The sequence below is a fragment of the Glycine soja genome, chromosome 20 (genome assembly GCF_004193775.1).
Source record: "Glycine soja cultivar W05 chromosome 20, ASM419377v2, whole genome shotgun sequence".
NCBI classification, from domain to species: Eukaryota; Viridiplantae; Streptophyta; class Magnoliopsida; order Fabales; family Fabaceae; genus Glycine; species Glycine soja.
Window position 1 is genome coordinate 40,033,175 of NC_041021.1, and position 70,480 is coordinate 40,103,654.

The window sequence follows — 70,480 nt, forward strand, 5'->3', positions numbered from 1 at the left end:
ATCCGATTAAGATAATGAATTCTTAAATCAATAATTAAATCAATGAATCATTAATTGAATTGTATGACTATCTTTATTAAAATAATTTTAAAAAATTATGCTCTTTCATATATATATATATATATATATATATATGTTTAACCAGTGAATTATTGATTGAATCACGTCAATTAGTATAACTAGTTAGAATTCATGATAAATATAATTTATTATACATAACAACTTGTTTGTGATTATATGACATTTATTTGTGGTTTATAACTCATAAATAATCATCAAATGAGTTTTACATTGCGAGAGTACTTAAATTAAATTCTATTTTTATAATAATTAAATTCCATTTTAAATGCTAATGGTTATAATTAAATTTATATTCTCTCACTGCCCGCCACTGATATAGTTACCTTTCATCTATAATCTATAACTATTAATAATGAAAACCACTCCTCTAGAACTATTAATAATGGAAATTACCCGATTTAGTATATATAATTCAAATTCCTTATTTATATATATGTAGTTAGATTATAATGGGGTTAGTTACGTTTCAATAGAGGAGCAAAGGTGTAGTGGGGTAGTTTCTAACTCTGCACGGCCTGTTCTCTGAGATCGAGGTTATTCTCTTCCTTTGCTTCTTAACGAGTTTCTAAGTGCGCTTTTATTTTCGCACCGTCTCTTCCTTTTTTTCACTCGCTTTCAGTGTTTGAACTTCATTTTACATTGCAGCTGTCTTTTGTTTTGCTGCAGTTATCGTTTTCTGCTTCTGGCTTGCGTGATCGTGATGTGCTCTTCAAGGTTCATTTATCTCGGTTAAGTATTTCATGAATCTGAACCTCTTGTCTACCTATTTAATTATTTTTGTATCTTTCTTTGATCATGAAAGAGTTAATATCCAAGCAACATGTTAATAATCCCATAAAATGGGATATTGTAATTCACAATTTGCTTGATATACTCATAACTTCAACAGTTGATTTTCTAATCAAACTATATATTCCTATACAATTGTATGCAAATTTTACAGAATAAAAGCCACGTCTAGGATATTTAATCCGACCCATATAAACTTTATCTAATAACAAAAACTGTACTTAAAATAATATCAAAATCAAAATTTGTTACTAGCATGACAAAAGAAACGTAGCCGGCTGCACCTCAAATTGCAAAGAAAGAGTGATGACCAACGAAAATATGATCCAAGTGAACTACCCTGCCACTTCTTGTAATCATGACCAAAAAACCAAAATCATTTTGTAATCACACGCCAAGGAAAGTAATTTGTTGTTTCTTTGACATTCGATTCCTAGAAGTCAAAATTAAAATGCATAATTGCTTTTGAGAGGGGGGGGGGGGGGGGGTAATTTTCAATTTTCAGTGATCATGCATGCATGAACCTTTGCACTTCAATGTACAACAAACATGTTCGATAAAGAAACTCTATGCTGCCAACACATTTCCACTATCACCACAAAAAAATAGCAACACTACCTCAGTCATGATCTAATTCAGCCTGAATTGCATGCAAGTTCTTAACTTCAGAATTCCCATATCTTGAAGCAGCAAAGCCATATGATGCCACAGTTCCCACAAGGACCACAAGAACCGCAACAAAGAGCTGAATGTTAGCAAGCAATTCGCCCCAAACCTCGCTATCAATAGAATCACACGTGACACTGTTTTCCCTAAGCTTACAACCACTTGGCATCACTGGGCCATAGAGAACAAAGGCAGTCTGATAGAACCATAAGCTTTGCAGTGCTATAGCAATGTCATTGCATAAATCCACTGGAATAGGATGCAAGTACAGCACAGGTATGTTTCTCCTCTTTCTTCCTTCTTCCATTTATTCACACTCTTCCATTTATTTTAACTTTTTCTTTTAAAATGAATTAATTTTTCTTGATCTCCATTTTTTTTCTTGTTTTTAATCATGTGCCTATATACTAATGAAAGAAATGTTTTTTTTATCACTCCTCTACTTTGTGTCTGCATTTTTATTAAGAGAAAGAAAGAAAAGGTTAACAATTTTTATATTTTTAAAATAAATACTCTAAAATCTATAACTATTAATAATAATAATTATCCCATTCTGGTGTACGCAATTTGAATTTCTTATTTATCCTTTATATATTTATAATCTATAACAATATCTATATATATATATAAAAGAAATATTCTTTTTTGTGTACACATTTTGTCTCTTGCCACTAAATTAATTAATAAAAAAATTACTACATATTATTCTTACCTTGCAACTGATAATGTAAAACGCATAAACTGAACATGATAAATTTTTAAAATGGACAATTTCTGTCTCAACTTCTTCTTAGTAACCACCCATTTTCCCTTTTCTCTTCCGGACATGGATACCTTTACGCGTTAATCATGTTGTAACTGCATGGTTGTTGTTTCATTTTTTATTCATCATTTATGAATCTTTTTCCATTTTCTATTTTGTTCCTTCTCTCTCTTCCTTTCTCTGATCCATTTATGAATTAGTTTAATTGAACTTGCGTTTGGCCTCTCCTCAAACTGCTTTTCATTAATGTGTTGTAATAATGTAACGCATTTTTTTCAGGTTGAGAGTGCACAAGTTGAAACGTCAGCGTGCAATTATGGTGAACAACAACAAATAAGGTCTCCATGCAAGAGGTGGATTCAACGGAGGAGGAGCATATCACCAAAACCAAATCTCGCTGCATTCTATCGCCGGTGCCGCCGCAGAAAATGCCGACGGAGTCAGAGCTCGAAGGTTTCTTCGCCGCTGCGGAGAAAGACATTCAAAAACACTTCGGAGAAAGAGTTTTTAAAATGTGAAATTAAAACTGAATTAAAAATATGGGGTATATATATATATATATATATATATATATATATATATTGAAGTGTTTGAAATTTTGCATATTTTATTTATTTATGTTCATTAATCTGCAGGTATAATTATGATTTTGTCTAAAAATTTAATAAATAATATTATTTTATTCAAAATCACAATAAAAAATTCATTTTTAATTGCACAATAAAAATACATATTACACCCTTTTAATATTTTTTAATTTTTACAAGAAATTTTGTAAAATGGATATCAATTTAATAAATAAATATTTTTTCTTTGATGAGAGACTCTCAAAGATCTTAAATCGAAATCCACATATAATTTACACTTTACACTTTTAATTATAACATCTCACCCTAAAAAATAAGAAGTGTGTATGTATAACATGTATTTAAAAAAGTACACTAAAATTATGATATGACAATAAAAATATAGAGACACAAGCTTGTAAACTTAATTCACATCTTACCCACCAAGAAGTGAAAATAAAAGAAAAAATATTAGACTAAAATTATCATACATCTCGATATACACACTAAACAAATTGTTACTACTAAATTCCGCAAAATAAAGTGCGAATATTCAGGCAACAATGTCTGTTTTTTTGCTAATTATTACTAAAGATAATTGTCTCCTTTGGTTTACACACTTCTTTTATATATATATATACAGTTTTGTTTTCTTTATAAAATTTTAAGATGTAACTACTATCACACTCTTCAAAAAACTGTTATCACTATTTTCTTTAACTATTTTTTCTTTTTTTAAAAAAATATGTGTCTTTTCCAATTAGTGATGGTAAAATGAATAAATAATGGTATATCTTCCATTTGATGGGCCGGCCCAGCCCACGAATGGGGGAGGTTAGAACTTGGAACGAATGCCGTTTTGGCGTTTTCCTCTTTCCTCTTGTGCGAGTGCAATAGCAAAAACGAAAGGAAGAGCTACCGTAACCGTAATCGCACTGTTACTAATATCTCTATAGTTTGTTACTGACGCTGCACTCACCGCTAAACTAAATTTCCTCAACCACCATGGGAGATTCTAATCGGATTTCGGTTCACCGTGTTCTCGGCGAAGGCTTAGGTTCTCTTTCTCTCTCTCTGATTTCGGATCCTTTATTGATAGCTAGAATTTGATTGTGTAATCTGATAGTAAAGAAAATAGGAGTTGATTAATTTTGCATTTGATTTGATGATGTGTGATAGTTGCTGATGTGGTGTTGTGGAAGAATTGGCGTGGAGCGGTTGCGGTGCTCGTATCTGCCACCACATTGTGGTACCTCTTCGAGCGTGCCGGTTACAATTTCTTGTCCTTCGTCGCCAATGTCGTGTTGCTTCTCGTCGCTATTCTCTTTTTCTGGGCCAAAGCTGCTAACCTTCTCAATAGGTTTTCCACTTCCTCCAATTCATCTTCCATTTCCTAGATTAACGTCTCCGCTAGATTCATATACTTAATTTACTAATATTCAAAGTTTTGAATTGTTCGTGACTCAATTGAACATTAATGCGTTTTGAGGAAAAATAAATTATTGCATGTAGATAGATATTCTCTGTTGTCTGTTATAAAAATTTATGCTCGTGAAATTTGAATTAACGGTGAGGAATGCTCCGAGTCCTGCTAAAGTTTAGAGAGGTGTTTTAGTGTAGTGTTGAATATGCTTTCTTCACTCGAAGTAAAAAATTATTTTGTTTGATGATGCAGACCTCTTCCTCCTCTCCCCGATCTGGAGATTTCGGAGGAAACTATTGCCAGGGTTGCTGATGCACTGCAAATTTGGTTGAATCGAGCCTTGTCTGTTGCACATGACATAGCGATTGAGAGGAATTTGCTGCTTTGCCTCCAGGTATGGGGTTTGTATTTTCTTCTTGTCCTCGTTTTATGCTGAGTTTGATGAATGTAAACACTCTGGGTACAGAATTTTATGTTGACAGTTCTTTATATGAACTTGGTGAATCAGGTTGTTGGTGTATTGTGGGTAATATCTTACATTGGTAGTTTGTTCAACTTTTTGACTTTGATCTATATCGGTAAGTTCTATGCTGCTGTAGGTTTTACATGTTCAGTCTTTGTTGGCATTCCTTTGCTTTAATATTTCAATAACTTTCTGGACAGGTGTTCTTCTTAGCTTGTCTCTCCCTGTATTGTATGACAAATACCAGGACCAAGTTGATGACAGGCTAGGTTTGATACATGGGGTTATTCAGACACAGTATAAAAAAATTCACAGTATTGTTTTAAGCAAGATTCCAAAACTCTCAAACAAAGAAAAGAAGGTGCAGTAGGAAAATGGTAAGAGCTTTTTTGTGTTGCCCCCTCCCCCCCCCCCCCCCCCCCCCAAAAAAAAAAAAAACCCAATAAAATACCACTTGCCTTTATTTTCACACTTCTATTTGCTTGTAATGTGTGGTGGTCTCTCATGTTAGCTTTTGGTGAGTTTCCATGTCAATTAAAGTGTCATTATAGAAGTTATATGCTGGGAAGCTGAAATAACTAGTTATTAGTGATAGTGGAACGGTGTAAAAAGCCTGCAGAAAGGGTATATTTTATAGGATAAATGGGGTCGTATGCATAAAAATGTGTAATTTGGTATTTTCTGGTAGTTATATCATAAAAACTTCGTACCCCATTGCCCAGAGGCTCTTCGCTATGCGAAGGTATGGGGGAGGGATGTTGTACGCAGCCTTACCCTTGCATATGCAAAGAGGCTGTTTCCGGATTCGAACCCATGACCAACAAGTCACCAAGGCACAACTTTACCGCTGCACCAGGGCTCGCCCTCTCTGGTAGTTATATCATATTTGTGCAAATTCCATTTACCGGTAATACCAAATCCATTGGATGTTTTCATATGGAGACACTTTTTTGTATAACTTTTTCAACTAATAATTTTATTAGTTTTATGAGAGTTTTATGAGCAATATCAAACCTTCATTCTGTAAAAAACCTTTGAATTATCACTTGAAATTTTGGGTTAATTTCTTCCGTTTGAAATTCAGGGTGCAAATGGATAAATGAAGTTTAGTTAGGAGTGTACGATGAAGTGCTTGAGGTTTGGAATTTCCTTTTGCTGGGATTCTATCGCTCTGTTGATTGATGGTTAGAAGATGGTATGCTTATTCTTCAGAATCAGGATTGACCAATAGCTTTGACCTAGGTGCTTATTCTCTTATGATTTTCTATGTACCCCTTGGAAACATGATCTTTAATCAATGGGTATACTACCCTAGTGAAATTTCACCTGGATAAGATAGATTATCAGAGAGGGGAAACATAGAAAAGAAAAGACATGAAGAACTTGAATGCCAGTTTGTTTTTTTTAGGATGGTAACATGACATGATGGTTTTGGCCACGAAAAAGAGTTTGGTTGGGTTGGTTATATGATGTATTGTTGAAGTGTTTACTTGCCACTACAAGTACTATGATAATCTTTTCTTAAGTAGGAATACAGCACTGGAAATAATAATAATAATAATAATGGTAACAAATGTCTTGCCATTGCGTCCCCGTATTCCTAGCCCGAGGTTGGCGTGTTCTTGCTGCTAATGTGATTGCTAATTTATATTTCGTTTACTGACTACATTTGAGTTGGCTGCATGCCTAGATTACCAATTTTGAAGTGTGGCTTTTCTTTTCATGTTGTTGTTCTAATGGCTCAAACTAAGGAATGTACATGGAGTAATTCACAAGTTTTTCGTAAGGATCGCCCTTGTTCTGTAATTAGATTTTGGAAACTGGCCTGATTTTGTTCGATTTAGTTGACATCTTCCAAATTAATGCTTTGGCTCAATGCAAAAAAAAAAAATCATTATGTTTTCTCCCTTGTTATGCATGTAACGACTTAACAAGTAATTTTGTACAGCTTAAATTGATAAAGAGTATAATCAAATCTCCTACGCACTAACTTATGAGTATTTTTTTAGGAACCCGATAAGTTTAAATGCTATAATCATTCCTAGTTACACTCCGTAGCAGCATGTGTAAACAATTCCGTAGATATCTAGATTTGGCCTATTTCATCTAATGTTTCTAGACCCAAACAGATAACAATGCCGTCTTACCCAGATATAATATACGAATCGAGTGAACGAATCATTTACAAGCCAATTAGCCACATGTTTACATATGTTAAACGTAAACTCCTTATCTTTTAATCTAACACATTTAATCACGTAGATGAAATAATGCAATTAACCTCTTACGCAACTTAACTGATTGTATTCGGTATCACATTATTTGGGAGGTACCGAAACGCCTTTAGGCACAACTTAGAATCCTCCTTAACTCGATTAACATTTTATTGCCAATGTTGAATGCAATTCTATGAATTAAGATTTTGACACTGGTTTAAAAATTGAAAGTGTGGAGTGCTTGGTATTCACCGTTACAAAATGTAGGCATTTAAACGCATATTGAATACTTTTTTTTTTACTCAGAAGGGAATATATATGAGCTAATCCTGAACTAGTGATGGTCCAACATCGATAGCTGTTAAATTAAATGTGATGTATAAAATCCGTTAAACAATTGTTAAAATAATTCACTGACGTATTAGAATGGGTGCAGTGGTCCAAATAGCTTAGGGGAAGACGTTCCCAACTGCTGACGCTAACCGAGAGACATGAAAGAATATGCTCCTCCTCTATGGAGAGAGGATCAAGGAAATATACTTTTAACACAAATTTGTACAAAAGTACGCGGAGGAAAAGTAACATATAACACATTATATTGATTCAAAATTCCTCAACCTGCAGGCTAGAGTGATTTTTGAGATTAGGTCATGACTCATGCGAGGTGGTTAATGTCTCAATAATATTTTTTATTATCAAACTCGCACTCAAACTTCTTTCATTTAGACCAACTCGCGATTAAAAAAAAATATGTTTACGCAATATAGAAGCAGGAATTAATAAGTTGTAACCACACCTTACAGAAAGAAGTAAAAGTTGCATTCCTTTATGAAATATGATCTTGAAGAATAAATTTTCAACTGAAGGCATCCTTAATTAGTGGCCTCATCTTCCCTCTGCAACCGAAGCTCGCTCCTCTATCCATGTGCATTATATTATTCGATGCACTCTTGGAATCAAATGGAAGCTAGATCGAACGCTTGGCAGAACTAACTTTTACTGTTTCATTGGCAGATAACAATAATATAACATACTCCTTAAACTTAACCATGTGGTCAAGGATTTAATCCTCTGGTCCAAGTTACTTGGAAAAACTCAACTCCTTAAATAGATCTTAATACTTTCCTAAATTAGTGCCTAACTTTTGACTAAGAGATACCCAAGAAATTATTGCTTACCTGAATTGGATGGATTAGAATATTCCATGTTAACCAATGCACTGATTCCATGTATAAGCATCAAAATTTTATTGTTTGACAAGTCTAATACTCTAACTGCATGTGCAGTCAGAGGCATATATATGCTGAATATCCATGTATAATCGATATTTAGTTGTGATCCATCAACTAGTAAATTATAATATTCTGGTAAATTCACTATAGACTACAGTACATTTTTTGATTCAGACATTATGTGATCAATCCTAAGCGCCTTGTGGTGGTATTAGAAATAGAATACATACTATTATCCCTCGCATTACGGAAAAAGACGGATAAACCTATGCATATTGCGTGTTAGAACACGAAGAATATCCAAAATTCCACATTCCCTCCGCTCGAATATTCTAAATCCCAAACTCAATAAAAACTGGCATTTCATTCCCTTCAATCCTCTGCACCCCACCTACTCGATCACTAAGAAACAAAAAACATTATTCTCTTAGTGAATAACAGATTATTAGCATTAACATGAAGTTTGACAAGATCCTCAAGAGGCTGATCGAGCAGACACTGCCCCATTGGCGTGACAAATTCTTGTGCTACAAATCTTGAAGAAACAGTTGAACGTTATGTGTCCCGAAGATGGCCAAGCTCTGCCCCAGTTGAATGCCAAAGAATTGGACCACTTCCTTAACCTCTTGCAGCTAGAGATTGCTAAGTTCAACAATTTCTTTGTTGACAAGGAAGAAGAATATGTCATCAAATTGAAGGTAAGTAACTATCCACATACACATTTCTTTCACGTTTTCCTTCCGTCTTTTATTGTTTGGATAAACTTCTCAATAAGCGAAAAGATAATAATAACGTAAAACGAATTTAACTTCTCTTATATAAAAATTAGTTTATGCCTAAGTTAAAATAAACCTTTCGAGAACTTCTATAAATTAGCTTTTGTACAAGCTAATTTAACTATGACATAAGTTTAATTCCTTATACCTTCTTGTTTTCTTTTACTAATTGTACTTGTTAAAAAAATTATTCAAATAGGACCATAAATATATAATCTGTGTTTTGTGTTGCAGGAGTTGCAAGACAGAGTTGTCGAAGCCGTTGATTCAAATGTAGACTTGATGTCATTAGGGAGGGAAATAGTAGATTTTCATGGGGAGATGGTTTTGTTAGAGAACTACAGTGCTCTCAACTACACAGGCATGTTATGTTCTAAGAGCTCATGCATGAATGCTATTATTGACTAAGTGTTTTTTCTGCCTTTTATTAATTGTGAAGAGAAGTTTCTTGGATGAGTTTAATAGGCATATACTTTCAGTGTAAAAGTTTTTACACTATTGTCTATCAACTAATCAGAATAGGTAAGACTTTTTTAAGTAGCTTTTATAAAAATAAACAAACGTACTATATATATATATAACGACTTGTGATAACTAATCAGAAGGGGATTGATGATAAATGTTTAAGTGCAGGTTTAGTGAAGATAATAAAGAAACACGATAAGAAAACTGGTGCTCTACTTCGCTCACCTTTTATCCAATCTGTGGTGAACCAGCCCTTCTACGAAATTGATGTTCTTAACAAGCTTGTAAAGGAGTGTGAGGTGATACTAAGCATTCTTTTCACCAATGGTCCGAGCTCATCGATAAGCCAGGATTTTATGCAAAATGGTTTTGGCTCCATGAGTGGTAATGAAAATAAAGAGACTGTAATGCAGGTTCCTGAAGAACTTTCTGAAATAAAAAATATGAAGAACATGTATATCCAACTAACTCTATCAGCACTTCATACCTTGGAACAAATCAGGGGTAGAAGCTCAACTGTAAGCATGTTCCCATCTTCTCCAAACAACTAGGCTTTGCAATTACAAGAGAATTGAAAGAAGAAGAAAAATTGCACTAGAGAAAGCAACCTAGTATCTAATAGTGAGAATAACATGGATCTACTTGTGTTTGTACATGGCTGATATTATAGAGACTAATGCAGCCATCCAATTAGTTACTCGGAATATATTACACATGATGGGTGTTGACTCTCAGTCTCATGTTTCCTTGTTGCCCTTTTCTGTGTTGAGGTCCTACTTAATAAATTTGTGTGATAGTTCAGGACTACCTATTAATTTCTCCGTAGGTGGGTGCGGCTTGAATTTTGGCCCTTATCTGTTTTGCAATGTACAAAATAATTTCTTCAGGCTTTGAGGTGTTATGAACTGGTCAACTATTTTGGTAGTCGCTATGAATGTGTTAACAATCTATCCCACTTTAGAAAGAGGTTGGAAAGGAAACGAATGAATACCATTTACACGTTTGGCTTCTTTTTTCTTTTTTGCCGTACAGTATTTTTAGGTATTCCCGTATTTAATGTCTACCTTTGCCCATTGGTATTTACTAGACTTATCTTTTATTCCCATTTTTTTTAACTTTTGATAAATCCTATTTCAATAATTAATTTAATATATTTTATTTTTGATTTTTAAGAAACTTATACATTTTATCCTCCATCATTTTATTGCTAACGTATTTGCAGTTTTTATTTTTGACAAATTTTGTATCTAACTTTTTGTATTTTTTAACGAATTTTACATTTAACTTTTATACTTGTTAATGAATAGATAATAAAAGATGAAATTTATAAGTTTTTTAAAAATTAGGAATAACATACTCCAAATTAATTTGTTGAAGGTAAAATAAAATTAAACCTTACTCAAGGCAACAACCAAAAAACTCTCGTCCTGTGATTCAACATGCTTTTGGTGTTTAAATGCCACAGGAGGATCGTGCAATTTACCTGTAATGAAAGGAGACTTTGGAGTAAACGGGCCCCATATAGTACGAGTTGACTCGATTGGCATGTTAAATTAGACTTGAGTCATAATTTCCCATATTAATAAAAAGGTTAAATATAACTTTCTCGGATATGTTTTACTATTATTTCATTTTAATATATTAAATTTAAAAAATTTATTTTGATTATTTATATTTTTTTAAGTTTTATTTTAATCCTTTATATTTTCAAAAGTTTTAATTCAATCATTTATTCTAATTTTCATTAACAAACATCAGCGCATCATTAATTTTAAATTTTAAAATAATTAAAAATATATTCAATTGCTTACTTTTCTAATCTCCATCATCTTTTTCCACAAACTCCATAGTCACCATAACATAAAAATTGTAACAATTGTTCATTCTGATCCACAATTCCACCAAACAACATATCACCCTACCCGAGGGTGATAAGAAACTTTAGATATGACATGAGAACAATAATTTTAGATCTTGTTTTAATTTTTAATCGTCATTATTTAAAAATTAATAAAATATTAACGTTTGTTCATGAAAATGAAAATTAAAAGAAATGATTAAAATAAAACTTTCAAAAATATAAATAATTAAAATGCAATTTTTAAAAACATATAGGACCCAAATAAAACTTTTAAAATTTAATATATCAAAATAAAAACTTAAAAGATTAAAATAAAACTTTTAAAACATAATATATTAAAGTAAAAAAACACTAAAATATAATGGACCAAAAATAAAATTTGACATAATAAAAACTTTGATAGATTAATGATGAAACTTGTAAATATAAACTTAAAAAAAACTTTAAAAAATAAGTCACTTTTATAAATTAAATAAAATTAGACGTCTGCTTAAGCATATATAAGATAAAATAAGTCCAAATAAAGCAAGCAAGAGCTAGATTTTGGAGGAAGAAAAAAGTTATTCAAATTTGACTAATTTATTTTAACGACTTAAATATGAAACACGAATTTCTCTTGATCAAAAATTGATTTACAGTTTGATTATTTTTCTATATCAATTTTCTCTTTGAATAAAATTTTATTGACTTAGTATTTAATAGATACATTCATGTTAAAAAGTAAAGAAAAGTAATACAATATATTTTTTAATACGGCTTAGTATGAGTGATGAAAATCTTCCTTGATGAAAAAAAAATATTACTATGAAGAAAATTTATGATCATGCATTTAAAATGACTCTTAAAAATGTAACAAAAAAATTGACTCTTTTAACATTGAAATTACCGCCTGTGTTGACAGTCTTACTGACATGATTGAAGAAAGTTTTTAATAACTATTTGAATAAAAAAAAAAGTTTTCAGTCCTTGAGCACCTCTAGAAAAGAGCCTCAAGCTTTCTTCTGCTTTTCCTCCCATTTTCGTCGGAGCAAAAATTCAAAAAAATAAATAAATAAATAAATACTTTGTGTCACTTTAGTGTGAGTGAAAAATATAGTAAATGTTGGTTTGATCACAAGTGAAACCACGAAATTCCTGCATACGCAGTTCTTAATTCTTAGTCCCGACTTGCAAGTATCGATCAAATTCCTGCACACAAAACCCACTATTATGTGAATCCTGCATGAACCCAAACCAATACTGTACGAGATTCTGATGCATAATAAAGAGTGATGCAAATACAAAATCATGGGCAAAAAGTAACCCTAACAAAAAAAATCTGTTTCCTCAGACAAGGACTCCACATCATACTGTCAAACAAGCCGGCATGTATTTTGAAAAGAAACAAAAACCCGCAGATTGCATGACAGGTATAATATACAATTATTTCAAAGTTGCGTTTTGAAATTTCTCCTGTTGACACTTACCGTAGACAAGCTATGAAAGTAAGTGAAAACTCCAAAGCTGAGTGAAGACAATGCGATCTACTCCTGCCACTGTAATCATCTGCCCAAGGATCTTCATTTGTTGAGGAGTTATCATTCTTATTAGCAATATTGTACAGGTTCTTTTAAAATTGGAAATACACAATGAGGCCAATTGCCTAGGAAGAGGGCCTCAAAACGCTGTATCAAAACGCTGAACACAATTAATTAAGCAAACAACCACAGGAAACGAGGGACAATTTTTGGGTGTGTGATTTCATTATACTAGTCTCGAGGCATATATTATGCAAACTTGGGAAATGGAGTTGCTTCTGAAGGTGGTAATGTGACTGATCGCAACAACTCCAGTGAGAAAACAAGCCCAAGGAAATGAGAAAGAATAGTGTTCGCTGAAGCCTGTAAAACAAAGATAATATATAATGTTACTCATTTCTTGATGAGTGGGGCACCAAGCAGTCAAATATTGCTATTTCCACTGATGGGAAAAAAATATACTAAATACCATCAAAGCCTTCCTATTTTCAGAAGTCACTTACATTATTTCAAATTTGTTGCCTCTAAAGTATGGGGTGCATTTCAGAGGTGAAAGTGTAGAAGACTTATAATTTATAATCATTGACTGGAAATTCAAGGGGGTAAATTTTTACAAATATATAGCTTGTATACATGTGCATGTATTTTATCACAATCTATATAACTCTGCAAATTTTCCCACTTGAATGCACTGTAACTTTAGAGGACTCAAATTCAGTTCATACCCTCTAAATATGCTTCTTGACACTTGAAAGCATTGGCATTATGAGAGTTCAATTGTTTCTGTTTTCAATCCGATTGTAATGTTAAGCTCCACCAATCCATACTTCAACCCCAAATTAACAGTAGTCAAGACTTGTCCCAAATTTCTCATTTATATACTTTTAAAATGAAGAAAAGCAATGGCAGATGCCAGAGAACCTAACAGATAGAATTGTTGTTCAGGTGGCAAAGTGACGGTCATAACAGGGCCTATAAAGAGATGAAAACTCAACTTTCATCTGTATGAGAAGTTTTTCATCTGCAGAATGGAAACATTATATTGAAGACATACCTGCACCAAAAATACATCCAATGCGAGCACTGGGGTGCTACCAGGAGAAATTCCCTGATAGTACGGGTTTGCCGAGGAAGTGAGAGCCTTAGCAACTAATATTCCAACCGTGGCTTGCATCCCAAGAATAGCAGCACCCATCCCCAACAGGTTCAAAACTATACCATTTTTCAAGCCTTTCACTACATCAGCACGAGGAGGTGCCTGCATACACAAGTAAAACCAAAGGCTAAGCCATCTCATAAAAAATCACTAAATAGATACACACAGTGATTTCACATTAATATAACTAAGTGAAGACAATTGCAACTTGCAACAATTAACATCATTCAGCTCCCTAAGCAAATTCAATAATCCACACACCTTGGTAGGGTCATTTGAAGTTTTTCGAAGCTTCTCAGAGAGGCGAATATAGCCAAAGGACCAAAACACTGAAATGAAGGCAGCAACTATTCCACCCGCTGTGGCATAAAACGTGGCCGGAGATGTCACTTTTCCGGTGACGATGACGGAGAATGAGAGTATGACGGCAGCCACGACGGTGCACACTAGTTGGCCCCAAAACCCTAAGTTACCCAAACGCTTGAAGTACCTTGCCGTCTTCTCCAACCTCTTCGCCACCTGCAGCACAACAATACCTCACATTGGAACCCTAGAAATGCATGCAATTCGAATTCGCAATCGAATAATCGAAAACTACTCGGCAGTACCAGCTCGAGTTTGGCCTTTTCTGATTCGTCGTTGGAGGGAGTGAAAGCCGGAGATACTTGCGAAGAAGCGCTTGCGGTGAAGGGAAGCTTCGTCCATGGTTGACGAGCGATGGAGTTACTAAATGAGGAAGAAGAAAGAGTCAAATTGAGAGGGAATGAGGGCAAGGAATTCGGGCGGAGAAATGGTTGCGGGAGACGAGGGGCGGCGACGGCAGAGGCTGAGAGCGGAACCGCCGTGAAGCTGCCGGCGCGTGTTGCCGGCAGAAGTAGCGTCTGCATTGCTGTGAACAAAGAGGAGAGTCTCCGTTCGTCTTTTCTTTTTCCGTTTTGTGCTTTCGCTGATTCCCACGCTTTCAAATTCGGAATGTTAAAGGCCCACTTTTCGGTTGGGATTTTGCTCCATTTCATCTATCCCATTGGGCCTTCGTAACTGAATCATCGATGTGTTTTGTTAGGGAATTACTATTAGGACCCCACTTTATTAGAAATTTGTTTTTTTAACTAAAAAAGTTTTCGTTGTGTATTTCAACCAGATCTTGTGCCGGTATCCAACCTATATCTTGAAAAAGTCTTACTGAGATACACCACTGAAATATGTTTCAGTTGTGTATCTTGATAAGTGGGGGTGCCAATAACAATGTGGGAGGTGCAATAATAATGCCCGTTTTGTTATTCTGAGGCTGTCTTTTTCTAACTTCACACCCAGTTTAATTGTTGGAAAAAGTAAAACACCATTTTACCCCACCCTTTCCCCTCCCGGCCTCCCCTAACCGTTAATGAAATATTGAAGACCAGAACTAGACCATAGTCCATAACGGTAAAAGGCAAACTACTTATTATCATTATTGTTTTGTTTATGTTTATGTTACTCGTTTTCATTAACCAACGTTGTTAGACATTTTGTACTACGAAAACATATATTCCTGAAGACACGTGGTAAATAAAATGAAGGTTTAAAATTTCATATAAATAAAGTGGACTTCGTCGGGTGTGAGAATGTATTAGTTCGCTCTGAATAAATAAATTAATGCTAGGGTGATTTATGATTCTCGGAAATAATAAGAAAACTAGACGTTGAATCTCTTGTGCTATATTATATTGAACCCCATATACTTAGCAATTCAATTCAATGAAGTTTATAATCTTCACTTCGACTATTGAGTGACAACTGAAAGAATCATTTAATCCAAAGAATAAACTAATTCAGGGGAAGGAAAAGATTATAATCATAAAAAAATAATTTAATGACTAAAATCATTTCCATAAAAAAAATGCATGAAATTATATGATAATCAGGATGGCGGAGACACTCCTCCAAGGAATCACGAGGTCTAATTTTGGACAAAATATATTTTTAAGCATATGGTTTGATCATAAATAGGCAGACATGTGGTGAGGCAACGTTGTCATTATCGACCATGTTAGGTGAAAAATACATAATGTGGTCACACGTGTCGTAGTTTACTGACCCATCAACGGGTAGTGCTGAGAAAACACCAAAAAGAAACAAATGCATCATAACCACTGAAAGAAAGAGTAAGACAACCTGAGCTAAAAAGAAAAGCTAGCAAAAGAGAAAAGTGGGATTCAAAGGTGGATACGGCCTGCCATCCCTTTAAACAACTTCGAATATAGATGGTTTAAAAAAGCAATCACTTTAGACAACTTTGCGCAAAGCATGACCGGATTTTTTGAATTTTACTGCACCACCATCCCTTATGTCACAAGTAAGAATGTAAGAGAAGATATTACTTTACCATTTCTTTTCATGCACCTTCATTAATCATTAAACTTTCATCCATGCTGCTGTTGATTGTCTAGTGTCACTTTAGTCTAGTTTAGACAAGTTCGTGTTTGTTAGACTGTTACTATTTCTTTCTCTCCGTTTTCACGGGAACTCTTCTGATGAGGTAGAATTTTGCAATTGGGCAGGATAAATAATTTAGCCTCGTGTGAATAATATACTCGTTAACCCAATCGCATATTACCAAAAAGACCTATATATTGTAAGTAACGTTTTGCATGAGTTATTTAGTCCATAAAGGCATAAACAAAAGTGTAACGTTTTGCATGAGTTATATAGTCCATAAAGGCATAAATAAACGTTATTATCTGTTTACACATTTAACCACTGAGCTACGCATCTATTCTATTCTAACAAATCAAAATTCAAGACAAAGGTCTAACATGTCAATCATAACATGGTCTCGCATAGTCACCACAGAAATCGATCTCATGCTTGTGTCTCATCTTATGCACACAATTCCAAAGGCACCATTCTTCTATGACACTTACATTTGCAGCCTACATTTAACTCGATAGAGTTCTTTTTTTTTCTTATTTTGGGCCGTTTCTAATGACTCTTTGTCCTGTAGATGATAAGAGGGTCACCATTTTTATCCATATTGATATCACACACTCCACAAGACGGATAGAGGCTTTTCACAAACTGATTCTCTTCTTGGTTTCCACTCTGGAACCATTGCTTCTAGTAGGGTCCTGTTATCAGCAGTTTGGGAAGACCATTCAATTTTTTTGTTTTCTGTTGCATGAGTTTTCCCAATCACACTGAAAGAAACTTCTGCAACATGCATAATAAAGTCAGTGAACTAAAATACTTCTACTTCCAACCCACCCCGTGGTATCAGCAATTTGTTCTCCAAGTTCAGAGCATAAAAAAGAAATGAAATCAATATCATCATTAACTTTTTATCGTCATAGATTAGAATTTTTTTAACAGACTTTGTGAAAGGACAAAGGTACTTTTTTCATTTTGCAAGTTGGAACGGAACGAACGATAACTATACAAAAGAATGTTTAATTAACCATTTAAAATAGTTATTTAGTTCCTACATGAAATTAATTATACATTTTAAAGTTTCATTCTTAAATATTCTCCTATTTTATAGCTCCAACACACTTCTTTTCTTGCAAGTTGCAAAATTCCTTAGATTGAGAAACCATTGGTAAGTCCAGTGATCCTGAAAAGATAGACAATCAGGCCTAACTAGTAGTTCCAGAAATCGTTGTTCGAAACCATTCCCACATTCTTCTCAGATAGTACACTGCATCTTCAGTAATCTTCTGTCGACTCATTGAAATGCGTCTTGAGAATTTAAGCAATCCAATCAGAAGTAACATTGTGTATTCATATGGTATTACTAACCTGAGCAGTGTCCTCGTTTTGTTTATTTAAAACCGCTAGCTCATGGTGTTGGACTGCGTTCATCTCAGAAAAGCTGAATTCTCATGTGAAAGTTTTGTCCCTTTACAAAAATTACAAGCATGCTCATGAATAAAATATATCATATCTTCAGTCTTTACATATATTAATAACTTCAAATCTGTGTGTGGTGTTAAAATAACTATGTAACCTCGTGACTCAGATTAAAAAAAGAAGACTTCGGGATTTTGGATTTTATATATGCTTTTCCCTACTGAAAAATAGAATATTTGTTTCTTAACAGTTGAGGGTTATGAACTTTTCCCTATTAAAAATCGTGACCTGCTCAGGAAGCAGTTAAGACTTAGACCTACATTCATGATGGACAATAATCAATCACTTTTAAGGTTGGAATTAAGATTATACACGACATGCTTTTTGAAGCCTTCAGAGTCCATTATTTAAGAAAATGATGGCGACACGGGCAGTTGCAAAATTGCAATGAGTTTAATTGTTATTGAAGTAGAGACATGTGAAGTCACAGGAACACCTTCCCAGTTATGGCTGCTATAAATGACCCTTAATTGAAACCCTCCATATAGTTTACACCCGTGACTCCCCGTTTTGTTATTAAACTGTACTACATATCAAATCAAAAGGCGCAAGTGTCCAAATGGTGATTAGTGACTTCCATAGCCAAAGAACATTTACAAATTATTTGTGATCGCTAACTACCTTTGATAATTTGACACCACTTCAGCATCACTGTCCCAATCCTTCAATTGTCTTTGACCATGATAGGAACCAAACGTAGGTGGTACCGAACCCAATGGAAACGGGGCATACACAAACAGAGAAAAGAGTGTCACCCGCCCCTTCAGGTCCCATGACCTTAACTTATTGTCTCACTGCATTTTCATAAGAAATTCCAGAAACTATCTATTGTCTCATTTTACGTTCATATTTACGAATATTTATTGAAAGTATCTTGATTATTAATTTCATTAACAAAGAAAAATATATTTCTAAGTAAAAAAATACTTAAATAGAAGTAATAATAGAGATACCCGAAATTCCTTTGCGATTTATTATGCCATGAATTGCATTGTGGTTGTCATTGAATCACCCTAACTGTTGTAACTCTTGTTTGCCAGCAATTTATTTACAAATGAGAGAGAGAACTACCTCCTGCTGTCTTTTTATTTAAGTATCAATGGAATTCCTAAAAATTGGTCTATATAACTCCTACAAGCTGTAAATTCCATGTCAATACAAACTGAATATATATATATATATATATATATATATTAGTACAAGTGTGAGGTTTTAAAAGGTAAAAGACGGTGTAAAATATGTACTAGAATCACCTTCCTAGAAATTTCATTTTTTTTTCACCCACATCCACGGAATACTAAATTCACAGGGGTGGTGGGCTATTCAGATACTCTACAAGTTATGGGGTCCAACTCACTCGGGTGTCTTGTAGCACCAAATTAGATTCCTTTCGGTTCTATTTAGTGTAAAGAAATTTTTGTTCTTTTTTTTTCCTGAGACTTGAGAGAGAGAGAGAGAGAGAGTAGGCACAGCAGTACCATATAACTCACTTTTATTATCTTTCCTTCAGTTAGGTTCATTTCACTTCATCTGTATCAACTGCACAAAGCAGGAGAATTATCTTTTCTTTCTGCAGCCACTTTCTCTCTACAAAATCAATCCAATTCCTCCTTCATTTTCTCAGTACCCTCATTTAATCATTTTTCGTCCTCTCACATACAGCCTGTTTGCCTGCCACACTCTAACACATTCTAGCTACTCCCCAAAAGTTCTGCCACTAATTCTCCAACCCCCCAAAGCACCAAACTGATCAAAAGATTTGGTGAACAAAACAAACAAGTTGTAGTTGGTAACCATATCCTTTCACTATTTGTCTCTTCCCCTCTACACTAGCTCTTTTTCTACACCATGAACTTGTAGTTTACTTCTCAATATGTTGTATTGCCAAAGGGAATCATGAGCCTTAACTCTCAGAATCTACATTTGTGGTGGAGACTCTTATCCTTCCTTCTTCTACTTCTTCAATCTGTTACATCTCAATTTGTTACACCTCTTAACTCTGATGGGATTCACCTGCTTAAATTCAAATACTCCATCCTCAGCGACCCATTATCAGTCTTAAAGAACTGGAATTACGACGATGTAACACCATGTTCATGGCATGGTGTTGCATGCAGTGAAATTGGAGCCCCTGGTACCCCTGACTTTTTCAGAGTAACTAGCTTGGCCCTTCCCAATAGCCAGCTTTTGGGTTCCATTTCTGAAGACTTAGGCTTGATCCAATACCTTCGCCACATCGATCTTTCCAACAACTTCCTCAATGGCTCTCTACCCAACACTATCTTCAACTCTTCTCAACTTCAAGTACTTTCCCTCTCAAACAATGTTATCTCCGGTGAACTACCTCAGCTAATTGGTAAAATGACAAACCTTAAACTTCTCAACCTCTCCGACAATGCCTTTGCCGGTTTGATCCCAGAAAACCTCTCCACTTTACCAAACTTAACCATTGTTTCTTTGAAGAGTAACTACTTTTCTGGTAGTGTCCCTAACGGGTTCAACTACGTGGAGATTCTGGATCTGTCCTCCAATTTGCTCAATGGTTCTTTGCCAAATGAATTTGGCGGCGAAAGCTTGCGCTACTTGAACCTCTCTTACAACAAAATTTCTGGAACAATACCGCCAGCATTCGTGAAACAGATTCCTGCAAACACAACAGTGGACCTCTCGTTCAACAATCTGACAGGGCCAATACCAGGATCTGAAGCTTTGCTCAACCAGAAGACAGAGTTTCTATCAGGAAATGCTGATCTCTGTGGTAAGCCTTTGAAGATTCTTTGCACTGTTCCCTCTACTATGTCCTCTGCTCCACCCAACGTCACCACATCTTCACCAGCCATTGCAGCCATACCAAAAACAATTGACTCAACCCCTTCAACAAACTCAACAGGAACCACCACCAGTTCTCAGAATGTCTCACAAAGTGGCCTAAAACCTGCCACCATAGCAGCGATTGTGGTAGGAGACTTAGCTGGCATGGCCCTTTTGGCCCTGATCGTTCTCTTCATCTACCAACAGAGAAAGAAAAGATATCCAAATCCAAAACTACACACTAATGCTTCTTCTGCCAACAACTCAGAAAAGAAACAAGAAACTGTTTCAAGACAAGATGCAGAGGCAAGAACTGTAACACCTTCACTTCCTTGTTCCTGCTTAACAATCAAAGAAGAAGAAACTTCAGAAGCAACAAGCTCCGACAGCGACTGTGAGAGCAGCACCGCAGTGGACATCATAGCAGCACAAAACAGGAACCTTCCGAAACACGGCACTCTTGTGACCGTGGACGGGGAGACAAATTTGGAGCTTGAGACTTTGCTTAAGGCTTCAGCGTATATTTTGGGAAACAGCCACGTCAGCATTGTTTACAAGGCGGTTCTGGAAGATGGAAGAGCCTTTGCTGTTAGAAGGATCGGTGAGTGTGGGATTGAGAGAATGAAGGACTTCGAGAACCAAGTCCGTGCCATTGCAAAGCTTCGCCATCCGAATTTGGTTAAGGTTCGTGGCTTCTGCTGGGGCCAAGAAGATAAACTCCTAATATGTGACTATGTCCCCAATGGCAGCCTCGCCACCATAGATCACAGTAAGTTCCTCTCCACCATCAATATCATTCATATGAATCTCTTAAACAGTTTAGTAGTCGGTTTTAGTATGGTTTTCAAATTATAATTATTAGAGTTTCATCTGCTAAACCTAAATACAAACCTTGCATCAGATGCGTGTATTTTTTTGTAACGTGTTATCCGTATATTCTCCGTAATGAAGTTTTTTCATTCCAACCACATTTTTATTCCATCATATAACTTAAATTCGAGATCTTGCTCTGAAGAACCAAGTTTTAGTATCACTAGAACAAACAATTTGTTGTACAAAACTTATGTGTATGAATTAGTAAGATGAAACTCTAATTCTAATTAGGTATTAAAATTAGAATTTCACTTGATAAGCTGATACTCTAATTTTGATTAGATAATAATGCTTAATCATGTTATTTGGTGGATGTTATTGGATTTGTTACTGATGGGAGTTTAATTATATATGGTTTAGGAAGGGCAGGTGCATCCCCTTTGAACTTGTCATTGGAGGTGCGGTTGAAGATAGCGAAAGGGGTGGCACGAGGGTTGGCTTTCATTCACGAGAAGAAACACGTGCATGGCAACGTTAAACCCAGCAACATTCTGTTGAACTCGGAAATGGAACCCATCATAAGCGATTTAGGGTTGGATCGGGTCCTCTTGAATGACGTAACCCACAAAGCAAACGGTTCGGCAAGGAAACAAGACCTGCCATTTGGTTCCATCCCCTTCTCAACAATGGGACCATCCACTAGCGGTGTGGGTCAAATAATGCACTATCAAGCACCAGAGTCACTTCTAAGCGTCAAACCCAGCAACAAATGGGACGTGTACTCTTTTGGCGTGGTCTTGCTGGAGCTTCTAACTGGGAGGGTTTTCTCGGACCGTGAGTTGGACCAGTGGCACGAACCGGGTTCGGAGGAAGAGGAGAAAAACCGGGTCTTGAGGATAGCTGACGTGGCAATAAAGTCTGAAATAGAAGGGAGAGAGAATGTGGTATTGGCGTGGTTCAAGCTGGGGCTTAGCTGTGTTTCTCATGTCCCACAAAAGAGATCGTCCATGAAAGAGGCTCTACAAATCTTAGACAAGATCGCTGGTGCTGCTCCAGTCAATTAATTCTTCTCCATAATGATGTGTTTTCCCTTTCACACCCCGTTTTTAAGATCAAGGTGTTTAGCCTTTTCCATCTTTTGTTGACTTGAATTAGGCATATCAAGACATAGGAAAAGATTAGAGACAATTAAGTGTTTGTTAATTTATGCAAGGTAACAATGATTGTAACTTTGACCACTGAATCGAATCCTTGTCTGATCTTTATATATATAATTAAGGCGCATTTTTGGTCATGGACATGGGCATGCATGGCCGGTCTTGCTGACTATTAAGCTTGCGCAATAAGCGATCCATGTTTGTTTGGTCGTACATAAGAATGATGGGGGACTAGTGCTTCTGATTATACTGCACAAAATTTTGGACATGGTGGATCTCAAAGTCTTTGATATAATAGTGTGCACTCTTTCATTGTCAGTATTTTTTTTTTTATCATCATGCGCGCCTATATAATAAAACATGTTAACAAAAATATCTTTTGCAGTCACAGTCCATCTTCGACAAATTAGTCAAATTTAAATTTCTATAAAAATATTCGCTTTTTTTAAAACATTTTCTTAAGAGAATTTGATAGTGATGAATATTTATTTTATTCAATAAAGTGGACTAAACGCACGCTTCATGGCACCAGTGGAGCATGACGTGGTTTCCTGGTCGGGGACAAGAAAAAATAAACAGTGTCAGGACGTTGTTGATGATGCGTTTGCATAGATGAGGAGGGTAGAGTATCCATTGATGCATGGCTTTTGTTTCTTAGCTAATCTTAAAATGATAGCTGTATTTTTTACATAATGACCAGCTCTCGTGTAGTGGTATTCAGTAATTCGTCCATGTTAATTTTTTTTCTTCTTTTATTCCATTTGAAAATATGATAATAAGGAAATTGTTCAGATTTAAATCCTAGCCACACAATTAGTAACTGACCTTAGACGAGAAATAAAAAAAAAAAAAAAAAGTGAGACGCGTCTCAGTAGTTAACGACAAAAATCACAGTATGTTATATAATTAAAATTCAAAATTTATTATGCATGTAAATAGAATGTTAATTAATTTTGTATTATAATTGAGTTTTTTCCCCTTTCTTTTTAACAATTTAATACTTTGCAAAAAAAAACATAATCATGGTTTATGTTTGAAGTTGTAATAGTCGACTAAATCTCCAAATCGATTTTAAAAAGTTGAAAACTTAAAAAATGCATTTGAACTTTTGATTTGGTTCAATTTCAATTTTTATTGTTAAAATCAAACCAAATCTTTAATATATTTATATTGATATGTAGTTGTACCAAAATAAATATTGATTTGTAGTTATAAAAATATTATTTTTTTATTTAATTTTGATCTTCTTATTTTTTTTTGTCTAACATTTATTTCTTTTAATTTTTATATTTTAATTAATTATATTTTTTTGGTATCTTAGGTGAATATGATAAGTTTAGATTTAAAAAAGTCCTCAATTCTTGTCTACCTTTTATATGCAAATTGAGGATTAAATAAAAATTATAAATTTTTTAAAATAAAAAAATCAAAATCACAAGAAAAAAAAGTAAAAAGATCAAAATTTATAGAAGATTAAAATTACAGATTAATCAATCATTTTTAATACACTATTATTAAAAGTGGTTTGTATTGAAATTACTATCACATGATCGTTTACTTTGCGATGTTTTGTTTTTGTTTGCTTTTTTTTATATCATGCTTATGAAAATATCATTTTCGAAAGTTGATTACAACTGATTTGGTTAATAGATTATGTTTAACTTTATTAATCGTCAAGCCCAAATCTTGTATGTAACAGTTCATATCATAAGCCCAAATCATCAAATCAAATTCAAACTACCAAGAATACCCTTTAATTAAAAGAAAGGGTATAATCGTCTCACCGATGAGCAAAGGACGGAATAAACGATGGCCCCTCATCTTCTTCATAGACAGGCTCTGTTGCTCCGCTTCCATAACCACCCCGCTGCAGCAGTCGTTGCGCATCACCGGCCATGGTGCAGCGCCCCCGCCAACCTACCGTCGGACTAAGCGGACGAGAAAACAAATCAATATTTATTGTGTTTTGTGTGTTATAATTCGGTGTGAAATATTGATATCGTTTGTGTTTGTTATTTTGGTATTCTATTTTTATATAAAGGTTTTAAGATATAATCTTTATTTGTATATGCGGGCTAAAAGCAGACAAATCGGAGGAACCGGTCAGAATAACAGAAGAGGTTCTAATCTTCGAAGACAATAACCTCAAGTTTATTTAATAATTATTTTCTTTCCTTAATTTTTTTTAGTTTCTGAAAATTAGTTTTTAAAATTTATTTTTAAATTTTGAAAATTAATTTTCAGAATATAAAATAGGGAAATTGTGCAAAAAAGGTGAAAGTTGATATTACATTGATATAAGTGAAAGTAGATTTGAATCTCTTAAGATTTGAGTTTTAACTTTATAAATAAACATAATTGAGAGGAAGTGACTAGGTACTCCAAATCAGGGTGGGTAAACACGGGTTGAGGTCTATGGACTCGAACGTGAGGTTTGTGGTCCGTGCGGGTTACTGACCAATTCTTTTAAACGGTTTATGGTTATGTCATATTTTTTAAATTCGTCTCGCTTAACCCGCAAACTATGCATGTTTGGTCCGCGGGGTCCGCGGATTGCCCTAAACGCACATTAAGTTTGATTTGTGTGATCCTGACCCAATTATATTAGGTTTGATTTTCTCTTTTTCACTTTAAACTTTTCTTTTAAAATAACAGATCAAGAAATATACTGGATAAGATAAAGATTTAAAGATAACAATAAAAGATTTAAATGAAAAGATGATAAAGATAAAAAATGATAAGATAACAAAAATAAAAAATTAAAATAAAAAAGATAAGTGATAACATGCTAAAAATCTTTCTTTTTGTCATACGACTCTTTCCCCTGAAAAATAAAACGCGACTCACACTCACGCAGTCACGCGACACACCACAGCGGCACAGCCTCGGCCCACCATCACGTTACCACGCAAAGTACATCTCTTCTCTCTCTAGAATTTGTTTTTATCTTAATTTTTGTTGGGGCTGATTCATTGTTGTTGTATTCTTAAATCTGAAATCATTTGTTATTGGAGATGTTTAAATTTCATATTTTAGATTTATTGCTTGGATTTTCTTTTGTTAAGACATTATTTATTTTATTTTATAGATATAATTGATTAATTATTGAGATTTTATTTACATATGTATTGAACTTAATTTGATTGTATTGTATTTTTAATAAAATTGATTTTTTTTTTAAATTAGGCACGCGGACCGCCCTGTTTGACCTGCAGGGTCCGTGGGACGGGGATAGATCAATTTATTTGGTCCATGTAAGAAGCGGGACGGATTGGCTGGGTCTGCTGCCAATGCAGACTTATGCGAGCGGACCTTACGCGGGACGAGCCGGCCCGGCCCGCCTACCCACCCATACTCCCAATTAGTTAACACGTGTTTCTTGTGTCCGGTAAGTGAGTATAAAAAGTTTAAAAAGACTAAAAAACCTAAAATGTTAACACGTATTAGTTAACCAATGAGGACAAAATTGAGTTTTGATAATATACAATTTGATATATGTTTAATAGATATTTTCTCCGATTTAATTATAAATAAATTTAATTATTATGTATATGGATTAAAGAATTGAATTAATAATATTTTATTTAAATTTTTTTAAAAATATATTTTATAATAATATTTGTAAAATAAAAATAAATGATTAAAAAATAAGATTTTATTAAATGAATAATATAATAATAATATTATTATTAAATAACATAAAAATTAATTAATATTTACTTATATTTAATTTTAAATTTTTTTTTTTCATATATTGAGGTACGGAGTAGATGGCTAATAGATTATAACCACTTGGTATAATGATCAATTGAAGGATCCAGCATCAGACACCAAGTGAAACCCCAATTTTTGTTGGAAGCAGAAGCCATGGAAACCAACACACTCCCAAACCAACAGAACAGACACCAAAAACCAAAAGGCAAATCTTCATACTCTCAGGTCAAAGCAACATGGCCGGTCATGGGGGGGGGGGTATCAGGGATGCTAACAACCGTAAGCGGTGGGACGGCGTGGTTCCGCCGGAGAGCCGCCCCGATCCATCCATCCTCCGCCTCTCTGCCACCCTCCAATGGGAACTCGCGAACGAGCCCCTCCACGTCGACAGACAAATCATTTGTGTTATAATTCAGTGTGAAATATTGTTATCGTTTGTGTTTGTTATTTTGGTATTCTATTTTTATATAAAGGTTCTAAGATATAATATTTATTTGGTTATGCAGGCTAAAAATAGACAAATCGGAGGAACTCGTCAAAATGACAGAAGAGGTTCTAGATTTTCAAAGACGACAACCTCAAGTTTATTTAATAATTATTTTCTTTCCTTAATTTTTTTTAGTTTCTGAAAATTAGTTTTTAAAAATTATTTTTAAATTTTGAAAATTAATTTTCAGAATATAAAAGGTAAAATTGCACTTTTGGTTCCCTAGTTTATCTTTAATTTCGGATTTAATCCCCCTATAATTTAACTCACAACTTTGGTCCCCCAGTTTTATAAATTTATGCAAAATTGGTCCTGAAGCCCGATTAGGACATTAATCATTAACCTTAGACGTTGACTGCTACGTGTCAATGTCACGTGTCAGCGTCTGCGTGGTTTCGTGTAAAAGTTTCATTTTTTTAGGTAAAATTATACTTTTGATCTCTCAATTTTACTCCAATTTTGATTTTGGTTCCCTTATAACTTAATTCGCACATTTGGTCCCTCAGTTTTATAAATCCATTTATAAATTCAGCCAAATTTTATTACTAGAGAAGTTATATTTCAAATTTCAAACAAAAATACCATTGTCATACATAGATCACTTAAGCAGTCGTATACACATAATACCGCATGGGGAGCAAAAAAAGAAAAAAAAAATAGGGAGTTATTACAAAACCTATTAAAGTAAGAGATCTGAAAATTTCAGACTCAGGTTGGGATTCATGCGCCACTTTCCCAAGTCGAATAACTCCGGAAGTGGGAGAGAGACAAAGAGTGAATTTTCTCTGGATTCCAAGTGAGTGAAAAACTTGTGATGAAAAAGAAGTGTTAGATTTATCAAGACCTATCATATCTCTAGCACCAGTGGCTAAACCATTCAAAAGACCAATCTTGCAGGAACAATTTATAAAGTGATTTATAAAACCGATGGACTAAATGTGTGAATTAAACTATAAGGGGACTAAAATCGAAATTGGAGTGAAACTAGGAGAACAAAAGTGCAATTTTACCTACGAAAAATGAAGTATTTACAAGGAACCACTCAGACGTTAACACGTGGTATTAACACGTGACAGTCAACGTTCAACGTCCAAATCGGGCTTCCAGGACCAATTTTGCTGGAATTTATAAAACTGGGAAACCAAATTTGTGAATTAAATTATAGGGGGACCAAATCCGTAATTGGAGATAAAGTGAGAGATCAATTTTACAATTTTTCCAATATAAAAAAGGAAAATTGTGCAAAAAAGGACAACAAATAGATGGTTCTCCCAAATTCTTCGAGAATAAAAGTTGATATAAGTGAAAGTAGATTTGAAACTCTTAAAGATTTGAGTTTTAACTTTAGAAATAAACATAATTGAGAGGAATTGACTAGGTACTCCCAATTAGTTAACATGTGTTTCTTGTGTCGGATAGGTACTCCCAATTAGTTAACACGAGTTTCTTGTGCTCCGTAGTGAGTATAAAAAGTTTAAAAAGATTAAAAAACCTAAAATGTTAACACGTGTTAGTTAATCAATGAGGACAAAATTGAGTTTTGATAGTGTACAATTTGATATATATTTAATAGATATTTTCTCGGATTTAATTATAAATAAATTTAATTATTATGTATATGGATCAAGGAATTGAATTAATAATATTTAATTTAATTTTTTAAAAAATATCTTTTATAATAATATTTGTAAAATAAAAATAAATGATTAAAAAATAAGATTTTATTAAATGAATAATATAATAATAATATTATTATTAAATAACATAAAAATTAATTAATATTTACTTATATTTAATTTTAAAATATTTTTTTTCATATATTGAGGTACGGAGTATATGACTAATAGATTATAACCACTTGCTATAATTATCAATTGAAGGATCAGCATCAGATACCAAGTGAAACCCCCATTTTTGTTGGAAGCAGAAGCCATGGAAACCAACACACTCCCAAACCAGCAGACACCAAAAACCAAAAGGCAAATCTTCATACTCTCAGGTCAAAGCAACATGGCCGGTCGTGGCGGGGTTATCAGGGACGCTAACAACCGTAAGCGGTGGGACGGCGTGGTTCCGCCGGAGAGCCGCTCCGATCCATCCATCCTCCGCCTCTCCGCCACCCTCCAATGGGAACCCGCGAACGAGCCCCTCCACGTCGACATTGACTCCAGAAAGGCTTGCGGCGTGGGCCCCGGCATGGTCTTCGCGAACGCGCTGCTGCGGCGGCGCGTGGTGGTGGGCGAGCTGGGTCTGGTCCCCTGCGCCGTGGGCGGCACCGCCATGAAGGAGTGGGCGCGTGGGGAGGAACTGTACGAGAACATGGTGAAGAGGGCCAAGGAAAGCGTGAAGGAGCGCGAGAATAGCAGCGAGATCAAAGCGGTGCTGTGGTTCCAAGGTGAAAGCGACGCGATCAACGAGGAAGACGCTGCAGCTTACAAGGTCAACATGGAGACCCTCATCCACAATGTTCGTCAAGACCTCAATTTGCCATCTCTTCCCATCATTCAGGTTAATTTCAAACATTTCTACCTTCCTTCTTCTTTGTTTATTATTTGTGTAGAGTGTCTTCTTTTGCAACATTGTACGAATGAAATAAGCAAACTTAGAGCTTAATTAAGTCTCAAATGTGATGATATAATTGTGGAACGTGTAGGTTGCATTAGCCTCAGGGTCCGATTACATAGAGAAAGTGAGAGAAGCACAAAAGGCAATTGATCTTCCAAACGTGATTTGTGTGGACGCGAAGGGATTGCAATTGATGGAAGATAATCTTCACTTAACCACCGAGTCTCAAATTCAGTTGGGTCACAAGCTGGCTGAGGCCTATCTTACCCATTTTCATGCCTGAACTACTGGGAAATTAAGCTCCCCAATTTGAACCCACTTTTTCCAAGTTCATTTCTGGTTTTTAATGTACCGTTAGTGATTCTGTTGCCATGTGTGTGAGCTGGTTTCTGCTTGTATCAAATAACTTCTTGTTTGCACTGTGCAAACATTATTGGCTGTTTAGTATAACTTGGTTGAGTCCCGCAGTGCCGACAGTGGCAGAATAATTGCAATTCTAGATTTCTTCCGTACTAGTACCCACGTATTTACAGTCACAACAACTCACGTTTCTATTATTTTTTTTCTTTTTAATTTTGTTTCTTATTTGATTAAAAATACTTTTAATTTTGATTAATTTGAGATTATTCAGACAGTCTTAAATATCTTTTGTTCGAGCAGCTAATCTATGGTAAGATTTTCAGTAATAATAAAAAAACAATATTATATCAGCCCTTTATGGCCTGTGTAAAACTGTTGGGAAAAAATATAGCCCATGTCGGCCTTCAACGGGCTGATGTTACACTCAACAAGCATAATTACATCCAGTAAAACACCGTGAAATTCCATAATTATTGTTATTACATTCTCTAATCAATTGAGTTAATATATTAATTATCTCATGTCTTTATATATAATAATTAAATTTCTAACATATATTTAAATTTAGATAATAAATCTTGTGATAAACACATCGAGTCTGAGAGTTATTTCAGCTGTTAAAAATTACAATCACTACATAAAATATATATTACAAAATGTTATCATAAATTACCATTCATCACAACTAATTTTATTGATTTAAGATAATTTTAATGCGAAACTCTTTTGGCTCCGTCAAATCTATGCAATACTTGTTCGCATCATTTATATATTTCTAGAGCATGATAAGTTTTGATTTGTTTACAAGAGTATCTTTCATTAAATAAAGTCGCATGGCAATTTTGGTTGAGAATTTGGCAAACCTAAGTAAATCTAATTCCGGGTAAAGGTCCAATTATTATTATTTTCATATTACATTAAAATATAAAACAATATTTTTTAATAAAAAAATAAATTATAATTGTTTGAATTAATCTTAAAAGTCAATGTTAGCTAAATTCTTATAATACCATCATTTAAAAATCTCATTTTTGTTGAATAATAATTGGGGAATTTAAATATTTATTATAATGGAAAATGATAATAAAATATTAAATAAATTCCTAAACTTTTTAACCCTTATTTTAGAATAATTTTAAATATTTCTATAAATCCCCCAATAATTTCCTTATTGTTAGATGATTTTTTAATATTTTCTAAACATTAAAAGTTATTTTTTTTTGGCTAAATTGTTATAATACTGTCATTTTTAAATCTCATTTTTGTTAAATAATATCTGAAAAATTTAAACATTTATTATAATGTCATAATAAAAGTATATTAAATATATTTAGAAATTTATTAACCATTATTTTAAATCCTCTTATGAATGTGCCGAAATAATCCCCAACAAATCCAAGGGGCGCACACATCTAATAGATAAATAATAAATACAATTGACAATAACAATAAGTCATTAGATATGATAAATTGATAATAACAATTAGAAGAGAAAGAAAAAGGTAACTGATAAACCCTAACGTTATAAAACCCCAACTCACTCACTTGTCTCAAACACCATACTCTTCTCTTCGCCCGCTCTCATTCTTCTCCCTAAAATCAAATCATGGCCACCGCCACATCCCAAACACTTCGATTCCAATCTCCGTCACTCTCTCTCTCCTCGAAGCTCCCCCTCTCCTCCGCGTTCTCCGTCTCGCTCCGCCCTCGCCACCGCGGCTCCCGCCCTCTCGTGCTAGTCGTCTCCGCCGGGCTCGACGCGAAGCCCACGGTGCTCGTCGCCGAGAAGCTCGGAGACGCGGGGCTGAAGCTGCTCAAGGACTTCGCCAACGTCGACTGTTCCTACAACCTCAGCACCGAGGAGCTCTGCACCAAGATCTCGCTCTGCGACGCCCTCATCGTGCGCAGCGGCACCAAGGTCTCGCGCGAGGTCTTTGAGTCCTCCGCCGGCAGGTTGAAAGTCGTCGGAAGAGCCGGTGTCGGAATCGATAATGTGGATCTGGCCGCCGCCACCGAGCACGGCTGCTTGGTCGTCAATGCGCCCACCGCCAACACCGTCGCCGCCGCCGAGCACGGGATCGCACTCCTTGCCGCCATGGCCAGGAACATCGCTCAGGCCGATGCGTCCGTCAAAGCCGGTCAGTTATCTTTCAATCTAGATTTGGATCCTGTTTTTGAACTATGCTTGATTTGAAATGTTTTATGAAGAGTTTGAGTTTTACGTCATTTTTATTTTATTTTATTTATTCTTATGCCTCCTTTTGTTTAGTTTCACATGTTTTGTTATGCTTGAAGGGGAACGTCTCTTGAATATATGGAACCGAATTTTTTATTGAATATTCCGTCTTATAAACGAGTAAATTGCTATTCCTGATATATAAATTCGTGTGACTGATCTTTTTGTGTGTGTGTTTGAGTGAGAGAGAGAGAGAGATGAAGTTATGATTTATTGTTTGAATACCGTGTTTCTTGTAATGCTTTATCAGTATTGTGTTGTGGTATTGTGGATTCTGTTTCTAGTTTCTCTGGTCAATTGAGTTACTGCTGCTTGGTTTTGATTTACTTGTGTCCTTGTTAATCAGGGAAATGGCAGAGAAATAAATATGTGGGAGTTTCCTTGGTTGGGAAAACACTTGCCATCTTGGGATTTGGGAAGGTGGGCTCTGAAGTTGCTCGCCGTGCCAAGGGGCTTGGTATGACTGTCATTGCGCATGACCCGTATGCTCCTGCTGACCGTGCGAGGGCGGTCGGTGTGGAGCTTGTGACCTTTGAGGAGGCCATTGCCACTGCGGATTTCATCTCTCTACATATGCCTCTCACGGCTGCTACATCAAAGATGCTCAATGATGAGACTTTTGCGAAGATGAAGAAAGGAGTTCGCATTGTCAATGTTGCTCGTGGAGGGGTCATTGATGAGGATGCACTTGTTAGGGCACTGGATTCTGGAATTGTAGCTCAGGTTCTTGCCATTTCCAATTTGAAGCACTAATCGATCACTTTAATATAAAAGTGAATAACTGGATCTCTGCTTACTGAAGAGACAAGTGATTGTGATGTGTCTCTTTGTTTCAGGCGGCTCTTGACGTTTTCACTGAGGAGCCACCACCCAAAGACAGCAAGTTGATTCTGCATGAGCTCGTTACTGCAACACCTCATCTTGGTGCCAGTACCATGGAAGCTCAAGTAAGTAACTTAAAGCATTTGATATGATTATGAGCATTTCCTTTTATTACCTCGTCACTAATGTTTTTAAAACTCTTGAATATTATGACCAGGAAGGTGTGGCTATTGAAATAGCAGAAGCTGTCCTTGGTGCGTTGAAAGGGGAGCTTGCTGCTACTGCAGTAAATGCACCAATGGTTCCCTCAGAGGTACTTGAAAAAAATATATCATCTTTATCCTCTTCCTTTTTGTAATAAATAACATTATTTGATGAAATTGCCATTGTTACTATCCCTTGTCTATACTGTTCTCAACTTCATAATGAATATCTAACTTCATGCTACAGCTGTTTGCCTTGAGAATATCATTGTGAATTTATTTATTTAAATGTATAAATTGTCTCATATTGAAATTGATATTTTGAAGATGGTACCTATTTTCTTTAATTATTAACTTTAGCTGTTATTTGCTCAAATGGTTGTTTAAACTAAATGCTTAATTTAATGTCAAAGTTTGGTTTGATAAATCTGATCAGAGCTACTGGAAATACAGGGAAATTACAGAATTAGTGTTATTCCATGACTGTCTTTTCAAATTTAAAATTCCGGAGTGTTCCTTTTAGTGTCATGCTTTAGTGAGCATATCATAATATAATGTGATTCATGAATTAAACATGGTTTAAGTGAGGGTTTGGCCAAGTTTGACATCTATTTCTTTCCTTTGTGAGTGCAGGTGTTGACAGAATTAAAACCATTCGTTGATCTTGCCGAGAAACTGGGTAGGCTGGCTGTCCAGCTGGTCGCAGGAGGAAGCGGTGTAAAAACAGTGAAGGTCACTTATGCCACCTCTAGGGCCCCTGATGATCTGGACACTCGTCTTCTCCGTGCCATGATAACCAAGGGTCTGATTGAGCCTATATCTAGTGTTTTTGTGAACTTGGTTAATGCTGATTTCACTGCTAAGCAAAGAGGGATCAGGATAACTGAGGAGAGGGTTATTCTTGATGGTTCACCTGAGAATCCACTAGAATTCATTCAGGTCCAGATTGCTAATGTGGAATCCCGATTTGCTAGTGCTATATCAGATTCTGGGGAGATTAAAGTTGAGGGTCGGGTAAAAGATGATATCCCCCATCTGACAAAGGTTGGGTCTTTTGATGTTGATGTTAGTTTGGAAGGTAGCATCATACTGTGTAGGCAAGTAGATCAACCAGGCATGATTGGAAAGGTTGGGAGCGTTTTGGGCGAGGAAAATGTGAATGTTAGTTTCATGAGCGTAGGAAGAATTGCTCCACGCAAGCAAGCTGTTATGGCAATTGGAGTGGACGAACAACCTAGCAAGGAATCTTTGAAGAAGATTGGAGAAATTCCTTCCGTGGAAGAGTTCGTATTCCTTAAATTGTAAGATGAAACGGTTGCTCCTATTATTTGTTTTTGTTGCTTAGATTAGGCCGGTAAGTTTAAGGGGATGAGAAAAGGAATAATTTGATTGTGCATTTCATAATCTGGTTTAGCGAGTTCTTGCTTGTTTAATTTTCCTTTTTATTTGAAAATAAAGAGAATGAAACTTTAAAAGATTAAAATAATTACTTACTAAGAAGGTTAAATTACAATTATAACTCCTTTGTGATGCATAATTATAGCGGTGTTAGATTGGTTTTTAACACGAAACGAACAATGATATGGACGACTATTGTTCTTTAAAAGAAAATATTGATTAAAAGGTTAAAAGATATATGAAATATGTTTTTGCAACATATGTTTGTTCATGCTTTATGAAAGCATTTTCTTATAAAATAGCAATTTCTTAATTATAATGTTTATTCTCTTATTAAGTGATTATATTTATAATTTTTAGAATAGATGGAACTATTACAAGACTTTTTTTGGTCTCTTAAGTGATTCTCTTTGAATGACTTATTATTATTATTATTATTAAATCAGTTTTAATAAAAGTCTTAGTCTCATTTTTTTTAAGAAGTTTGGTTTGATATTAAATATGAGGTGGACTAGGTCATACATTGTACAACATAGTGTTTTTCCTTTAAAAAAATATGATCTCACCACTCCTCTCAAGAGCTCATGTCAGTCCGAATACTTTTAATCGACCAATGGTTCAAATTATCATTTCTATGTCCTGTTTCAAAAATCACAATGATGTGTTTATGATAAATAATTATAATTTTAGTCTCTTAGTAAGTGATTCTTTATATTTATAATTTCCAAAATAGATAGACCTATTAAGCCTACAAAAATGTTTAAATGGCGACTTAATATGCTTTTCTAGAAGACTTTTTTAAGTCTTTTAGTAGGTAATTATTTTGATGTTGACGTCAGTTTGGAAGAATATTGGAGGAATTCCTCTTGTGGAAGAGTTCATTCTCCTTAAATTGTAAGATGAAATGGATGCTCCTATTATTTGTTTTTGTAATTTGGATTGGGCATGGTTGCCGGATGTTCTCGGTTTTGATGCATCATCATCAAACGTGTAGCGGCAATGAGAAAAAGAATAATTTGGTTGTGCATTTCATAGTCTGGTTTAGTGAGTTTTTGCTTGTTTAATTCACCTTTTTATTTGAAAATACAGAGAATACAACTTTAAAGATTAAAAGAATCACTTACTAAGAAGGTTAAATTGCAATTAGATCTCCTTTATGAAGCATAATTATAACATCATTGTTAAATTGTTATTTAACACAAAACCAGCAATGATATGGATGACTATTGTAAATATTGATTAAAAGGTTAAAAAATATGAGATATGTTTTTGCATGCATATTTTATGAAAACATTTTCTTATAAAATAGCAATTTTCCAATTATAATATTTAATCTCTTATCAAATGATTTTTTATATTTATAATTTTTAGAATAGATAGAACTATTAGGCTTATAAGATTTTTTGTCGTCTCTTAGCAAATGATTCTCTTTGAATTAAATAAGTTTTAATAAAAGTCTTAATCTCTTTTATCTTTTAAAAGTGTTTGATTTGATATAAATATGACATGGACTAGGTTATACATTCCTTTTGAGAAGTATGATCTATTTTCATTCTTTTCAATAAATTTCGTACAAATTTCCTTAAAAAAATATGATCTCACCATTCTTGTCAAGAGCTCATATCACATGCAATGACCATACTTATCTCTCCTACTACTCTCTACTGTCGTCAATAGTTCATACCCCACACCTTATGACTCTTATTAATGACCATTCACTATAGTTATATCCACATTATGTAATCCAAGTAAACATTGTCCGATTACTGTTAATTGACCAATACTTCAAATTATCATTTCTCTATCTTGTTTCAAAAATCACAATGGTGTGTTTATGATGCATAATTATAATTTTAGTCTCTTAGTAAGTGATTATTTATATTTATAATTTCCAAAATAGATCGACCTATTATGCCTACGAAAATGATTAAATGGCAACATAATAGACAATCATTTAAAATGGCCTGTTATAGACAATCATTTTAACCTGCTAGATACATTTCTGATCATTCATTAAAAAATTATTATATTTAATGGTCTATTCTAATGGTTCACCCTAGAATTCATCATATATTAAGCAATATACTCGTAAGCATAACACACATTATTGTGTTTCTCATTGATATTTTCTAGTAAAGTATAGGAAACTAACATTCACATTCTCCTAACCCAAAATGCTCTGACCTTTTTGATCATGCCCAATGATCTATCTGCCTAGAGTATCATGCAACCTTCCAAACTCACGCCAACATCAAAAGACCCAACCTTTGTTAGAATGGGGATACCGTCTTTCAGTAGAACCTCTCAACCTTGACCATTCCCTTTTGTAAACCAAGTTAAATTCATGAATTACTATATTACGTTATGCTGGAGATGATTACATTTTGCTTTAAGTGGAACACTAAATGGAGTCCTGGATTCCGAATTGGGTAAACAATCACTTTGACTCCTAAAAGTGTAATTCAATATCCCTTAGGTAAGTCTATCTATTCTAAAAATTATAAATATAACGAATCACTTAATAAGAGACTAAATATTATAATTATGCTATTTTATAGTAAAATCTTTTCATAAAACATGCATGCAAAAACATATTTCATATATTTTTTTAACCTTTTAATAAATATTTACTTTTAAAGAACAATAGTCATTCCTATCATTGTTCATCTCGTGTTAAATAGCAATTTAACATTGCTGTTATAAGTATGCATCATAAAGGAGACCTAATTGTAATTTAGCCTTCTTAGTAGGTGATTCTTTTAACCTTTAAAGTTTTATTATTTGTATTTTCAAATAAAAAGGCAAAATAAACAAGCAAGAACTCACTAAACCAGACTAAGAATGCACGGCCAAATTATTATTTTTCTTGTTTACACAAATAATTCAAGTTTGCATGAACTTTGGAAGACGACGAGCAAGTATACTAAGCGTGTATCCTACGCTTAGCGTTTGATCACTTGATCTAACTGGACATGCACGCTTAAGTTCTGATTAGCTCATCAATTGGTGAAACATATAAAAAGAAAGGAAACAATTGTTTCCTTAGCGATGAAGAAAGCCAAGAAACAAAGGAACAAGGAAGTAGAGAAAGCAAAGGAAATCATTGTTGAAGGAAATCCATTTTTGAAGCTCTGGCTGATCTATTTTCTTCCCTTTCATCCCACTTTTATTTGTAAGTCTCCCATGACAATAAGGGGCTAAAACCACCCGTTGATGGGAGCTCTACAAACCATACTCTATTTGATGTAATGATTTTAAATTATCTATCAATATGATGTTGATATAATTGTTCTTTCCTGTGCTCAGTTACATGCCTATGGTCTGATCATCTATATTCATGAACTGTTTATATGCTAAAAACTTGGAAAGAACATCTAGGTAATTTATGTTTAGGGATAGAGTGGTATTGTCTAACCTATTTAGGCATCTCTACTCGTAATGCAAATTATTTAATATAACTCTTAAGAGATTAGGAACGATATTAGGTGATTTAGACTCTTTCACTTGAGAGATTATGGTTAGAGTATGTTAAAAAATGCATATAATAATCACATTCATGTTAAAAAGAGAAAAATCTATTATGATTACATCAAGAGTAGTTTTAGTACGTGGAGCTTTCAACACGTTCCTTAACTCATCATCAACACCATCTCACAACGTCAAGCATTTGTTTTCTTAACCTTCATGTTCCTTACTTTATAGTTAATTCATTTTAGTTTATATAACACCGAGTACAAGCATAATCTTTATGGAATTCAATACTCGATCTTATCATTTTAATACTATTTGTACTTGGTATGCTAGCCAATGAGTTAACAGATATCATGAAAATGGATTCGAATGAAGTCCCAATTTCATATTTAAGAACCAGAAAGGAAATGAACCTCTGCAAGTGTTGGTTGGAAGATGTTGAGATTATGAAGCGCTAAATAGGCCGCAATACCAGCAGCATAACCTGCTAAGGCAAAGCCACTAACCTGCAAAAGGGACATAAACGAGGTCTCTCATGAACTATGCACAAACATTTTATCACATCAATATGTCTAAGTGTACAGTAGGAAGTACCTTCCGTAAGTACCAAAAGAAGTCCACCTTTTCCATCCCCATGAACGCAACTCCAGCAGCTGAGCCAATAATTAATATGGATCCGCCAGTACTAGCACATAATGCAATCATTTGCCAGAACTCAGAATCTTGAGGGAAAGAAGAGACATCATACATTCCCATTGTGGCAGCAACCAATGGAACATTGTCTATTACTGCAGATATTAGTCCAATAGCACTTGCAATCAGTTCACATCTTGGGACATGTGCATCAAAGTAATTTGCTATTTCCCGAAGAATCCCTGCTACCTCCAGGCTGCCGAACATGATGGTTAAAATTGATCAAATACAACCGGCTAACATAAGTAACTAGGTTATTTAAAGATATGTCAGCAAAAGAATATGTAATCACAGTTCATGCAAAAGAACAATATATGCATCTCATAATATAGGAAAAAGGTAAAAACAAGGTAATATATCATCTTTCCAGAATGTTAGACTTTGTGGATATCAGACCTATTAAGTCATAGCAAATGCCCTACTACTCAAAGGGACAATGACACTTTTGTCGATGACTTGATGTATTTTATAATTGTTTTTAATGCATTAATACATGGTTATTGTCCAAAACTTATCACAGCATAAAAATTAAAATATATTTCCTCACTACCTGCTAACGGATAATAGAATTCCCAAGAAAAATAGTGCTCCTTGAGTGTCTATCCTTGACAGAGCATGTGGCACTTTTAGCTTCTGCCTTTCAGATTCACCATAATGGATAGCATCAACGAAAATCCAAAGCATGCCAAGTCCGAGCAGCATTCCGATGTACGGAGGTAAACCTGTGAGGGACCTGAACACTGGGACAAAAATCAAAGCTCCTAAACTCACTGAGAAAACAAGCTGCCCTCGAGGAGCAATCGGTTCAGAGGCAAAGACATCCAGAGACCTTTGTTCCTTCCCATTAACTCCACTGAAAAAGTAAAGAACTAGCATCATCTAAATTGTCCTCGGAAGGCTTATTGTACCTCCTATTCAGTAATAACACTTTCATCATATTTTCAAATCTTTCCTCTTTTCTTTCTATTTTTTAGGATACTTCAATAGAGAAATTGCCAAGTTCCTAACATTATATGTTAAGCTAAATCTTACTATTCAAATCAGCTTTTGCGGCTGACTTTTGCAGTGTAGGAAGAAGAGTCTCTACCTAGTCAAGGACATCAGAACCAGAGGAACAACTAGAGAAATGACTGAAGGTAAAAACAAACCCTGTCAATAAAGAAAATGCAATTACAGATACTTGTTAATTGCATGTTGCACTGTGTCGAATCCAAAATGTTCATGAAATCAAATATAAGTAGCACAAGTTGTGTGAATGAGGAAATCATAATTTATGGCCATATATTATGTATGAGAACGGCTAGCAAGTAGCAACACACCTTTTGTTATTGGGTGAAATTTATGCATGACCCACTAGAAAGGGAGCAGTACCCACAAAACAATGCACCCAATAGTAAAGAGTGTGACTTGAAAAGAGCATGTCTGAAAGTGTGTAGCTAGCATTTCTTATTATTATATTTCTAATTACTATATCCAAAGAATATCTCAGGATGCTACTAGTGCTTCATTATGTAGTTCCACACAAACTTTTCACATGATCCAAACAGATGTATGAAACAGGAAGAATTTTCCAACAGATAACCTTCATTGTTTGCACTGCAGATACTTGGCCATTTATCCACAGCATAGTAGTGGTAACAGCACCAATAGGACTCCATGCACCACCAGCATTTGCTGCTATTACAACAACACCTCCCAATATCCTGCAAATAGAATCCAAATCAACTTCTTGATGACATGATGAAATGTAGCCAGACAAACCTCCAAATAGTTGGAGAATGAAACAGAAAACTTAGAAGATTCACATACATGGTTGAATGTTTATTCCCTCAACAGACATCGAGAAAGCCATCACAAATGCAGATTTAAACTTAAATGAAAAGGCTAATACCATTTCAAGTCACCTATCAATTATAGGTACTAGCAGAAAATGAAAAATTGAAATGATCAAAATTCATTTCTGGAGGAAAATTTTATTAAGACCACAAATCAAATAAGCATTCAAATTTTGTAAGAGAATTTAAAAAGCAAGAGTAATGCCACGCAAGTTTCTCCAGTAAGGACCAGAGATCTGAAGCTTTAGAAGTATAATGATGCATGATTGTCCCCAGTCAATCATTATTGTTGTATTAATATGGTCATATTTAGTACTTCAACTCAAAAGCAAACCATTACAGTGAAAGTTAACAACAGACACACATACTTCTGATACTCTGACAGAGGTACTAATTTCTGCAACAGAGAAATCATGACTATGGTGGATGCCAGGCTGTCTAGAACTGAACTGAGAAAGAATGTAATAAATCCAATCTGCAAATTAAGCATTAATTAGTCAATTTCCATTAGAGACAAAAAAAATAGTGATGCAAACTACAGAAAATTTAGAATTCGAGTAGGGGGAGAGGAAGAATTTGCTCTTCAAAAGTTTGCTATCATCGATGCACAGCCTAAATAAATAGTACTAGACCCCTTTGTAAGAAGGAGCTCTTGAATCTGAGCCCCTTCTATTGTGTGTTTCATCCAAATTTGACCATAGACTGTAATGTTGAACAACAATGCAGTGACAGAGCAGTGAAAGCACTTACCACCCATAGGAGAAGGCGTGGGTTTTGGGTTGTTATATTGTCTGTAACCAGCTTAAATCCTCCATGAGTGTCAACTATCTCAACAATGGTCATTGCACCAAGCAAGAAAAACACTATTTCACTGACTTCTGCAGATGCATGAGTTAGCTCTGAAACAGCTATATCAGTTGATGGAGCCTATAGACAAATCCATAAAGAATAAAAGCAAACAGCAATGGAAAATCCAATCAAAGAAAGAAGGAGATAAAATGACTTCAAAATGTAGACTTACAATCAGGGCAATGAATGGACATTTCAAATTTCAACAGAGAAGAGACTCTGGGGATTCAATTGACACCAACCAATATTGTGCGTGTTTGGATGAACGTTGACAAAATTGATTTTAAATGAAAATGATTTTGTAAAATTGATTTTGGTTAAAATTGGCTTTGAAGTGATGTGCTTTATGTTTAAATGTTTTATTATAAAATCAAGTTAGGAGTAAAATTCAGTATAAAATTTTGGATCCAACTGAGAAGTTACTCAAAGTTGCTTCAATCTAGAATCAATTCTAAATTCTTCTCCAACATGAAACCAAACATGCGAAAATGTATCCAAAATCAATTCAAGACTCAGAATCAATTCTCCAATGGCAAACAAAACAACACTGATTTTGTGAAATTGATTTGAAAGTGATGCGATTTATATTTGGATGTTTTCATTATAGAATCAAGTTAAGAGTAAAACTCTATAAATTTTCCGATCCAACACAAAAGCTACTCAAAGTTACTTAGCTCAGAGTCAATTCTGGACCTATAATCAATTTTGAAATCTTCTGCAACGTGAAACCAAACATGTAAAAATAGATCTAAAATTAATTCTAGACCCAAAATCAATTTTCTAACGTCAAACCAAACATACACATTGTTATGAATCTGTAACTAACAGAACAGGTCAGTAAGTGAACTATTATCATTTATTAAGAAATTTTATTGGGATACTGATACAAGGGAGACCGGCGAAAGTAACTGTTGGGGTCAGGAGCAACCTATTTGACAGCATATCAATGGTAGAAAATTACATTTCTTAAAAAACAACATATTCTGTTCATGGGTAGGCAGGCAGCTATCAGTTGTTAAAAAAGTTTAGTCCACAAATAAGAACACACAATCTTCAAGCTAAACTGTCATCTAGTTTGAGTCAAATTAACTTAGATTCCTTAGGTCAAGAAATCATATCAAGTGTTAACATTCTTTCAGAGATTTGTGTATTGTTCAGCCAAAGAAAGTTGAAAGATTCCAAGCACAGGTACATAAAAATTCTAGGGAGAGGGGAGGTTGCCCCATTCCACACCACCTTATCCTAAATCTTTATCTTCATAAATAAAAATAGGAGAATGCTAACAAAGTTAAGGAATCCAAAAGTGGAATTTTTTTATAAAAAGGTGTTACCAATGCAACCCAACAAGATTTTCATTGTACTCCCACCATGATTTCCTATAAAAACTTACTACTTATTGATTCATTAATCAGATCCTTTAAGACACTCAAAAAAATTCTGTAAGAGGGGGGAACTCTTGAAAATGAACTTCAACATAAAGACTGGGCACATGGAAAGGTCATAAATTTGAACACGATGGCACTGGATACATAGAAATTGTCCTAGTTCTAATAATCCTTGTTAGAGTCTCCTTATCTTTTACAAAGATTAAAGAAACAACTCCCAAGAAAGAGAAAAAGGTATGTATTTTTCAATTGTACTTTAGAAATATGCATATGGAATAGATGTATCAAGTGCATGTTGCTGTATGCTGTGTGCTATGCAATTTGAGACAAACACCAACCTAAAATCTCAAAATCTTGACCATGAATACATAAAGTTCTGACTAATCATTAATTAACCAATAATCTCAAGAGTCAAAATACAGAAAAGATAGTCATTTACCCAAATACTCCGTATCACCCACAAGCCTACAGCCATCAACAGTCCCACTCCGCTTTTATTGATCCCTAGATATTCTTCAAATATGATGACTGCATATCCTATTAGAAATAGCAATGCCATAGCAAGACCCTACAGTGCAGTGTCATAATAACTATTAAAATAGAGTATATTTAGAGACAATTTCCCAAATGCATATACTTCATTGTGAAACGTGCAGTAGTATCAGGTAAGAGGAAATTGATAGGGGATCACAAGTTCCAAACTCTGGCGTCAAATTCTTAAACCATTTTCAAAGTGCAGTTCAGTGTGAGAATTGGCATATAAGAAGCAGATTTTGCAAACTTGTAACAGTACTAATGCGCACTTTTTCCACGATTTTAGCATTAACAGACAAAACCACCAAAATTAATCGTTTGATTTTACATTTTTAGTTTCTTACTAAAGCTCACCCCACCACCATTTTTTTTAATCTTTGAAAGAAATGCTCAATCCATTAAACATTACAGTGAAAAAGTATATAGTTGCCTCCATGAAAAAAATCGTCACAGAAAAAAAGCTAATTCCAAATAAAAACTGTTTGGATTCAAATGTTCAATCAATTATATGCAATCTTTCATGGAAAAGTGAGGCACCCTTTAGATAAGGCCTTAACCCACCCACATTAAGCAAACCAACAGCAAATATCCAAATTCATATACTAGCAGACCAGAGTGATTAAAAAGGTATTCTAGGAACCTGAAAGTGTTGCGGGGAACTTTGTTGAGGCTGAAACAAAGAAGAAGTAGGATCTCTGGCTTTATCATTATGACGGAGCAACGTGGGAGTGGTTCTGCAAGAAGAGGAGCCAAAGAAGGGTGAGGTTTCAACTGTGCAAACGCCATCAAGTGGAAGTCTAGAGTTACGCAAATGCTGGAACATGAAAGACTCAAGCTACCGTGTGTTTCGTTGAAACTCAAGTCCCTCTGATCACTTGTCTTCTAACCCAAGTCAATGGTGTAAATTTGTCAGAATTTTTTTAGAGATGAGATGAATTTTTATGGTCTGTTTGTTTGTTGGGAGAGAAAATGGGTGAAAAGAAAATAAAGAGAAAAAAATACAATTAATGAAACACTTTATTCTACTTGAGAAAAAATAAAAATAAAAATTCACTTATAAAAATACAAATAAATTTTTCTCTATCTTTCATTTTCTTTACAATTTAAATTTTAAATTTTAAATTTTAAATTTTACGTCTTTATTTTATTTTCTTTTATCCAATCAAATTAGAGATTATTAAACTGCTCATTTTCTTTCACTTATTTCATTTTCTTTTAAATTTCTACCACATTAAATAAATAAATAAATAAATAAGAGAAACTGGATTTTCCAAACCTATTTCATTCTAGACACCTCTAAGAGTTAAAATATTTATATATTTTATTATTATTAGATAAATCATAAAAGTCATATGAAATTTATTAGTTTTACTTTTTATTTAACATATCTCACATAAATTCATTTTTATGCTAAGTGATATATTAAAAGTATAATTATTGTTTTTCATATTAATAACATTAAAAAAATGTTAAGTTATTACTTGTTAGTATTATTAAAGGTTAGAAATCCTGCTTTTCATTGAATATAGTTTATATCACTTTTACCATTAAAAATTATTTATTTGATAAAAATCAAACAAAAATTATCTTACTAAAAATATATAATTCCCCACTTGTACATCACTATATCAACTTTTTAAATTTTATTAGGAATTATATACATCAATTCATTCTCACATTTGGTGAGAAATATTAACTATGAAATTATTACCGTTAATTATTATAAAAATTTAGAAAGTTATCATGGTTAACAATTTATAATTGCGGGATAGTGAAATAAATCTAATCCATTAATATTTATTAGTTTTATTCACATGGATGATTTTTAGAAAAAATATTAATGTAAGATAAATTTAATGTTCACAGTTAAATTAACTAAATTTTTAAACTTGTTAAATTAATTAAACCTTATAATAAAAACCAAAATAATAATATATAAAACAAAAACTAAACTTAAATATTGATACTTAGATTATTGAACTTATTAAAATGCAGTGAAAAGAAAATCATTTAACCAGAAAAAAAAAAATCATTTAAGAGGCGACGTGGAAGTTAAGGAGTGTGAAATATGAATGGTCATAGTCATAGGTGAACCAGTATGAGGCTAAGGCTATGAGCCACTGACGTGTGACGCGACGCGATTGCTCAAAAGCAAGGGATAAACAATAGTACGAGGCACCGCATTGTTGAGACTTGAGACTTGAGTTATGGCACTTGTTGAAGCCTATGCTTCTCTTTCAATCTCTTCTGGTGGTAACCTCCCTCTCTGTTAACACTTTCATTGTAAACAGTCTCAGGTTCAATTTCTAACTCTCAGTTGAAGTGTGTCGCAGTTGCTCGTCTTTTCACTCCACCAAAATGCTCTCCCACCGCTCACTTTCCTCATCGGAATTTTGTTGCAACTCGACCATCATTCATCGCTGGTTCCCCACTCTGTAAGAGCTTTAGTTCCTGTGGTTACTCCTTATCATATTTTATCACTTTATAAGCTGAGATTTGCGTTCAACACTGCATTCCATTCTCAATAATTTCTACCCTTCACTTCAAAATTTAATTCTCTGCTAACTTAGCTATCTTGGGTTCTTCCTAAAAAAATTTCTGACATGTTATTCTAACCAAAAGAACTTTTTTTTTTTCCATCTCATAGTTGGAAATCGGATTGTAGTAGAACTCGTGAACTAGAACTCTTTGCAGAGTATGCTAACGTCTTAGAATTTCATATTATGTTTTGTGGGCTTCAAATTGAATGAAAACATGTCCATAAATTTTGCGGCAGGAGCATTACTATAGGCCACTACTTTCCTTTTCACTAGTACTTAGCACTTCTGTTGGATCCTAGACTTAATTTTTGACACAATTATAAATGTAAGCCCGTCTGTCAATATCTTCTATAAACAGATGATTTACAGTTTCGTTTCGTTATACTGCAAAATCTGGTATTTTCTATATAAGGAAAAGAAAAATACTTTCTATCTTATGAGTTAAAGCTTCTTATATTGCTGCCGATTTTTTGTGTTGTTAAAAACTTGCAATATCTCCGCATTCTTTTATGGAGTGTCACTTTATTTTTTTCCCCTTTTTTCTTTTACCATTATCTTCTGGTTAGTTCTTGAAATAATTCTAAGGACAAACATTTTGTTTGTATTTGAGTGAGTGTTTTTAAAAGAATTGATGTGATCTAGGTTTGAATATTTTCATTCTGAAAGTATGTCATTAGTAAAGCTCTATAAAAAAAATTATTCAACACAATTAAATTTGCTTCCACTCAAAATCAATTCCTTTACATGAAATTAAACATGTAAATATTTATATAAAATTATGTTTGCCGGTATTTCGATGTGATTTGTGAATCCAAACACGCTATTTGAGTATTTAAAGTTGAGACTTGAGACTTGTAGTTTTAATCGTCTATGATGTTTATGAAGCTTTTTCCATTTATGGTTTGGGGGCAGGGTGGAACTAAAGTAATGTTGAAATAGGATCCCAATTAATAAGCTAAGCTATTTTTTACTTGTCTGTAGTGATTCAAAGAAATCATGGAAGGAAAGCTGCATGCAAAGCAATCCCTGTTCCAATAAGATGTGAGCAAAGTACCCAACAAGGGAATGGTCTGGATGTGTGGCTAGGCAGACTAGCCATGGTTGGCTTTGCAGTAGCGATCACTGTTGAAATTTCTACTGGAAAGGGACTCCTAGAGGTATATGATACTATTGTACGTGTGAATGTTGGGAATTTCAAAATTCAGTGTGTTTCCAAGGGAACATTAGCTAGAAGAATTTTTGCATATCCATTTACCATTGCTCATATTAGAGCTAGAGAAGGAAATGGACTGCATAAGAAGATTTGGGCCTATACTTCAAATCATTGAACCATTATAAGCGTTTTTTTACCATTATTTCAGTTGCTCCTTCTGCACACACTTCACTCCCTCTCTTCTCTTCCTTCTGCCTTGTGGTTAATTACCAAGTTCTGAAGAGGATCCTGCTTGTTGGTATCTTGAGGTGTATCGTGCTTCTCTTTCTGCACACTCTTCACTCCTTTTCTTCCTTGTGCCTTGGGTTAACCAAGTCCTAAGAGGAGCCTGTTGAATATTGAGGTGTGCTATCGTACAGGCTTCGTTCTAATTTTACCAAGTATATTCCATATAATAATTACTGAGTTACTTCGGGCCTGATTTAGACATCAAACATTTGTTTCCATCTTGCCATCTTTTGAGCCAGGAGAGGAATTATCATTTTCATTATATTATTTATTGGCTTTGGCCTCCCACTTTATAACCTCTCCACCTATCGAAAGTTTAATTTGATATTCTACCTAATATATAAATCTTTCTCACCCATACTTTAATATTATCATTCATAAATAACCTGGTCTGAGTATTTGTTCTTGATCTTTCAAAATTTAAACTATTAAGTTTAGAATCAAGCGTATGGGTTCATACAAGTTTCTGATGCATCTAAACTAAGTAGAAGTATTTCAAGCTTCTAAGTGAATGCAAGTGCAACTCACTGAATCCTTAGCTGATACTAGGTTTTATGGAGTTTACTTTGTCCCCTTTCACCAATCCTAATGATAATTATCAGTTGCAACTTGCAAAAGAATAACAGTATTCCTGTACTTTGATTTGCAGAACTTCGGAGTCCCAACTCCACTGCCTACAGTTGCCCTTGCAGTAACAGCACTGGTGGGTGTCTTGACAGCAGTTTTTATCTTCCAATCAGCCTCAAAGAGCTGATTACATGTTTAGGCTGGTTGTGATTGTTGTAAATTCTTAAGCTGGGAAGTTTCAATTTTCAAGATAAAATTTATCTTTTTGTATCCTGTAATATTTGTTTGGTGGAAAGAAAGAATTGTTATTAAAGCCCAGAAAAGTTAATGACGCCTTAAGCCATAGAATAATGGCGTCACCTTTCCCTGTTGCCTTCAAACGAATCTTTGTTATCCCCATTGCATTAGTTAGTTACGAATTAATGATGAATTTCACTTGTAGTATGAGTTAGGGTGGAGGGGTTTGGAGAGAAAGGGAAGAGATGGTTAATTTTTCAATTCTGAAAATTAGGAAAGCTAGAAATACATTGAAGAACATTATGCAAAAGAAAAGGTGAAAAAACAAATAGAGAAGGAAAACTGAAATATCAAACCTTTTGTGGTTCAGTTGTTCAACCTTTTCTGCTATCTCCGGTTGAGTGAAGGCAGCGAAAGACATTTTACCCTACAAATAATGGGAAATATATAAAATGCATATGCTAGCAACCACCAAAGAGCAGGTGAAAAGGATGGTTTCAAGAATCATAAATACCTGTGGATGCCCGAGGACTAATAGCTTTGCGTTTGTTACTGAATTAATGTAATTGATCATTTCTGCAAGATCATACATGGCTAAGTCCTGCCAACTCCAATCCCAAAAATGTTACAAAGGGACCCACGTTCAAATTAATCGGGCAATTCACATAATCATGGTGAAAAAAATCGAACCCTAACTGCCTAACCAGAGATAGAAAGACACTAATAGAATGACAATTTTCAGTACAATTATTGATTTCATAGCTAAATTTTAGTTCTGAACTTTCAATGCTAAATTTTCTGTTTTATAACATATTCTTAGTGACTCTGTAGAGAAAATAATAGAATCTTCCCGCTGAACTTAATATTTATCCCATGTTTTACAGTTAAAAAAGAAAAGGCAGCAGCAGCTTCATAGCATAAATTAAAGACTTTAATAAATTAAAAACTAAACAAACAGTTTTTTTTTTTTACTTCATAAACAAACAGTTATACTCCACAGAAGAAAATGTTCATAATAGTACTCCCCATTTTTAGATAAATTATTGGTTTGGAATTACTATAGTCTCAATCGATCAATATCCATGTTACACATACTATTGTTATTAATTCTTTCCGGTCAATTAAAAACTCGATTACATGCCATGTAAAAATTAATTAAAATCATATATACTTATTGTCCGGAATTATCTAACGATTTTTGCATATAAAAACTACCTAATGATTTTTTTTTCATTTTTGGATATATGAGTAAAAAGAAATTAAATTATGTCCAAAGTCACCATGTGACCATAATACCTGATAATCACACATAATTAAGTTTTTTAATTTATGACAAAGAGTAGAAGTTAGATATGTAAATACAAGAAGAAGAGTAGAAGTTAGATATGTAAATACAGGAAGAGTGCTATCAATATAGTACTTTCTAACATATTATTTTTTGTTATTTAAAATTTATTAAAAATACAAAAAAAGAATTATTAAATAAAATATAAGAACTACAATTTTTTGTAATTTTTAATAAATTTTAATGAATAGTACTATATAATAGAGAATGGAACAGATAATGTGTTTCTAGCATTTACGATAAGTACAATTACTCTTCCATAAATTTTATAACGTGAAGGAGAAAGCAAGCTACCCCGTGGCTCCAGCGTGTTCCGCGCACATTTCCTACCCAAACATCAAAACCATGATCCGCAAGTATGAAGCCAAGTGATTGATCTGGAGTATTTATAAACCATGCATGATCACCTGCCTGATAGTGTCAGATGGAATTAACAAATCAGTGTTGAGATTCATTCAAACGGTTTAAAACTTGAAAAAGATTTTCACACTAAAAAAGACTGGTTAAAATTTGATACAAAATTGAACACTAACCCAAACACATGCAGCACAGAAACTGCAAATATGACAGTGGAATGTAGTTACAACAACATTTGGAAACTCGCTACTATCAAATACAAGTTATAACCACCATGCCATTTGGATCTTCAGCAGTAAAATAAGTGTATATATATATATATATATATATATATATATATATATATAAAGTGGAAATAACTTATAATAGACCGTGAAATCCCTAAGCCAAAGCCAGTTGATCAATTAAGATAGGAAATGGAATGGGAAAATGGAAAACAAATTAAAAAAGTTGGATGTATCGTTCATGTATGTGATTGACGCACGCAACAGATTGCATTGTTTAACTTTATTTATTGCATAGGCATGGTTATTAGGAAGAGTAAAATGAGGAGGTGACCATGAATAAGCCATGCAGAAGCAGAAGCAGAACCGGAGGGCCTCGTTCTCCATCGTACCCAAGCCCAAGAGAAGAAGAAGAGACGCGCTGAAGACCTAGCAGGAAACCATCCTTCGTTTGAATCTGAAACGTAACAAAACAAAACAAAGAAGCCACCACTTTCTTAGCCATGCAATTATCCATTAGCTAGGTAAAGCAAACAAAGGAAGAATTTTTTATTCAATTCTCAGATTCTGAACGTACGATACTACACAGAAAAATACGAAATAATATTGATTTAAAAATGGAGATGCATGGAGTGGTAATGAGTACGAAAACTTTTTTCTCGGTCCACGTGATGAATTCGTGAAAACTAAACAACATAGCTGTTGACTACGTGAAGAGAATGAAGAGAACCGTATATTGGGAGCAGGGGTAACCGGAGGGGATAATGAGCTCTTCACACAAATCATGTTGTTGTTTTGGGTGGTGAAAGCTCTGAGCAACAGCAACAAGAAGAAGAGTGTTTCCCAACAAAATGGAGACAGTAATTATTCCCATTCCTCGATCAACAACATTACATCCTCTGCCTTTGCTGCCTCTTTACATATAATGCTTGGGGGATGGACTCGCCACGCGCCTCTCACACCGCGTCGATCCTACGTCTTCACAGGGAAAGATCACCACACCTCACAACTGTTAGCTAATAGTAATTCAGGACTATGATGGGTTTTTTCTTTTCATAAAACATGCCAAATCTTAGAACTTAATTAAACCTCGTATGAATTGCTCAACAATTTCTTATTACTAAGTCCACTCTATGAATTGATAAAAAGTTAGAACTTAAACCTCGTTTGGATTCTTAATGATATGTTATTTTTAAGTTGGTTTATAGTGTAAAAACCATTTATACTATTAGTGAATTTTAATTAAATTCTTATAAATATGCATTTAAAATTATCAAAGAAAAATTTATTATTATTATTATTTTATTACTAATAATAAAATATATAAATTGAAATATAAAAATATGTTACAAATTATTAAACCTAAAGAGTTTAAAAATTAATTGATGAAATATTGTTTCAATGATGATTAAAAAATATTTTATTATATTGAATGTTCGTTGGTAAACTTTTTTAAAAATTTGTTAAATAAATTTAAGTATTAATTAAATTTTTTTAAATAACTACTTTAATATAAAATTTCATAAGACATGTTTCCTCTAGACTCATTTATAAACAAAAATAATTATTTTTACACATATTAAGAAAATTAGTTGAAATAACTTAATTTTACTGATGTCAACTAAAAAAATAAAATTATTTTAAAAATGTTTTTTCATTATAATTTTATATCATAAATAAAATAAAATAAACAAAAATAAAATTACAATTAAATAAAAAATATTTTAAGAATGATATCATTAAATATAGATTAAATAAGTTAGATTTGTTTATATTTGAATCTAAGTACTTATATATGAATTGAGAAAGTATTAGAATAAAGTGATTTATTGGTTATTTTTAGACATATTTAAAAGATATTTAGTTAAGTATTAATTAAATTTTTTTGAATAACTACTTTAATATAAAATTTCATAAGACATGTTTCCTCTAGACTCATTTATAAGCAAAAATAATTATTTTTACACATATTAAGAAAATTAGTTGAAATAACTTAATTTTACTGATGTCAACTAAAAAAATAAAATTATTTTTAAAAAAATATCATAAATAAAATGAAATTAACAAAAATAAAATTACAATTAAATAAAAAATATTTTAAGAATGATATCATTAAATATAGATGAAATAAGTTAGATTTGTTTATATATGAATTGAGAAAGTATTAGAATAAAGTGATTTATTGGTTATTTTTAGACATATTTAAAAGATATTTAGTTACGTATTTTGAAACTTAAATCTATAATATAATAATTATTTGTGTATTTAATTTTTTATCGGGTCGCGCCCTGTGATCAAATCGTAAAGAAAAACACATGCGAACTAAGGATCACGATAAAATAATTATTTATATTAGAAACCTCAAAATCCTCGAAAATGAACCTATGAAACTTAATTGCGTTGTCCTCTTGTTCTGTTATTCTGTGCCCTTGAAGGTGGCGTTTAACTGAACATTCAATAATCACTTCGAAGTCAAATCCTTAATTGGGATCTTGCAACCTTTGAAATGGGATGAGTTTCCGTTGCAAGTAATTTTCGGGAATTTTCGAAGCAGATGATTGCGGAAGTTACATGGAACAACAACACGCATGTACTTCGTATATATACCAGGAAATGGGATAATGAAATGATACCATGCATGGATTGGAACAACGCATGGCATGAACGATATCCACGCGCACTTGAGAGCAGTGAAGGATTAGACATGATGATTCCTAATTTAATTATGGAGCATCTCCATCTTCACTCCTTCAGACTTCAGAGGCCATTTTTGTTTTTGGTGCTCACACCACTTCGGAACGCAACAAACTTGTTCGTTTGTGTTTCGGTTAGCATTTATAATATAAAATTCATTTTAAAATAAAGTGATTTATATTAGAATGTTTTATTTTAAAACAATTTAACAGTAATACTAAATATAAAATGTTTGATCTGATATTTTATAAGTTATTTTAATTTAAAATTAATTTTGGGCCTAAAACTAGTTCAATATTTTTTAGACTAAATATTAGAATATTGTTTACAATTACATTAAAAGTTAATATTTTAGATCATTTAACATGAGTAAAACACACACTTAGGTTGTTTAGAGTAAATCTTAGTTTAGTTCCTAAATTTCAGAAGTATTCGTTACTCATGTTAGTGCCCATATGTTAAAGTCTTCTTTCTTAAGTTCAATATATTTTAAAAAATTACATATGTCTTTTCTCTTTTCGAAAAAACATATACATATTTTTTTGACATTTAAGAAAATCACACACCTCTAATTTTTATTTTTAAAATCTACATAAATCTTCTAAATGATGTCTAATTATTTAACAATAACAAATTATATGACAAATTTAATTAAAAAAAGACTAAAAAGAGATGTAAAAAGTTATAAAAAAAAATCAAATGCTTTCTACGGCAAGATACATGTAGATTTAGATTTATGTGAGCTTAACTTTAAGTAAAAAATAACATATTTAAATTTTGCGTGTTGATAAATTTTTTTACAATGATAAATTCTGAATATTTTTATATTTATAAGAATAAAATATAATTTAACTTTTTTTAGTTATATTTATCAACAGATATAACTTAGGGTCAAATATTTAGACGATTTTTAGAGAATTTGTGTAGATGATTAAAATAAAAGAAAAATTGTGTAATTTTCTTAAATATAAAAAGAAATATGCATAGATTTTAAAAAATAATTTAAAAAATATATGTAATTTTCTTAAATTTTATTAAAGATACGTGTAATTTATTTATTTATTTATTTTGCTTACTTTTTGAGGTGTATAGTTTCTACCTTGGATCCATGTATCTAATTTATGATAAAAAATGGAAAGAAATAAGATATGTACTATGTAGTGAAATAGACTCTTTAAAGTTGGTACAGTAATTGGATAGCATTATGGCAACCATGAAGCATGCTTTATCATGTAATTTCTTTCAAGATCCTAGTTGGTCTTAAATAAATTAGATGGAGAATGAGCTGACGCCCCTAAGGCCTAAATTACTTGATATATTTGCATTGAGAATAAAATAAAGAGGGATGAAATAAAAGAAAAAAGGTCCAAAAAGAAGAAGAAGAAGAAGATATAAGTAGAAGAAAAACATTATGGAAAAAATGATGAAAAAAATAAAATAAAAGTGGAGAGCTTTCCCTATACATATCAGTGGAATTATTTTAGTGAATCTCACGAAAATACCTTCATTCTTTCTTATTTATTATTTTAAATAATCCGTGAAAAATTATAAGTTTTTAATTTCTAAAAATATTATAAACTTTAGTTTGATTCCATGTAAAAAGTTTCCTCACTTTTTATTTTTTATATTTGTCGAAGTGGCGTAAGTTTGGTTTCTCACCAAAAACTAAAAACGTGTTTTTGCTAAAATATAAGAACAAAAAAACATTTTTCTAAAGAATAAAAAATTATAATATTTTCAGGTATAAAAAATACATATATTTAACCCTATACAAGTTAATAATTAGCATGTTATTATTTTAAATATAAATTAATCATATAGTACTTTTTATAATATTATTCTTTTTGACAGCTATAATAATATTTTTTTTATAAATACTATTCAATGTAAGGTATAATATTGCTGTAAAAAAATGTAAGGTAAATTATTATAACTTTTTACAAGAAATCTTATAGCATAAATGTTTACTTATTAATTCAAAAAAAATCCTTTGTGACACTTTTAGCCACACGAATAAAATATGTCTATTCTTCCTTTTTAATGAATTATAACTATAATGCATTTTAAATTAAAGAAAATTAGTTTCAAAATGTTATGATTCTCCTAAAATTAACGCGGTCCATTCGGTAAGTACCCCAAACTTAATCAAAATTCTGTCCTTTTGGAGAAAAAAAAAAGGTTGTCCAGATTCATTGCTCTACCATTATTTTCCTTTTTCAAAACAAAACGTCTATCGACCACTCATCACCTTTCTCTTGATTTGACTTTTCAAAATTACTTTATTATTCCAAAGAAAATAAAATTGAAGTATTTCGATCATTACTAAAAATAAAAGTAAATTTATAATTCATTGTATATATATATATATATATATATATATATTATATTACAATCTTCTTAATAAGTATTTTAAGAATATTAATAAAAAATTAATAAACAAAGTTTTCATTAAAAATTATGATAAAGAGTATACATGATAATATTTTTAATTCCACGAAGGATGTGTTCATCTACAAGAGAAAGATAAAAATAGTGAACACACTAAAAATGAATAATAAAATTATTGAAATTCACACTTTTACATTTGACACTAATTCAAAACATAGATTTGAATTTATTTTCTTTTCATTTTTCTCATCAATAATTTTAATCTGTTATCTTTCTCAAAAGAATATAAAATGACACTAGACATGAAGAATCAAAATCCTGTTAAAAAATCCACGAATTTGTTAGCGTCTCTCCTCCAAATGGAATAGAAAAACGCACTAAAGATTCCATCCATTTGGAACTTGGGAGAGTAGAGTACCATTGCTCCACTGTCGCCGGCCACCATGTCTTTCTCGGAGTTCCGACCACTCGACGACACGTCCCTCATCGAATACATAAAGTCCGTCCCCGCCCTCTCCTCCAAACTCGCCGACAACCTCGACGACTTATCAGTCAAAGAAGTCGGAGATGGCAACCTTAACTTCGTCTTCATTGTTTCCAACCCCGCAGGTTCTTTTGTCATCAAACAGGTAACAAACAAACACTTTCACGATTCAGCCAAAACCCAAAAAAACACTTTTTTTTTTATGTTCCACAAAATCACGGGCAATCGCCAATTTCGTTTCTTTCTTGTATAGGCTCTGCCGTACGTTCGTTGCATAGGGGAATCGTGGCCTATGACGAAGGAGAGAGCGTATTTTGAGTCGCTGGCACTGAAAGAAGAGGGTCGTTTAATCCCCGAACATGTTCCTGAAGTGTATCACTTTGACCGTACCATGTCTTTGATCGGTATGCGTTACTTGGAGCCCCCACATATAATCCTCAGAAAAGGGTTGATTGCTGGGATTGAGTACCCTCTTTTGGCTGAACACATGGCTGATTTCATGGCGAAGACACTCTTCTTCACGTCTCTGCTTTTCCGTTCCACTGCTGACCACAAACGGGACGGTATAACCTTACCCTTGTCACTTTATTGACAAGTTAGATGAGGGAATTTCTAAACATGTTAGGATGTATATATGCTAGAAGTTTGATTCGTTTTGTCTCTCTTAGTTCATTTTAGGTTAAACTATTCACTTTGGTCTCTATAGTTTTTCCCAATTTAAGGTTTAGTTCCTATACAAGAAAACTATCAGTTTTAGTATCTATACAATTTTTTGTGACGGTTCATCATTCGCAGAAAGTCTTTGTAGCGGTTTTAAACTACTAAAATGTTTTCTCTGGTGTTAGCGATAAGGATAAAAACTAAACTTTTATATACATGTAGGAACTAAAACTTACACTTTTTTCATGTGGAGACTAAAACTTAAAATGAGGATAACTATAGGGACCATGTGAATAAGTTGACCTTTATTTTGTAAGTGTATCATTGTGAAGTTTATGTAATTTAGCTCTGACTGATATTCTCTTGTTGTGACTATAAGGAAGTTCTTACACATTTAATTGTCTATTGGGGTTACCTTTGGATTGAATTGAATTCATATTGGCTTCATGCAGTTGCCGAATTTTGTGGGAATGTGGAGTTATGCAGGCTCACTGAACAGGTCGTTTTCTCTGACCCTTATAAAGTTTCTCAATATAATCGTTGTACTTCCCCCTATCTTGATCGTGATGCTGAGGCTGTTCGGGAAGACAATCTGCTGAAGCTTGAAGTTGCTGAGCTGAAATCCAAGTATTGTGGCTCTCTTTGTTTTTACCCATTATATGCTGTAGTTTCGTTGTTAGATTTTTTCTTTATAGGAATTTATGGTCCTGTAGGTTCATTGAGAGGGCCCAGGCACTAATACATGGAGATCTACACACTGGTTCTGTGATGGTTACTCGTGAATCAACTCAAGTTATTGATCCAGAATTTGCATTTTATGGACCAATGGGTTTTGATATTGGAGCATTCTTGGGAAACTTGATTTTGGCTTTCTTTGCTCAAGATGGGCATGCTGATGAAGCAAATGATCGAAAAGTAGGTCCCCTTTTTCCATGTCTTCTGTGGTCCTTACTTGTCCTCTTCTTTGCATACTATAGTTGTTATTTAGTCACATTTCTTGTTATTCTCCATAATCTAGCTACAACTTAAACTCTCTTGCTTTTTTTTTAATATTGTAATTTTTATTTCACTTTGGTAGTTTGGTTTCATGGCAGAGGCCAATTTCATTAAGTGGTCCTACATATCCTTATAGATATCATGGCATTATGTTTCTAATTTTTGCTGTCTTTGTTTATTTGTAGTTTTGAATTACCTTGTATTGTTCTCTTGTTTTGTCTGTGTGGTGCCAATGATTGGTCTTTTCCTTTCATTTGAGTTACTGCATTGCATTGCAGGATGCATGAAATAATGAGATTTGGCATTTAAACTGTAATCCTAAATAATTGCTGAAGACCATTGATTGTAGGGGAAAAAAGTGTTATTCCTTATCTAAACTCTACATTATGCAGTCCTATAAGGAGTGGATTCTTAAGACGATTGAAGACAGTTGGAATCTTTTCTATAAAAAATTCACTTCACTTTGGGATGAGCACAAAGATGGTGCTGGTGAAGCATATCTTCCAGCAATCTATAACAATCCTGAGGTTCAACTGCTTGTACAGAAGAAATACATGACAGATTTGTTTCACGACAGTCTTGGATTTGGTGCTGCTAAAATGATTAGGTGAGACTTTTTCTCTAATATTTTTTCCCTCGTGTAACAAAAGATTATGTGAGATTGCAGATAATCATTTTTACTATAATGCTATATAATTTGTGCATTCATGATTCCTGGGATTTCTTGTTTATGTTAGCTATATAACCATTCTTGATCTTATAATTAATAACTTCAACTTTTGAGATGGTCATTCTTTTGATCTATGTAGTCGACCCCATTTAGTGAAAAAGGCTCAGTTGCTGTTTAAGCATTGATATGGTTTACCCTTTCTAACCAATTGCATCCATAAAAAAATTGAATTTCAGTACCAGTTAAAATTGAGCATATGCATTATTCATTCTTCACACTGAAAGGCTCTTGCTTGAGAAGGGATGTTATATATAAAACCATTGATGAACTTTCACCAGCTGATAGCTTAAGATTGTGGGGGTAGTTTGTCTCTTACAGTTCTATTGCCAGTTTGTTTAGCAATAAACAAAATCTTTAAGCAAGAGTTTTTAAGCATTAAATTTACATATTGTTTTTCACTTTTTTCTAACTATTCATTATTATAATATTATTAAATAACTCTAGAATTTTGTTGATTTGTATATTTGAGTTATTTTTCATATTTAGACCTTGTATTTGTATCTTCTGTGTTTTCATCGCTCGGTTCCATTTCAATATCTCAGTTGCACACTTCTTTTCAAAGAATCGGTATACAAGTATATACATTTGGACATTATTTGCCTTCATAAAATTTTTTTGTTGATCTTTTTTTGTGACTAATGCCAGAAGGTTTCATATAAAGTATGGTACATTATTTTTCAGTAGGAACTAATTGGATATTTGACATGGATTATTAGTGCAATTTTTCTGTATATGTACAAATATATATAGGGGCAGTGGTGCCTGTAGATTTAATTCTATTTGATCACATCTGCATGTATTGTCGTATTATGAGTACCTCTAATCGTTTGCCCTTTAAATGTTTGATTGATTTTTTTTTCCTCGTAAAATTATTTTTAAAACAAGCTTTTTTGCATGAGAATGTTAGAATGCCTGTGCGGTACATGTCAAGAGTCATCTCAGGTAACTGTTTGGTTGAGGCTGCCCCTACCTAGCCATACTCTCTCCTTAACCCATATTATTTCTTCGTGGTGGAAGATATCCATCATTAATCATTCATTGGACCATTGTGCATCTTATGTTCTGATGTTACACTCACTAGGCTATATGGTCAACATTATAATGCTTAACACACCAGTAGATGTAAAGTCCAGACTAGCTTTGTTTTATGGTTTTTGTATTCCCTCCGTCTCTAATTATAAGACATTTTCAACTAATTCACGTTCCTTAAGAAAAGTAATTAATTTAGCTAATTATATTAAATCTGTCAATTAATTGTAATATCATTTAATTTTTTTTTCTTTTTATCTACTTAATTACTTTTCATTAATGTTTAGAAAGAGAATAATTAAGCAAGAGTATGTAGGAAAAAAATAATTAATATATCTAGAAATTAGAAAATGATCTTATAAAAAAGGATAAACAAATTTCTAAAAAGAATTTTATAATTAAGAAAAGAGGAAGTATATGTTAGGATTCCAGTAGAGGGTTCAAAAGTATTTTTTTTCCAAACTAAAACAAATTTTCCTTCTCCATCTTGTGTATTAGAATTCAAAATTGTGCATTGAAATTCATAAAAGTACTTTTCAAACTTTTTATCCAAACATAGCCTAAAGTTGAGCAAAATGAGTTAAAATTTCATGAGCTGATTAGTGTTACCATCTTCACAAAAGAACATGAAAATCCTTATTTTGGGTGGAATGGCTAACACTTGCATCATACTTATTTGATTGGCAGGAGAATTGTTGGTGTGGCACATGTTGAGGATTTCGAATCCATTGCTGATGCTGCTAAACGGGCAAGTTGTGAACGGCGGGCACTTGATTTAGCTAAGATGCTTCTCAAAGAAAGAAGAAAATTTGAAGGCATTGCTGAAATTATTTCAGCAATTCGGCAATACTAGCTATAACAAGGTTTTGCTATATCAACAGTTCAATACCTCCGTAACGTATCGTGCTTCCCAACATTTTGGCTGTGTGTACGTACCAATAGATAACAGTTTTCCTGTCAACATTATGATGACAAATTATATTTATATATCTCTGTTTCTTCTATCTGGGAGTTGCTCTAGCAACAGTTTTTATTACTTTCTAATTAATATCCATCCTGATAACATTTCTCTTACAAACATCTCTGTGTGGACCATCTTAAAAATTATATCCACCGTGATTTTTGAATAATTTTTATATTGACTGTATAAATATTTTTTTGTGTAACACAGTATGTAGAAATCAAACTCCATAAAAATTACTGTAAACTTAGACTAGCTAGAAATTAAAAATCATATCTAAATATGTTAGTAATACATTTTAATAAAAAAATCATTTTTAATTCTTTATAAAATTGGTAAATTCTGTCATGAAAAATAAAATAGGTAGATTTAAAATGATATAATAACGTCAGAGATTTGTAAACTCAATTGCATTGCAAAATTCATCTACACAGGGTCACATTCTATATCATTTTAATAAAAAAAGATGTGTTAAAGGGAAACTTATTTATAAACTATTAAATGAATTTAATGTCATCAATTTAAAAATATGCACAAAGAAATCGATTATTAATTGTAATTAAGAATTCCGTCAATAGTAAAAATATATGTTTGGGGATATTGGCGGTAAAAACAGATTGAAATTCTGCGTCATAAAAAAAACATTGTTTAATTAGTAAAAACATGGCAAAGTAGGTTTCAAATTGGTGACGCAGAATTTCAATATGGGGAAAGATCGAATATAGTATATTGTAGCTTATATGTTCTATATGCAGCCAATATCACATCATCAATAAAAAAATATAGAAATAGCTTTTTCTTAAACTTGTAAATATGTATAATCATTTTAAATTTTAGGCGTACACATGGCTCACAAATCAGAATCATTCTTGTTGCAACTCATAGAGATTGCGACATAGTCGCTTATTTTAAAATTACCAAGGTCTTAACCATTTACTTAGGGTATATTTCCATACTTAGCCTTGTAGTTTGCCAAAGTTGATCAACTGTCTTCCCCAGTAGCTGAACAAAGAGTTGATCACTATAACCAGTCCTCATCTGCTTGTTCAATTGTGCCACAAACCCATTTTTGAGACCATCACAATAGTCCAGAAAACACTGAGAAGCAAACCACATGCATCATCATGTTGCTTTTCGAGAATCAAGATTTGGCTGGTCACTGCAAAAGTATAGTGTTCGGTTGGGTGCTTTATATATAACAAAAAGTCAAATCAAGCTGGTGGTCGTTTCCGTAACCTCATTTTGAAACTTCCAGGTAATTGGGGTGCCATATCGTATGACCTAGTCCAATTTTCTTCTGAGAAATGTCGGTCACGAAAAATCATTAGGGTAGTTTTAGACATTAAATGTCTACAGTTCTAGTCTTTTGGAATGCTATAATTGATGCTAAATATCTATTGGTTGTTGACTACTAGTCTTATCAGAAAACAAGAATGATTTTGATTGATATTTTTCTCCTTCAAAAAATAGATTGATTCTTTTTACTAAGTTTCTTTTTAATATTTTTTTATTTACATGAGATTTTGCTTATGATATATGCGAACCTACTTCCACCCAAGCTGGTATTTGAATTTTTCAATTTAAAAAAAAAATAGTGACACTTAATTTTTTTTATTTTCAAATAATAACACTTTAATTTTATCATATGTCACGTAGAAATTAATCGCAACTATTACCGTAATCCCATACCAATGCACTTAATAGTTTCTCGCCGGTAGAGGTCAACATGTTCTACGCAATTATTTTTTGCTTTCGCAATGCAAAGAGTCTTGCAATATGGTAGGAGGAAGTTTCGTATTAATGGATCCCGAAGAAAAGACATATTAAGATCAAAAGTAATGAAAAACTGATTTTTTTTTTATGTTTCATTATAAAGACATTATTACATTTTTATTTTTAAAAATCTATATAAGAAATAGTAAAAAAATAATAATTTTTTCCCATACAATTTTTCTCTCCACAAGATGAAAAATTTGTTAATTGTTAAAAAAGTGAAGACCATTTTTATAAACTATCTAATTTATCATTTACTCATTATACATTTTCTTAGTATAAGACAAATTATATAATTCTTTATAGAAGGATAAAAGTGTTTATCAGAATAATGTCTCTATCATTTTTTTTTATCTAACTATGCGTGCAAAAAAATTATGGTTTGTTATGTCAATAAAAAATGACTTCATTAATGCTTAAATTTGTTTAAACTTAATGTTTTGTTTGGTAGGGAAAAATAGAGGGGAAGGAGAGAGAAATAAAGGAGAAATAGTGTGGGTTTCACATCTTCTACATTTTACTTTAATTCAAATATCTTTCTTTTATTTTTATTCTCTCTATTTTCATCCTTCCTTCCAAATAAAACATAAAAAATTAAACTAAGACCTAAAATATAGACTAGAGACTAAAATTTTATTTTTGCAAAAAAAAATATTGATGACTTATAAAATATTTAACAAATAATAAAAAAAGGCTGAGATAACATTTATGAGAAAACAAAAATGTGTTAAAAACTCAATTTAAGTGGTCTGAACATACATGAAAAATATATATTGAGAGAATTAATATTTATAAAAGTCTAAATAGAACTTGTGAATTTAATTTAAAATAGCTTTTATGTCATTAAGTTGTTGGTACAAAATGATTTTCGTTATCTTTATAGAAAAATTTAGTTGATCATTTTTAAAAAATCTCTTATTTCAATTATAAATTTTTACCTATATAATTTGAACTTGAAATTCTATTTAAGAGTTCAAGTCAACTTTTACTTGAACCAATGACATTTGATGAAAATAATTTAATTATTAAAGGCGGAAAGAAACAAAAAAAATGTATAAATAAAATTATTATAAAAGATTTGAAAGTAAATAAATAATGTCTATTAGCATAATCTATTGAAAAGAAGAAACAATTAGTAAAAAAAGAGCAAAATAGATTTGGCAAAGTCTTTTCCATATTAGAAAATCAATCTGGGATAAGACAGAGTATATTACCTTTTTATTTTCTATATGTGCTAATAAAACATCAACAGCAAAAATATAGAATAGCTGATAATGATTTATATCCTCTAAACGTCTCTTTATTTAACTTGTCCATCAGTAGAATAATCATCATTTTCAATTATTGGCACACACACACGGCTTACAGATCAGAGTTAGGTACAACATCCATTCTGCTGAATACACATAGACTTAATACAAATTAATCTACAAATAGATTGCGACATTCTCGCTTATTTTTAAAAATATCGTACAAAGCTCTCATAGCCTCTTAACTAGTGCCATACTTAGCCTTGTAGTCTTGCCAAAGCTGATCAACTGTCTTCCCCAGTAGCTGAACAAAGAGTTGATCACTGTAACCATCCCTCATCTGCTGGTTCAATTGTGCCACAAACCCACTTTTGAGAGAATCACAATAGTCAAGAAAATGAGCAGTAACATCATAACCCTGGTCCCATTTCTCTCCTTGCCCTGCTTTCACCCAGTGACTAGGTGCATAATTTGCCTTCAGCCTAACATAGTCTGCAATACCTTCAATTAATCCACTAGGAGTTTGGCCATTCCCATTCCATTGCCAAACGTGGACCATTTCATGGTACAACACCCCTGTGATCTCTGTTTTCAGGTCCCCACTATAGTCATTGACATATCTTGCACTCAAATGAATCTCATCGTTGCTGGTATATGCAACGCCATCCATGTCATCCACGAACAAGTTTACTTTTTGCACATCTTTTCTATCAGCAGGAGCGTTTTGCTGGAGCACCCCCCATATGAATTGGGTGGCTGAGTCGAGCGTTTGTTTTGCATAATCGTCCCCTATTGCATCACGGAAACGCACGCCACCAGAGGTTGAGAGGGCGTTGTTGGTGACAGTGTAATCAACTGCAAGTGTTCCTTGCATTGCTGCAGCTAGAAACACTAAGAAGCAAAGGGAACGCATTGCCATGGTTGCTTTTGGTTTCTCTTATAGAGCAAGTGTTTGGTTGCTTGTTGTAAAAGTAAAGTGTAGGGTGCTTTATATAATAAAAAGAGCAAGCTAGTGGTCACTCCACGCCATTAACGTAACGACATTTTGAATCTTCCAGGTAATTGGTATTGTATGACCTAGTCCAATTTTTTTAGGGAGAAAAGTCTTGCCAATATAAATGGGAAATGAGGATTGCTATTGAGTATGAACGAAATACTACGGGAAAACATCAGCAAGAGAGACAAAAAACACGTACACACACATGCCATTTATGTCCAACAGATAATATCAGAACAACGTATTAAAAAAATGTTTATTTTGAAAACAAAAGTATTTTTTACTTATTTATTTTTGTTTATGTTAATTACAAAATATGAATTTATTTTTGTTTTTCAAAATTTGTGTAAGAAATAGTAGAAAAAAATATAGTGGAAGGATATGTAAATGTTTTATATAAAAATAATTTTTCTATTATTTTATTTTATTTTATCTAACTAGTAAAAAAGAAAATTTGTGCACTATAACAAAAAAGAAACACCATTTATGCTTGTTTTTTTTTCAATTCTTGAAAAATATCTTTTTATATTTTGAAAACGAGAAAACATAAAAAAAAATCATTTAAAAGGAATAGTATCTGACAACTATTTTGAAAATGAATATTTCTTTTTCAACTTTAAAAAATATTTTATAAAAATAATTTTTAAAAACTAAAAAACAAAAACACAATCAAATGATTCATGAAATGCTGGTCAAATCTAATATCATAAAGATGGTTGATTTGGCAATTTTACATGCCATTTGGAAAGTGTATGTATCATATTAAGTGCGCTATTTTGGAGTTTAGGGTATTGAGTCATGAAACGTGAGAAGTAAGGCATTTGGCGCGCGGCAGAATAGACTAGCTAGCCAACTTTCATTTTATTGTTTTCGTAAATAGTCAAAATCAAACCTAAATAGATATGATCAACCTGCATTTTATTCTGCTTGACTATTCAAGTTAGGCCGAAGCCCAATGTTGTTTCCATCTGGCTATATATCTCTCGTCAATGGGATAAAAATCAGGTCAATTATAAATAAACGTACCTGTTATATTTATTATAATATTTTGATCTAAATTTTCTTATATTAGAGAGACTTTACTTTTCTCTAATTACAGGATATATCCCGTTAAGTTTAATATAATTTATATTTTTCCAAAAAAAAAATTAGATCAAGTATTATATGTTTATATATATCATACTATATGTGTCTAGACGCTCATCTAGCCGCGGCTGGCGACAATCTTCCATCACTGTATCCACTTTCTACCTCCAAAGCACGGAACCGACAAACACAAGCATCCAATTTTAATATGACTCGTTAAGGGATGTTTGCTAGAACAGAAATATTTTCAAGAGATCATGAATCTTCCAAATTATATTTTCTAAAAATGAATAAAATTTATTTGAATGCTTATTAAAAAAATTATATAAAATTTTAGAAATTAAAAAATTATATATATTTTTATTCATTATTTTAATTATTTATCATATTATATAATTTAATAAAATATAACAAAATAATTTTACCATAATAAAAAAATTAAACTAAAAAAATAAAAATTTTCACCTTTTGTCATTGAAGAGTTTTCCTGAAAAACTAATTAATTTTTTTTTCAGAAAACATTATTTCTTAGGAATGCTATTTTTTTCAAATGCATACTAAAATGAAAAAGTAAGTTTTCCAACCTATTATTATCGGAAAAAAATAATTTATCTTCTACCTAATACCAGCTAGAAAAAGAAAAATGGTCTGTACTTATCACTTCTTACAAACATTCTTACTTATGGAACTGCGGACATCATTATTTTAGGTAAAACTCCAAAAATAAAAAAACTTCCACCTACAATTATTTGATATAGTTAGGTAAAACTCTTGACACACCCTTTCATATAAATGTCATTATCTTTGCTCTTAAACGCAATGTCATGTTTCTTTGGAAAATATTTCTATATTATGCTCTTTTAGACCATGGGGAAAATACTGACTTTATATGCTTAATTGTTTGGATAATTTTAGGTGTTAATGCTATAAAATGACAACTAGGTGGGTGCAGTAGGAATTGATGGAAATTCTGTTCATCTTAGTTAAAGAAAAGTAGCGCTTGAGTAGTGATATTCTTTAAAAATAAAAATGTTTAATTCAAGGGTTAATTTGAATAATAAGTAATTAAGAAAGAAAACATAAAATTCTGATGTAAACAAAATTACCAAAAAATATGCAGACAATTGTTTGTGTTCTGAAATCAACACAGCAGTTTTTGGTAAATAGTAACAGTTTTGATATTAAATCATTATAAACATATAAACCTTTTAGCAGTTAAAAATTACTAAGACTATCTATTCACTTTGTGGTGGTCAGAAACTTTACTAAATCTAATGATGAAACGATCTTAGCATATATCAAAATATCCAATGGTTGAATCATGTACAAAGTGTTATTGAGTTAACTCTATTAAAAATTATTTTTGGAGTAACGTAATCATCAAGTAACAATACCTTTAAACATGTAAATAGCTCATATCCTCTAAAACAATGTTTTCCCTTTTATCCGTTTGTTTTTCTAATTTTGTCATGCTTATGGTTAAAAACTTTAGAATATTTTTATTTTGAATAAAACACCAAAACTTGTAATAGCAGAATCTTAGAGCTGATACAATCTTATTGAAAAACATTGCGATATACTCGCTTATTCTTTAAATTAAAAAGCTCTTAGGTTATTAGGCAATATTGCCATACTTGGCCTTGTAGTCTCGCCAGAGCTGATCAACCGGTTTTCCCAGTAACTGAACGAAGTATTGATCACTATAACCAGTTCTCATCAACTTGTTAAGTTGTGCCACAAACCCACTTTTGAGACTATCACAATAGTCCAAAAAGCGTGCAGTAACATCATAACCCTGGTCCCATTTCTGTCCTTGCCCTGCTTTCACCCAGTGACTAGGTGCATAGTTTGCCTTCAGCCTAACATAGTCCGCAATACCTTCAATTAATCCACCAGGAGCACGACCATTCCCACTCCACTGCCAAACGTGCACCATTTCATGGTACAGCACACCTGTTATCTCTGTTTTCACGTCCCCTTTATTGTTTCCAACGTATCTTGCACTGAGATGGATTTGATTGTTGCTAGTATATGCAACACCATCCATGTCATCAACGAATAAGCTTACCTTCTGCACATTTTTTCTGTCAGAAGGGTTGTTTTGCTGAAAGATCCTCCATATGAATTGGGTGGCCGAGTCAAGTGTTCGCTTGGCGTATTCAGCCCCTATTTTGTCACGGAAAGCCACGCCGCCAGGAGTTGAGAGTGCGTTGTTAGTGACAGTGTATTCAACTGCATGTGTTGCATGTAGTGCAGATAGGAATACTAAGAAACAAAGAGCATGATTGATCATGGTTGTGTTTTGAGCCTTTTGGTTTCTCTTTGGTGAATAAGTTTATGGTTGATCACCACTGCACAAGGATTGGGTCCGTTCGGTGCTTGCTTTATATAGAAAACGGATAAGATCACTTCCTTCCAAGTTTCCACCGCCATTAATATTTTTATACATTGAATGCTTGGTTGTTTTGGTAATTGGCAACTCAATTTTGAATTTTCAGACAATTGGAGTGTCTATGGTCAAGTCTTTCTAGAAATGACAAAGAAGCAAAGAGTGGAACCAACCTTATTAGGTATCACTTCACACTTAAAATGGGTCCTTGAATTGGTATCTGTATGTTCAGGATTAGAATATAAATTTTTTAATTAAGCCGGAACAATTTTACATTAATTAGTCCACAAAAAATAAGTTTTTAGTACCTAAAAGTTTATTACTCGAAAATTTTAAATTTTAGAATGTAAAAAATTAAAATTTAACCTTTTTTTCATAAATAATACCAGAATAAGATTAAAAAAAATAGAAAGTAAACTGAAATAAATAGTGCAAATTTAATTTTGTTTTACCATAACGAATTGCTAAGAACGCAAAATGTGATTTTTGGATGCATGAACTGGATTTTTCAAGATGACTCTTTAGTGAAAAGTTTTGGGCTATCTAATACATAAATTATAATAAAGTAATAATAACACTGATCAATTATATGTTATGTAAAGAAGTTTAATTGTTATTATTTTTAATTTACTTTTTAGGTTTAATTTAATCTTTTTATTTTTAAAAGGTTTAATTTGATTCCTTAATTTATTTATTAAGTTCAATTTAGTCTATTTTTTTAAAAAGGTTTCAATTAAATCTTTTATTTTTTTTAAAAAAAATACATACACTTTTGATCACATTTAAAATTAAATTTGGTTCCATTTTTGGGAAATGTTGGAAGCTGGTGGAAAGACAAAGGGACCAAATTAAACGAGTTTTAAAAAATAAAGGATATGATTAAACTTTTATAAAAAGAATTAATAGAGGAATCAAATTAAATTTAATTAATAAATTAAAAAAAATAATTAATTTTTAAAAAAAATAAGAGGATTTTTCTAGTGTCTGACGGAGCATGACCGGTGACCCATCACCCATTCGTAACACATTTCTTGTATAGTGGTATTGCTCTAAACATTATCTGTAAAATCGTTTTCTTATTTTGTCACGCTTATAGTTCAATAGTCAGAATTGTTTTAATTTAAATAAAACTCTCCATTCCACCATAACTTGTAATAGCAGGCCATCAAGAGCTGATAGCCTGATACAATATTGTCATTGAAAGACATTGCGATATATATACTCGCTTATTAATTAACATATCTTGCACTCACGTGAATCTCGTTGTTGCTAGTGTATGCAACCCCGTCCATGTCATCCACGAATAAGCTCACCTTCTGCATGTTTTTTCTGTCACTGAGTGTTCGCAAGGCAGCGTATGTTGATCCTATTTTGTCACGGAATGTCACACCACCGGGGGTTGTCAGTGCATTGTTTGTTACAGTGAACTTATATGCCTGTGTTGTGGCTAGGAATAATAAGAAACAAAGGGCGTGCATGATCATGGATGGTTGCGTTTTCAGCCTTTTGGTGAATCAGTTTGTGCATGGTTCGTTTGGGTGCTTGCTTGCTTTATATATATAAGAAACCAAAACAATGGCAAGCAAGTGGTTCTTCATTCCATCATTAATATCTTTATTCAATCTTTTTAAGACAAGTGGTGTCCTAGTGAAAAATGTTAAAGAGACTGGGGACGACTTAAAAATAAAATACAATAGATACATATGTTTATTAAAAGTTTAGATTTTTCATGTGTACAAAACTATAAACCCATTAGGGTTCGCCTAATTCTAAATAGTGATGGGAGGTTGAAATAATATTTATAAAGTCTTAAGTTGAAATTTTAAAAAAATGAAATATAATTTTGTACCTTTTTTTTGGTTTGGAAATTATAGTAGATATTTTGGTCAAAGAGGAAAATATTTTGTTAAAAAAGGTTTTTTTAATTTGTTATATCAGAACTTTAATATTAAGGTAACGTTGAAATTTATTAGTAATTATATGGAAGACCACATCCAAAGTATCCATTTCTGAAAGTTGTATTTTAGGTGTGAATCAACTTTTACTAAAACCAAATGTGACTGCGTGTCCCTTAGTGTCTAGCATTTTGTCCTGATATTTACAAACCATTCATTAAGTGTGATTTTTATTTCAGAGAAAAAAAAAACCTCAATTAACATGTGAGTTGGTGTGAGTGTAATTCTCAATACATAAAAAACTCATTAATGTGTAAATAAAAAAGTTCAAAATGTACCAAAAAAGAAAGAGTTCAAATTTTAAGAATGCAAAGATAAGCCTCTAAATAAAGAGTGAGATATCATATAGAAAATAGATATTGTAAGAAAAAAGAAATAAATATTTCAATTAGACACTAACAACAACAATTGATATAAGTAATAACAACTTATATTTTTTTAATTAAGTGATTTAAGATTCAGATTTAGACTGATATTTGAATATAAAATAAATCTTATTGAAAAGTAAATATCATAATCCAAGAAAGATCATAAATTACTTCATATCAATATTGTAATCATACTTTCAAGTTTCAATAATAAAGATATTTTTTAGATGAGGTCCTTCTCATGATTTTTCATCACTCACATTGAATAAGTTTTTCATATTAAAATTTCTTGATGTCTTTCTTTCATGGTTAATTTTTTACATTTAACTCATTTTCAATGATTTTGAATTGACCGAAGAAGTAAACTAGTCTATTAATTTTGAACAAGTAAATAATGGAATTTTTACCCCAATGATATAAATAAAATATATATTTATACAAATGATACAAACCAATTATTATTTATATCCATGATACAAATTATTATTTATAGGTAAGAAATCGATTTTTCTCAAATCGATTTTTCACTTCTCTTTTATTTTATTTATTTAGCATCGATCAAACTAACATTAAATACATGTTTAATGATTAGATTTTCAAACATGTTAGAGGATGTTTGATATCAAAGTAGTAGTATTGTACACCTATATTAGATTATAAAAAAATGAAAAATTACTTCTTTTATTGGAAAAATACTTTTAAAAACATAAGTACTTTTTTCATTCATATGTACTTTTTTAATCTTTATATTTAATTTTTTGTTAAGATTATAAAATATAAATAAAAAAATTAAAAATATATTATAATTACAAAGTTT

The 70,480-nt window shown here is 32.8% G+C and overlaps 9 protein-coding genes and 2 pseudogenes across 12 annotated transcripts; 7 read left to right on the plus strand and 4 right to left on the minus strand.

Annotated features, from left to right (window-relative positions):
• The first annotated feature begins 3,699 nt into the window (after positions 1-3,699).
• On the plus strand, positions 3,700-6,342 carry LOC114401765 (annotated as a pseudogene).
• Positions 6,343-8,513: 2,171 nt separating this feature from the next.
• On the plus strand, positions 8,514-10,433 carry LOC114402907 (annotated as a pseudogene).
• Positions 10,434-12,349: 1,916 nt separating this feature from the next.
• LOC114403634 (protein TIC 21, chloroplastic-like) lies at positions 12,350-14,952 on the minus strand. Of its 2 annotated transcripts, XR_003664684.1 has the most exons (5): positions 14,583-14,952; positions 14,236-14,493; positions 13,873-14,076; positions 12,768-13,181; positions 12,350-12,489 (listed from the first exon to the last, which is right to left on the minus strand). XR_003664684.1 is itself a non-coding variant. In XM_028366721.1 (4 exons), the coding sequence occupies exons 1-4, from the start codon at positions 14,859-14,861 to the stop codon at positions 13,068-13,070; spliced, it is 855 nt and encodes a 284-aa protein (XP_028222522.1). In that variant the 5' UTR covers positions 14,862-14,952; the 3' UTR covers positions 12,525-13,067. The 2 variants fall into 2 exon arrangements, 1 of the variants encoding a protein (XP_028222522.1); XM_028366721.1 differs by lacking the exon at positions 12,350-12,489 and having other exon boundaries at positions 12,525-13,181.
• A 4,340-nt stretch (positions 14,953-19,292) lies between these two features.
• On the plus strand, positions 19,293-22,826 carry LOC114403655 (receptor protein kinase-like protein At4g34220). The gene is made up of 2 exons (XM_028366754.1): positions 19,293-21,439; positions 21,904-22,826. Exons 1-2 carry the CDS (start codon positions 19,756-19,758, stop codon positions 22,545-22,547), a joined length of 2,328 nt encoding a protein of 775 aa, XP_028222555.1. The 5' UTR covers positions 19,293-19,755; the 3' UTR covers positions 22,548-22,826.
• Positions 22,827-28,704: 5,878 nt separating this feature from the next.
• Positions 28,705-29,921, plus strand: LOC114401707 (probable carbohydrate esterase At4g34215). Its single transcript, XM_028364283.1, has 2 exons — positions 28,705-29,349; positions 29,495-29,921. Exons 1-2 carry the CDS (start codon positions 28,774-28,776, stop codon positions 29,687-29,689), a joined length of 771 nt encoding a protein of 256 aa, XP_028220084.1. The 5' UTR covers positions 28,705-28,773; the 3' UTR covers positions 29,690-29,921.
• Positions 29,922-31,265: 1,344 nt separating this feature from the next.
• LOC114403457 (D-3-phosphoglycerate dehydrogenase 1, chloroplastic-like) lies at positions 31,266-34,513 on the plus strand. The gene is made up of 5 exons (XM_028366452.1): positions 31,266-31,904; positions 32,349-32,725; positions 32,839-32,949; positions 33,042-33,137; positions 33,661-34,513. The coding sequence occupies exons 1-5, from the start codon at positions 31,373-31,375 to the stop codon at positions 34,330-34,332; spliced, it is 1,788 nt and encodes a 595-aa protein (XP_028222253.1). The 5' UTR covers positions 31,266-31,372; the 3' UTR covers positions 34,333-34,513.
• A 3,438-nt stretch (positions 34,514-37,951) lies between these two features.
• LOC114401198 (sodium/proton antiporter 1-like) lies at positions 37,952-50,795 on the minus strand. Of its 2 annotated transcripts, XM_028363661.1 has the most exons (14): positions 50,634-50,795; positions 50,238-50,360; positions 49,617-49,733; positions 48,492-48,578; positions 48,334-48,404; positions 43,833-43,926; positions 43,098-43,226; positions 41,175-41,351; positions 40,793-40,899; positions 40,172-40,292; positions 39,677-39,738; positions 39,140-39,442; positions 38,491-38,785; positions 37,952-38,402 (listed from the first exon to the last, which is right to left on the minus strand). In XM_028363661.1, exons 1-14 carry the CDS (start codon positions 50,775-50,777, stop codon positions 38,286-38,288), a joined length of 1,947 nt encoding a protein of 648 aa, XP_028219462.1. In that variant the 5' UTR covers positions 50,778-50,795; the 3' UTR covers positions 37,952-38,285. The 2 variants fall into 2 exon arrangements, with proteins under 2 accessions (XP_028219462.1, XP_028219463.1); XM_028363662.1 differs by lacking the exons at positions 48,334-48,404; positions 48,492-48,578; positions 49,617-49,733; positions 50,238-50,360; positions 50,634-50,795 and adding an exon at positions 44,032-44,125 and having other exon boundaries at positions 37,985-38,402.
• LOC114401199 (stress enhanced protein 1, chloroplastic-like) lies at positions 45,283-48,170 on the plus strand. Of its 2 annotated transcripts, none has more exons than XM_028363663.1 (4): positions 45,283-45,445; positions 45,526-45,627; positions 46,714-46,889; positions 47,823-48,170. In XM_028363663.1, the coding sequence occupies exons 1-4, from the start codon at positions 45,400-45,402 to the stop codon at positions 47,925-47,927; spliced, it is 429 nt and encodes a 142-aa protein (XP_028219464.1). In that variant the 5' UTR covers positions 45,283-45,399; the 3' UTR covers positions 47,928-48,170. The 2 variants fall into 2 exon arrangements, with proteins under 2 accessions (XP_028219464.1, XP_028219465.1); XM_028363664.1 differs by having other exon boundaries at positions 45,284-45,442.
• Positions 50,796-55,170: 4,375 nt separating the features above from the next.
• LOC114403107 (methylthioribose kinase 1-like) lies at positions 55,171-59,962 on the plus strand. The gene is made up of 6 exons (XM_028365850.1): positions 55,171-55,614; positions 55,723-56,032; positions 56,582-56,756; positions 56,843-57,044; positions 57,518-57,732; positions 59,572-59,962. Exons 1-6 carry the CDS (start codon positions 55,429-55,431, stop codon positions 59,735-59,737), a joined length of 1,254 nt encoding a protein of 417 aa, XP_028221651.1. The 5' UTR covers positions 55,171-55,428; the 3' UTR covers positions 59,738-59,962.
• A 2,901-nt stretch (positions 59,963-62,863) lies between these two features.
• On the minus strand, positions 62,864-63,947 carry LOC114403700. Its single transcript, XM_028366813.1, has one exon. The coding sequence runs from the start codon at positions 63,785-63,787 to the stop codon at positions 63,110-63,112; it is 678 nt and encodes a 225-aa protein (XP_028222614.1). The 5' UTR covers positions 63,788-63,947; the 3' UTR covers positions 62,864-63,109.
• Positions 63,948-66,427: 2,480 nt separating this feature from the next.
• On the minus strand, positions 66,428-67,346 carry LOC114401776. The gene has a single exon (XM_028364362.1). It carries the CDS (start codon positions 67,242-67,244, stop codon positions 66,567-66,569), a length of 678 nt encoding a protein of 225 aa, XP_028220163.1. The 5' UTR covers positions 67,245-67,346; the 3' UTR covers positions 66,428-66,566.
• Between the last annotated feature and the right edge of the window lie 3,134 nt (positions 67,347-70,480).

Bases quoted from the DNA above. Each gene is read 5' to 3' on its own strand.
- LOC114401199 (XM_028363663.1), top strand. From the start codon at position 45,400: ATGGCACTTGTTGAAGCCTATGCTTCTCTTTCAATCTCTTCTGGTG. The intron at 45,446-45,525 runs GTAACCTCCCTC...AGTGTGTCGCAG, and splicing joins TCTTTCAATCTCTTCTGGTG to TTGCTCGTCTTTTCACTCCA. The intron at 45,628-46,713 runs GTAAGAGCTTTA...ACTTGTCTGTAG, and splicing joins CATCGCTGGTTCCCCACTCT to TGATTCAAAGAAATCATGGA.
- LOC114403634 (XM_028366721.1), bottom strand. From the start codon at position 14,861: ATGCAGACGCTACTTCTGCCGGCAACACGCGCCGGCAGCTTCACGGCG. The intron at 14,494-14,582 runs GTACTGCCGAGT...GTTGTGCTGCAG, and splicing joins AAAAGGCCAAACTCGAGCTG to GTGGCGAAGAGGTTGGAGAA. The intron at 14,077-14,235 runs GTGTGTGGATTA...TTGTGTATGCAG, and splicing joins CTTCAAATGACCCTACCAAG to GCACCTCCTCGTGCTGATGT.
- LOC114403700 (XM_028366813.1), bottom strand. From the start codon at position 63,787: ATGGCAATGCGTTCCCTTTGCTTCTTAGTGTTTCTAGCTGCAGCAATG.
- LOC114403107 (XM_028365850.1), top strand. From the start codon at position 55,429: ATGTCTTTCTCGGAGTTCCGACCACTCGACGACACGTCCCTCATCGAA. The intron at 55,615-55,722 runs GTAACAAACAAA...TTTCTTGTATAG, and splicing joins GTTCTTTTGTCATCAAACAG to GCTCTGCCGTACGTTCGTTG. The intron at 56,757-56,842 runs GTATTGTGGCTC...ATGGTCCTGTAG, and splicing joins GTTGCTGAGCTGAAATCCAA to GTTCATTGAGAGGGCCCAGG.
- LOC114401707 (XM_028364283.1), top strand. From the start codon at position 28,774: ATGGAAACCAACACACTCCCAAACCAGCAGACACCAAAAACCAAAAGG. The intron at 29,350-29,494 runs GTTAATTTCAAA...TGGAACGTGTAG, and splicing joins CATCTCTTCCCATCATTCAG to GTTGCATTAGCCTCAGGGTC.
- LOC114403457 (XM_028366452.1), top strand. From the start codon at position 31,373: ATGGCCACCGCCACATCCCAAACACTTCGATTCCAATCTCCGTCACTC. The intron at 32,950-33,041 runs GTAAGTAACTTA...TATTATGACCAG, and splicing joins CCAGTACCATGGAAGCTCAA to GAAGGTGTGGCTATTGAAAT. The intron at 33,138-33,660 runs GTACTTGAAAAA...TTGTGAGTGCAG, and splicing joins CACCAATGGTTCCCTCAGAG to GTGTTGACAGAATTAAAACC.
- LOC114403655 (XM_028366754.1), top strand. From the start codon at position 19,756: ATGAGCCTTAACTCTCAGAATCTACATTTGTGGTGGAGACTCTTATCC. The intron at 21,440-21,903 runs GTAAGTTCCTCT...TATATGGTTTAG, and splicing joins CCTCGCCACCATAGATCACA to GAAGGGCAGGTGCATCCCCT.
- LOC114401776 (XM_028364362.1), bottom strand. From the start codon at position 67,244: ATGATCAATCATGCTCTTTGTTTCTTAGTATTCCTATCTGCACTACAT.
- LOC114401198 (XM_028363661.1), bottom strand. From the start codon at position 50,777: ATGGGAATAATTACTGTCTCCATTTTGTTGGGAAACACTCTTCTTCTT. The intron at 50,361-50,633 runs GTTCTCTTCATT...GTTACGTTTCAG, and splicing joins ACCCCTGCTCCCAATATACG to ATTCAAACGAAGGATGGTTT. The intron at 39,739-40,171 runs GTTATCTGTTGG...CTTTATTGACAG, and splicing joins CTGCAGTGCAAACAATGAAG to GGTTTGTTTTTACCTTCAGT.